We start from the raw sequence: 68,911 nt of genomic DNA, 5'->3' as shown, positions 1-68,911 counted from the left end.
TTGATCCCTAAACTTTTTTTATCCACATTAATCCTGAAATTTGATAACATTTTCTATTTGATCATTGAAAATTTTAAAATGTTATATAAAGCACAACAAATTATTAAAAATTATAACATCTCTCGAGTGTCACGTCATCATATATTAACAAAATCAAAGTTTAAGAACTAAATTAAAAAACCATGAAATCTCAAAATCAATATAGACAAAAAATTAAAGGACCAAAATGAAAAAAATTGACTAAATATTAATTTATCCTTTTTAAAACCCCATTATCTCCAAAGATTTTGGCACTTAATTCGATTGCATTATTTGTCATATATTTCATGAGTGGTAAGACTTTTATTCAAGCGTTCATACTGTTTTTTTCTATTTATTATTCATTGGTTTTAACTTAAAATGAAGTTTTCTTTTGTTGGAGAGGATTTTAAAAATGAGCATTCACACGCTACATTTTATTATATATTATTTTATAAGGTTTATAGGAACTTGGAGTAACATGTCTGCAATTTTACTCTGTGTTTGCAACAGAGGCTATTCTATACCTGCCCGCCCCTTAAAATGAAAAATTATTATTTAGGTTTTTTTAAAAAAATTAATTTTAAATTAATAAAAATAAAATTATACTTTAAACCCTTAAAATTATAAAAAAATTGATTTAATCCTTTAAAAATTATAAATATAAAGACTATAAAAAATTAAAAATTCATTTGACCCCGTAAACAATTGTTCTGGCTTTGCCCCTGGTTTGCGATATTTATCTTTTTCTATGAAGCTTCTCTTTTTTTTATGAATTTTAATATGTCATTCAATTTATAAATAATAAGATTATGGAGTGAAAATACATAAAAAACATATTTATTAATTAAAATGATAAAGTTGAATGTTTAGAATTACGGGTGTTTTACGTTAATATATTGCATAAGCAAATAAAAATATTAATCCGATATGAAAGTAAATGTATATATATTCATTTTTTAAATGTGTTTAGATTAAATCAAATCGCACATTAAATCAAACTTTATATATAAATTTAATATTTATCCCTATTATTTAGTAGTAGTATTAAATTATGGTTAATTTCATAATTAATTTATGTAAATAATTGACATAGTATATATAATATTTAATGTATTATTCGTGTATGAATCTCGTAAATTATCAATGAATAATAACATGACATCATTAAATAAAATAAAATATAAATAAATAATATTAAATTTAATTAATACAAATAAATATTTTAATAAACATAATTTTCATATGGTTTTTACTCTCTTTTTTACTGTACTATTATTTGACCGAATCGCTCATTTTCATTGACTCTCAACTTGTTGATGTTAGTCTTTTATCGCCCATCTGGGTGGAAAATTTGTGGCCTTTTACTTTTAAGGAAAAAAGAAAACATTTTTAATTACTAAAATATTATTCTTGTACATTTTATCGTTCATAAAAATATTTTTTTTGGATTTATGATTATTTCTCTTAATAATATATAAAATTTATATTATTTATCAATTAAGCTTTAACTCAAGTATTTCAATAATAAGAACGTGTTTTTTTTATTTTGATTTAAAGGTTGAGAAAAATTATGATAAAAGAAATTATATTATCTTTTATCGAATTGTTATTGAAATAGTTGAGTTAATATTTATATATGAAAATTTGATTAATAAAATGATCTTTTAGCTTCATCCCGGTCTAAATTGAAGTCGTTAATATATAGTGATAGTTAATTAAGATGATATTTGAATTGGTATTGCATTAAAATATTTTATTAAACAATCAAATAATAATTTTCGATCCACAAGGAAAAGTAAGATTAAAAAATTAAAAAATACATTGGTTAAATTTTAGTTTGATTGGCATGAATATTATTGTCAATGTAGGACGATGTAGGTTTAAGTACGCTAAAATGCATTATCTTTCTATTTTTGAGTTGAGGAGGGTAGGGTTGAGCAAAATTTGATTCGATTCGAAAAATTTAATAAAAAAATCAAATTTTGAATTAAATAGTTTAAGTTAATCGAGTTAATCAAGTTATTCGGATCAACTTGAATAAAAAAATCAAAATTTTCGGTCATTTTGATAAATGTTTACCTTTTCAAAAATTAAAAGTCAAAACCATTAAGTTAAAAAGTAAAACTACGTCGTTTTGATAAATGTTTATCCATCAACCTTACTTATATAATAATAGTCTTGTACTTTGTTTACTAGTTAAATAATCAGTTAAACATAATATTGAGTATAAATAATAAGATTTGTTAATTTGACTCGATTTGAAAATTTTGAAATTGAGTTATGTTGTTAAAATAGGATTTGTCAACTCGACTAAATTCGAAATTTTTTGACTCGATTCGACTCGACTTGTTCGAATGCTCATCCTTAAGGGAGTGGCTATGAATAGTTCTAAATATTATATCAAAAAGAGAAATTCTTAGAAAGTTTATTAAAAAAATAGGAAATACAAATAAAGGACTTTTTACACCAATGAGAAATAAATGGTAAAAAAAATTAATTTTCAAGATTCCAAAAAAAATAAAACTATTATTTCGTTAGTTTTTTTTTTTAAATATTCTTCAGGGGTATTATTTTAGATCCAAGTAAAAATGGGTCGGACTCAAATAATCCAAAACTGGTCTCCAAAGGTTGGCCAAGTATTCAATTGAACCACTTCCGGCGTGGCTTTATCCTCTGAGTTGCTTGCACTCTTCCTCTTCTTCGGCTTCGGCGAGCTATCTCTCAATCCGTAGGGCGTCGTCGAAGCTGAAGGTTCCGGTGACCGGCGCCTCGAACCAACTCTAATCGGGTCCGAAGTGTTAGAGCCAATCAAGTGAGGGAAATTCAGCTTAGCCTTAGCCCCACGCATTTCAAAAGCGGCTCTATCGTAAGCCAAAGCAGCATCTTCAGGCGTCTCGTAGGTTCCGAGCCAAATCCTGGAGCCGTTCCTCTTCGGGTCCCTAATCTCCGCCGCGTACTTCCCCCACGGCCGTCTTCTCACCCCTTTAAAATTCATCCCCCTCGGCCGAAGTGGCGCGTTTGTTTCACGCTCCACATTAACTATCCCTTCTTTCTCTTCCCCGCCTGAAACCACCACCTCTTCAACCGCCTCCGCCGCCGTAACCTCGTTAGAAGGAGTCCACCCAGAGTTTGCAGCGTCACGTAAAGCATTGTAAACCACCATATCCTCCGAATCATCCATTTTTAAGGGCAAATCACCCCAACTTTCATTCAAGAAAACACCACTGAAACTTAAACTCCTGTTGTAACAAGGTTGATCAACAAAAACACCATTATCACTGCTGCAAGTTATTGCTGCTGCTGGAGTTTCATAAAAATCATCAAAAAGATAGTGATGAAAAGATTCAAGTATATTGAACTCTGATTCTGAAATAATCTCCATAAGCTTAAAAATCACTAAGCTTTGAACTCTTTTTTTTTCTTTTGAGAGTGTAAGTGAACTATGAAGAGGTTGCCATTGGCCAAGGATATTGTGGGTTATATAAGGAGACATAATCAAAATGGGAACTAAAGCTAAAGCCAAAGCCTTGATGTTTTGCCTTCGAGGACATTTCTATGAATGTTCCCTTCAGGGCCTTTGGGGTCATTAATTTATAATTAATATTGAAGTGGAGGAGGTTGGGGAAGATTTTAGTTTTCAATAACCCAATCATTTCTTCGAAAACAAAAAATTTAAAGCAATATTGCTTCACCACATCCATATCTCTTTTTAATTGGAGAAGCGCAAATCAGAATTTTTTTTCTTGATTTTTAATATTTTTAGTTAGATTTACATTTTTTGAGGAGTAAAAAATTGAAAATCAAAAGAATAAATCTAATTTGTCATTCTTCTATTGAAAATGGATGGGGATGGTGTGGAATCATAGTTTCATACAATCCCTTCTCATTGTTCCACAGCGTATAATATAGGGAAACATTAGGGTTTTTGAAAATTTTTTATGTTTTTTTTAAATTTATCTTGAAAGTAACAAGACTACTAATTAATTCATCTATGCATAGTGCCCTCATTTATTTTCTAATTCTTAGGATAACCCTTAATATTTATTTTCTTTCAAAAGGTTTTAATCTTTTCTACGTTTAAAACCAATTAAATCGAAGATAGATTGAAGTATTTGGATGGTATATAAATGTAAGTTCAAAATCTGCGATGCCATGAAAACGAATCAAATTCTATTTTTTCTTTAATATATAATTAATTTTAATTTTTACGATAAAAATAAATATTTTATATTTAAAATAGTGAAATAACTTAAAAGCTCTATTGTTTTTTAGAAATATTAATGAAAAAACCTTGAAATTTTGTCCAATAATATTCAAAAGCTATAAAACAAAACTCATTTTATCAAAATAAGTATGAAAAAAATTAATATGGAAAATTTGAAAACCAAACCGATTTGCGATGGACGGTTCAAAAAAACTAAAAAACTCGATCGAACTGAACCGATATCATCCTTACCTGACAGAGTTTGTGCCACCCTCAACTGGGTCACTAACTCAATTAGGAAGTTATGAGAATACCCCCTCCGTAATTAAAATAAATAATATTATTCAAGGGTATTTTAGTCTTTTTTCTTTAAAAAATCAATAAAAATATGCCTATGGTGAGATTTAAGCCCATGCCAATTACATTAGAAAAACCTTTAATTTACCACTTAGCTAAAGCTTTATTTTGATATTTATATACATTTTAATTTTATTATACACACTTTTATTACCCCTATTAGTTGTATATATATACAATTTATTAAGTGTTTTACTAAGTTTGTGTCACCTTCAACCGGTCACCAACTTGGGTAAGAAAATTATGGAAATGCTCTTTCGTAATTAAAATAAGTTATATTATTCGAGGATATTTTAGTCTTTTCATAAAAAGCCAATAAAAATACGGATATGATAGAATTTGAACTCACGTCAATTGGATTAATAAAACCTTAAGTTTATCACTCCACCAAAACTTCATTTCAACACATTTTATACATTTTTATTTTAATATGCACAAATTATTATCCCTATCAGTTGTATATATTAATAAGGTTGTTAAGACACTAACTTGCGATTGATGACAACGTCATGATAAATAATTGTAGTGCATCTAGTATTGTTAGTCTAACGTATTATATTGTTAATTTCATGTGTTATTAAGATTAATTAGTTTCATTATCCATAACTCCTCTCCAACCCTTAAATAGAAAGATAATGCGCTTCAGCACACTCGAACTCATGACCTTTTACACTGACAACAATATTAATATCGATGGAACTAAGACTCAATTGATGCCAATTTAACATATTTTAATTACATCAAAAGCTAGGGTTTTCATGTTCCATAGTTTCCTCTCTCTTATTCTTTTCAAAACAAAGCATGCTTAATTAACAATAATTAGAAACAAAGTAGGAAGACATTAATGGAGGACTCGGTGTCGGCATTTTCGTAAACTCGGAATATTTGAAAACGACTGAAGATCTTCTCCAGATATTAAAATAATTTATGTTCTATTAATTGTCCTAAAGATTTATGACTTACGTACAGTGGTACCACTTTTAACGTTCTTTTTTATTTCCTCGTGTTGTAAGAGTGTTGATTTTTCGTACAAAACTTTTCTCAAACGAAGGTTGACTGCTTATACATCGTATGAACACAAAGATTTTACATCTTGATTCTGATTTTGAATTTCTTGTGCAATTTATTAATTAACATTTTAGATTTTATTTAGGGTATAATGATAAATTTTATCTATTCTCTCACTTTAACCTTTAATTCTCAAATTTTAGTTAAGTTGTTTTCTTTTAGATGGAAAATCTAATTCATAAAAAATCTAAAAGAACAAATAAAAAAAAATATTGAAAATAGTTTGTAATTTACGTAGATTGCCAAATGAGCATTTGAATTCCATATTCGAAGTTGTCATCGGATCGATTCTTTTTAATGAATCGATTCAATACATTTCCTATGAACCCATAGGTGCCATATTGGATTTGAATCAGATTCTAGATCAGTCTATCTTAATTAACTGCCTTCATTATGTTGTTGCCAGCAAATACCACTATTTTTTTGTTTTGGATCTTCCAAATCATTCCCGCAGGAGATCCAGACCCATTTTTTTTCTGATCCTTCGATAAAAAAGATTCATTTTCTTCATAAAAGTAGGAGGTAGAGCCAATAAAGATTTCTTTTTCAATTCATCCCTGGAGTTGAATACTTCAATCAAGAATTATTTTTGATCTAATCCGTCCCTTATAATACACCAGATCTGACACTATTTCTTAGTGAGGATTGTAACTTTCCATGAATTTTTTATTTCTCACTCAACGACGGAACTTTGCTTATTTCATTTTATGAGGATCGACGAATCAAATGACATTTTTATTTCAATTTTTTTCTCCCTATGAATCAAGTCGGATCCTAAAGGAAGAAATAGAAAGGGGCAAACCCTTAAAAGAGATGATTTGAAAGGAATTATTTGGAATTAAGTGTGTGAATTTCAAAATTCTAAGGCATTACTTTTCTAGGACATGGTGTCAATTCAATTGTAGTATTTTATGCACTGTGCCATACCTTTCAATTAATTTATTTTAATTTAAAAGACTTTGGAATTTTCAATTGTTTTTATTTGGACTGAGCTGAATTTTATAATCAGCAATAATTGTTTTGCTTTTATATATATATATATATAGCATGTGGAAATCATGATGCTTTCTTATTCTTTTAAAAGCATCATTATTCTTTTCACGTCATTTAAATTCAAAATATATTGTTTAGTTCTTGCAAACTATAAAATTGACATATGTCGATATATCAATTGTATTTTAACTCTTATAAAAATATATAATTCGATCTCGACTCCTTGAAATAAAGTTCTTATGTAATAATGGAAATTAACTTTACGACACAGACTCCTATAATTATTTTCCTTCTTTTTAATAGAATTAGTATGGTTTCCGGCGTTGGGTTAATTATTTTTGGAATAAATAGTTAAAATTTAAAGATTACAATATGCTTCAAGTCTTTGTACTATCTATATATTTGGAATTTAGTCCCCATGTTAATGGACTTGAATTTAACAAAAAAATTTAACGATATTAACAATTCTTTAAACTTACGTTAATATTTTAATTAGAATAAAATATTTAGACTAACTAATGACATTATAAACATCGAGGTAACGTTAAAAATTATTTAAAAAAAGAGAGCAATGAAATGTGTCAAGGAAGGAAGGACTTAGGGCTTTTATATAGTATACATATACATATTAATTAGGTCAATAAGTCTTTAAATAACCCTTAATAACCTTTTTCTTGTAATTAGGTAAGTCTAACATAAGCCTAATTGGTGCAATACAATTAAAAAAAACATCCAATTAGCTAAGTCGAAGCCTTTGGTCATAATTTATTAAGTGTGGCTTTGATGTTGGGACAGAATTTGTCCTCATTGTAAGAAACTAAAGAATTCTTGTCCTTAATTTATAAAAAAAATATTGATTTTTCTAAAAGATGAATTTATTAGAATTTCCAAAGAAATTGATGGATAACATAATTAACTAAGACCCATATCTCAAAGTCTGAATTATTTAACCACATCATCATCATTCATCACCAACCCATTGTAACAATGACTCATCCTCAACATTTACTAATTAAAGGGTTAAATTTAACATTTAGTCCCTCAATTTAGTAATTCTTGAATTTGGATTCTGTTGAAATATAATGATGTGGCATTCTAAAATTGATTTCTTTGTAATTCTTTTAAAAAAATTTAGATAGTATATATACTTCTAAAATTTTTAGATAACGAATTTCAAGCGTCACATCATTGTACCTTAACAGAATCCAATTTTAAGGACCAAATTGGTAAACTTGTCAAGTTCCAAAAACTTAGGCCTTATTGGATTTAATTTGTTGTAAATAATTTGAAACAAAAACAATTTAATAGAGTTTTACCATAAAAAGTGTGAAAATGATTAGTTGATAACAACAACTTATCACTTAATGAAGAATATTTTCAATTAATTTAATTTAATTTTGTTTATTTTAATATTATACTGTCTTATAAAATATTTACATTTAAATTTTGATTTTTATTTAGAATGAGGTGAAATGTTTAAAATTAAAGATAAAATTAATGTAAAATATAATTTTTATAATTTAAAATCCATATTCATCATACAATCTAATTATATATTCCGTAAATAATTTTAAGTAATATATAAAAAATATTTTATAACTTAAATTTTAAATACTTGTTTTTCCAACGTTTATTTTTTCAATTAGATAAAAAAATTTAAGGACTAAATTGAAAAAAATTATCAAATTCAAACACTAAAACAATAAAGAAGAAGGTTACTAGGGTAGGGTAGCTCTCACATTTTTTTTGTTTAAGAAATAAGTTTCATAATTTTTTTTTTTAAAAGCACGTTTGGATTCATAGAAAATTAAAATATGAAATTTCGTAGAAATAGGGAATATTTCAAATAAAATAAGTAAAAGAGACCCATCACTTTCAACTTTCAAATATGAAATGGCTGTAGATTCTTCCATGGTTGGACTTTAGGGTTTATATATTTTCCAGCTCTTCATCAGTTTCTTCAAAGGAAAAAAAAAGACTAGCTTTGTTCCATTATTTTCTTAGAATCCAAGCAACAAAAAAGAAAATGTGGGTTAATGAGATTAAGTCAGAATCTGACCTTGCTTCCTTGGACATCATTAGCCAGAATCTTCTAGCTGATGATTTTGAAGCTTCTTTAACTTCTTCAGCCATGGCGTCCAGCTTCAATGATCCCTTTTTCTGCAGCTTTACTAGTCTCCTTAGCTCAACAAAGCCTGAAGAAGCGGAGGAGGAGCCGCCGCCGGAAGCGAGTCAAGCGGAGGCTGCTGCAACGGTGGCGGCGCGTGTAAAAACGGTGCATTACAGAGGAGTGAGGAGGAGGCCGTGGGGGAAGTACGCGGCGGAGATAAGGGATCCCGACAGGAACGGTTTAAGGGTTTGGTTAGGGACTTACGAAACGCCGGAGGACGCTGCGTTGGCTTACGATAAAGCCGCTTTCAAGATTCGTGGCGCCAAAGCTAAGCTCAATTTCCCTCACTTGATCGGCTCGAGTAAAGTCGAGCCAATTAGAGTCGGACCACGGCGCCGGTCACCTGAGCAGTCGTCTTCTTCGTCGTTTTCCACGGTGAATACTCCCGTCTCGTCTATGTCAAAGCGGAAAAAGAGGGACAATTAACGGCCTCGAATCAATATATAGATGACAGCCTTTGTGTGTGTGTTTTTTAAGATTATTTTCTCTAAAATTTGAAAAATGAATTTTGTAATATATTTGATCATTCTACATAAAATATTTTTTTCATTCCACTATAATTAGAAACAAAGAATGATTATATGAAATTGTGATTTCATTTCATTCATATCCCTTTTTAATAAGAAAATGACAAATCAAAATTTTTTTCTCCTGATTTTTAATATTTTTAGTTTGATTTGAATTTTTTCAAGAGGAAAAAGCTAAAAATCAGAAGCTGAAAATTAGAAAGAAAAATCTGATTTGTCGTTCTCATATTAGAAAGGGATAGGGATGACGTAGAATCACAATTTTATGCAATCTCTTCTATAGTAAAAGAAAAAATAAATGTTTGTTGGGTGTTAAATACCAATTTTATTTTTCCTCTTTAAAAGAAACAAAATTAAATAAAACTAAGAAAAATTATACTCTAGTTCACTTTAAAATAGTGTCGTTTTTATTTTAGTTACTTTAAATTTTTTTCAATTTAGTTACTCTAATTAATATAATTGCTCGAATTGTCATTCTTTGTTAAGATTCTTTTAATCTACTAATAATCGCTCTTGACGTGATTTTTTTTTTTACTTTTAATTAAAGATATAGATATCTCTATAATTAGTCCAAAACACTTTATTTATTTATTTATTTGTGTTAAGGTTTCATTTTACTTCCCATAGGAGCAATCCTTCCTTATTTATAAGATATGGTTCTCTTGATGCAACATTTTTTTTTGCTTCAGTCAAACTATTCTGTTTAAAAGCAACAAAATAATAGTTCCAGTTAAACAATACAATTGTCAAAAAAGCTAATAACATGAAAACCAGACATTCCAATCACCAATTTAACATTCACCACCACGCCTTGAACATAACCCTACGATTAATACTTACTGACGCTAATGTTTCTGCCATTTCATTGCCATGCTACTTTGCTTTTGAAAATGCTACCTCACCGACACAGGCTAGTCTCCTTTCCATATCTACGAATGTAGTTTGTTGCGACCAAGGTCTCCTGTCTTTGTTCAATAACCAATTATACGCCACCAGTGACCCAATTTCAACAATAGTCAAACCAGTTCCCCTCCACCCTATCTCAATTATTACATCCAATGATGTAAGTATTGCTCCTAATTAAGCTAAATCTGCATCAATGGCATCACATGGTCTCGAGAATAAAGCTCTTACATGTCCTTCCTCGTCTCTAAGAACACCTCCACAGCCCATAGCTTCCTCAGTTGCCAGTCCGCTTACGTTAAACTTTAGCCACCCATAAAGAGGATAACGCCAACCCAGTGTAATAGGTTTGGACGAACCTGCACTTGAACGGACTTAACCACCATAATCTCTCTTGTACCATACATTCATTGAAAACAACTCTTACCCACAACAATGCTCTCATCTTGGAATGAAATATCAGCGTATCCATAGACAACACCTTTCTTTCAAACATCATCTCATTCCTTGCGAGCCAAACAGATCAACATGATGCTGCTATTACTATCAACCAAAGACTTTTGCTAGTACCATGTAACTTCACATTAAAACATAAAGTGTAAAAATTTTCAAAACAGCTCACCATTTTCCAACCAACTTCTCACCAATTAAATATCATTCTCCAAAAACCCACAATAAAATTGCATTTAAAGAACAAATGGTCCGCTCTCTCCTGTTCACGTTCACACCTGGGAATACATTCATTATGTTTTGCAGATGCACCCCTCTCTTCATTAAGAAATCCTTAGTGGGAACTCTGTTGATTGCTAACATCCATAGGAAGTTTCGCACTCTAGGAGGGACTTTTAATTTCCAGATTTTATCAAAAGCAAAATTGACGTCATCCCTTTCTCCCTCGATCAACAAATTAGTTAACTTCTTCACCGAAAAATCTCCCTTATTATCGTGCACCTATATTAAAAAATCTGTCAAGTCTGCTCCTTTTATTATTTGGGTCATACCATGTGAATTTATTTCCCAACAACAGCAAGTCAATGAGTTTACAATTATGAAAAAAGCTATCAAAATCTCTAGATCCCTTCTCTGGTCCCATACAATTACTCCTTTCACTTCTACATCTCACCACATTAAAGTCTCATCCTATAATCCATGGACTTGTAAACTGGTTTCTCAAATCTGTTAACACCCTTCATAGAGTTCTCAGCTCAAACACATTGTTTGGAGCATATACATTTATCAACATGCTTCTATTTCCTCATGTACCCATTTTCCTTCGATCACAATCAATCTGTTGTCACTCCATTCTTTGGATAATTTGAAATTCTCTTTATCCCATATTGTCAACAACCCTCTCGACCTCCCTATTACTGCAGCAAACCTGAATTCACAATTATCATCCCCTCATATTTTTCTCACTAAATCCATAGTCACCAAATCTAGGTACCATGCATATAATTTAGGACGACATGTCCCTTTTTTAGGTTCGACACGTATCCTATATGTGTCTTTCTGACAAGGTTCACACCTAAGTATTATCAAAAGTGGTCACGTATCCCACCTTGAAAGGCCGCGAGGTGCTGATATTCCATCTCACACAGGTTGTGAGGTATCCCCTATAACAGATAAGTGATCGTGTATCCCACCTCACAAGGCCGTGAGGCATGCTTTCAAGAGCACCTCGCACAGGTTACGAAGAATCCCTTGTCGATAACGCCTCGCAAGATTGTGGAGCATTCCATGTTGGTCCCACTAGATAGTAAAAGTGTCAATTACAGGTAAAATTTCGAGTCACAAGGCTGGATTGCAATTGAGTTATAAAGAGTTCTATAACAATTTGCAACATATGAAACAACAATATTTATTACCGCTTAACACCCACCATAAAAACCACCAATCTTTATCATCGCCCATTCCCTGCTTTCCATCTCTATTGTTCCTCGCTCCATCCCCCACCCCCATAACAACATTATTTTTACCCATTAAAGGATACAAAATATTTGTACCAAAAAATCAGCTCCTTTTCAAAGGGCCAAAACTAGTGGTTTATTGAACAAGGTTTGGGTACTTTCTCATTCTTGAATATTTAGGGTGATTGGTGAAGGAATCTAGAATTAGAGATGGTTTGCATTTTATCCGGAAATTAAATCAAGTAAAAACCAAACAAATATGGAATGCAGAGTCCATGCAGTATTGTTTAGGCTTTTTTTTTCTCTACTTCTCTGAACATAATATTAATTCCATAACTTCATTTTTGGGTACAATTAACGTTTCATCATGTTGTTTTTATTGTGTGGGGGCGACGGAATGAGGAGCGATAGAAATGGGAGTAGGGAATTGACGGTGATGAAATTTAGTGATTTTTATGGTGGATGTTGAGGGTAATGAAAATGGGTGGTTCTTATTTTGCAAATAAAAAAATTGTTTTGGACTAATTGTAGAAAGGACCTAACTTTAGTCAAATTTTTATTGTGTGGGGGCGACGAAGTGAGGAGCGATAAAGATAGGAGTAGGGAATTGACGGTGATGAAATTTAGTGATTTTTATGGTGGATGTTGAGGGTAATGAAAATGGGTGGTTCTTATTTTGCAAATAAAAAAAGTGTTTTGGACTAATTGTAGAGAGGACCCTAACTTTAGTCAAAAGTAAAAAAAAAATGTTATGTTAACAATTCGTTAGTGGATTAACGAAATTTTTAATGACAGTTTTGATTCGAACAATTGTCTTAATTAGAGTGATTAAATTGATAAAAAAATCTAGAATGACTGACAGCAAGATAAATTCGTATTTTAATATATTTATTCTTAGCTAATTATCGGATAAAATGCTATTAAATTTGGAATTTTCTTATCAGGAATGAAGTTGGTGTGCTGAATTCAAACTCTTACAAAATGGGGCTAAATTGGAACAAAAATCGAAGAGGAGGGCTTGATTGAAAGATTGAATATAAAAAGATGCCTGGATAAAGATTGAAGGGTTGAAGATTTTTTTAAAAAGTGGTTGGATAAAGATCGAAAGATTTTTTATATTCTTACAACTCTCTAATTAGTTTAAATTTAATGTAGTTTAAATTTGATTTTTAAATTTTAAATTATTTAGTGATAATATTTAGGAAAAATCTAGCTAAATTTTAGCACTAGAAGTGTGTATAAATACCTAGTAGCTACAGCCAATTAAACACACACTTGACTTTTGGAATCAATAAATATTCATTTATTTTCTTCCTTTTCCGGCGTCACTCTACGATTTCTATTCCGTTTCATTTTTTTTTCCTTTTACTTTCAACCTTTTTGGTTTAATTACCTTCCAAGGCCCTTCCCTTTCCACTTTCCATAAAATCATTTATTTTTAAGCATGATTCTTTCAATGATTAGCTAAACCCCTATTTAGTTTTAGCCCGAAAATTGCTCCAACAAAACAATCGTGATATACAAACCGCTTAAAAAACCTCTCAACGCAGTATCTTCTATCTCTTCGGTATATGGGATAGTACAAATTCGTCCCTTAAAGTTGATTTAAATTTGATTCAAAAAGTGCACGTTGGTTGGATTTGCTTGGCGTACAGTTCGGAAGTCGAACCGGCTGTGCTGTGTTCGAATTCCAGCGAACAAATTGGCATTTCTAGGTGGAAAAAGCCAGTTGGATTTCGTTAAGGGAGATAGAGATTGGATTTAAATGACTCACACAGTTGAGGCCATTGATTCGAGTTGGGCTATTCAGATCGCACGGCTGTTGAAATCTTAAATTGCGAACATGTGTATCGCAGTTAGAAATTTGACAAGAGTCGGTTTGCAGGTCATACCGGGATCGACTACATATGGAAAAGTTGGCGGTCGGGACGTTCTTGGTCGCTATAACCAACTTATTGCTTGGAAGGGAAGATTTATTTGAAGGATCGATTCAAGATTGGAGTACACCAAGGTTAAGGCTATACTTAAAAATATTTTATTTATCCATTTATTTTATTTTCTTAAATTTATTTTTGTGTTTTTGAATCTGTTTTTATTTTATTTTATTAGACTTCGTATTTCCTTATTTTATTATCTTAATCAATTTAAACCCCACATTTTTATTTTTTTAGCACTACTACGTACAGGTCGTGCGTACGACTATGACCGCGATAGCGATTTTAGTCACTGAAAAAGGCAAAATTAGATAGCCAGTCCCTGTAGATTCGACCGTATTGCTCTATACTGCTATTTACTATTATTTTGTCGCAGGAATTTATATTTGGTAATTTCGATACCTATCAAATTTTGGCGCCATTGTCGGGGATTGGTGAAAATTTCTAATTTTTGTTTATTTTCTTTATGACCAGGTCAGAATCGGGGACTCTAGCATTTGAACCGGAGATAGAAAAGTTGGCTCGAACACTTCGAAGAGAAGCTATTCGGCACGGTAAACAACCACAACCCGACTATGAAGAAGGATATTACACCGAAGATATATACTCATCCAAAGATTTAGACGGCATGGTAGATCAAACTATACGCCAACCTGCAGTTGCACCAAATAAACAACAACCACTATGCATAACTTATCCGGCGGGTGAAACACCGTTTGAGTTAAAGTTGAGATTAATACATTTATTTCCTACTTTTCACGATTTGAAAAACGAGAACCCCTATACTCATCTGAAAGAGTTCCACATGGTTTGTCTAAGCATGAAACCAAAAGGAATAACTGAGGATCAAATAAAACTACGAGCTTTTCCTTTTTCATTAGCTGACTCTGCTAGAGAATGACTGTTTTATTTACCTCCGGGATCTGTTAATACTTGAACTGATATGTCTCGATTGTTTCTTGATAGATTTTTCTCAACAGCTCAAGTAGACAAATTAAAGAGGAGTATAGTTGAGATACAACAAAAAGAAGCAGAATCATTCTATGAATATTGGGAACAATACAAGAAGTTGCGCGTAAGTTGCCCACAACATGGCCTTCCTGAACAATCGCTCTTACAATATTTCTACTAGGGGTTACTCCCAATGGAAATTAAGATGATTGATGCCGCTAGTGGAGGGGCTCTTGTGAACATGACTCCCCAAAGAGCTAGGGAATTAATTTCAACTATGGCTGTAAATTTTCAACAGTATCGACCACCTAGGAACCTACAAGAAGGGTTCATGAGCTAAATACTCATTCCATAGTAAATAAGATTGATGAACTTACTAATATGGTTAAAAATATGCTTGCAGGACAGACGAACCCAGCTCGGTTGTGCGGGATTTGTGCTAAGCCTGATCATCCTATCGACTCATACCCGATTTTACTTGAGGACACAACTGTACAAGTAGATGCTATTGGCCATTAGCACCGAAAAGCTCCAATAAAAGTCTAAGGTGCACTTCCAAGAAATTGATAAGCAAGAACCAAGGAAAATTGCCATCTCAAATCAAGTTGAGCCACGTCAGAATACTAGTGCTGTGACCGTAAAAGATGGAACGGAGTCAAAACTAGTGCCTGGCACGAGTCGTGACCACGACATTGAACAAGAAGCCGAACCAGCAGCTCCATTGAGCCAGCACCTCATAAACCATTTGTTGTACCTCCCTCATACCCTGGAAGGCTCGCCCAAGTTAAAAAGGAACGAGAGGAATAAGAAATCCTTGATATATTCCGAAAGGTAGAAATTAATATTCCTTTACTTGATGCAATTAAATGGGTTCCATGCTATGCAAAATTTTTGAAAGAACTATGCATCGGCAAAAAGAAGCTCCAAGGAAACAAATGGGTAAATGTGGGGGAAAATGTTTCTACAGTGCTACAAAGGAAAATTCCACTTAAGTGTAAGGACCAATGTATGTTTTCTATATCCTGCAAAATAGGGAATATTGGCATAAAGAAAACCATGCGTGATTTAGGAGCATCTATTAACGTAATGCCTTTATCTATTTTTATAGTGATCTGTATTATAGTTTACCTTAAAACTATTTACCAAAATTTTAAGGCCTTTTAATTAATTACTTCAAGCATTAGTATGATATCAACTATATTCTTTCCGTAGTTTTATTGTCAAATTGAATGTTAAATGCTAACTCAAATTTTACATGGAGCATATTTAAAACACGTGAATTTATACTTATTGCATGAAAAATTTAAACTTAATGCATTAAAAATGTCATTAAAATTTAAAATAACTATTTATTCTTAACATGTTATGTAACGCCTGAAATTGGGCCTAGTCGGAACAGTGGTTTTGGGACCACAAATGTAATATTTTGAAAATTTCTACAGTAAGATATTATCCTTGGTATAGTAAAATAAGGAAATAAAGTGATAAAAAGGGTAATATTGAGTTATGTCAACATTGGGAAGTATATTATGGCATATTAATTCAAGAAAGGATTAAATCGCAAAAGTGAGAAAAGTTTTGTTTAAAATTTGAGGGGTTAAAGTATAAATACAAAAAATTTGAAAGACCAAAGGTGTAAATATTTTAAGGGTGGAATGATCTAGAAACTAAGAAAAATAGATGGATTAGGACCAAATTGAAAAAGGTGAAGAATTTTGAGGGACTAAATCATAATTTTACCAAATTAAGTGATGACTCAATGATGGAATTTTAAAAGATCATAAAGGGCAAAATGGTCATTTAGAAGAGAGAGAAATCTAGAAGATAATAATGATGTTGGAGATATTTTAAATTAAATAAATAAATAAATATTAGTTTATTAATATTTTAATTTGATTTTTAAATAATATTTTATTATTTTATTATTTTATTGTTTAGTATATATATGTGGAAAGAAAGATGAAAAAAAAACCAACCAACCCATCATCTTCCATGCATCCAACGTGAGGAGAAGAGAGAAAGAAAGAAAGTTTTGCTTTCTTTACAATTTGGTCCCTCCTTCAAAAAAAATTACCATTTTCACCTAAAAATTAAAAGAATTTCCATATCCATCAAGAGAGAAAGATAACAAGGAGACTATGGGGAGCTAGAATATCAAGTTAGATTCAAGAAATAGAGGCTGGAGGAGAGAGAAAATCAAGTTAAAGATTGAAATCAATTGAGCGAGGTAAGAGCATCAAGATTTCAATATATTTTTTATTTTGATATTATTGAAAAAGTATGAAATTGATGTTAATGTAGGGTTTTATTATATAAGGTTTTATGTTCTTTATATGTTAGTGAAGAGAAAATAAGAGAAAGTGATGAGAAATAGTGTAGAGAAGGAAAATAAGAGTGTTATAAACTTAGTAATCAATTTTTGCACTAAAACAGTTTTGGACAGTAGCAGTAGGTTAACTTTGAAAAATCACCATAAATTGTGAAAATCTAATTATAGGATGAATAAAATATGAAATTATATTTTATTGAATCTAGTTTCTTATAGAAGAAACGTGTAAGTAATAAAATTGTAAATCATGAGATATAATAAATTTTGTGAGACAAGGTCAGAATGATTTTGGGTTCCCCTGTACTGACTTTGAAAAATCATCAAAAATTGGAAAAAAATAATTAGAGGCTTAAATTTATATTTTTAAATCATTAATGAGTCATTTTCAATAGAAACAAACGGAAACATCATTAGAATTCTGTACGAGGAGATAATTAATTTTTAGTGAAGAAGGGTCGGAACTGTTAGACAGCAGAATAGGGATGACTTTAAAGAATAAACTGTACTTATTGGCTAAGCCAAAAATTCTGAAAATTTTATGGTAAGAACATATGTGAGTTTAGTTTCAGAAAAAAATTACAGATCTTAATTTGGAGTTCTGTATCTCAAGATATAAATAATTTAGTGACTACGACTCAAGTGGACAGCTTTGAATGAATTTATATAAGTAAATGGTGAAATTATAGATAATGTTACCAACAAGCATGTTATATACATTAAGGATGTGGAATGGAGAGGAGGAGGAAAATATATGATTATTTAACTAGCATGAGTTTTCATTAAAATGACCAATTTACATGTTTTAGGTCCGAGACTAAATTGAACAAATGTGAAACTTTAAGGGTAAATTTGTAAAATGTCAAAAAGTGACCAAATTGCATGAAATGGATTGGTTATTTATCTAAATTACAAAATTGAATGAAATTTAGAACAATATTGGGTGGAAATATGAGAAAATAGAAAATTTCTAAAATGTCCACAATTTTGGTATTTCTGCAATTTAGTCCGGTGAGCTCGTATGAGCTATATTCTATATAATTTCAATTGAAGTGAATGCTATTTGGTAATGAATATTATATATATGTGTGTGTTTTATTATTGGAATCGAATTATTATTGGTAATATGTATAATTATTTGATGCATTTAAATGATTATCGGAAGCTCGATTGGGTTGGAAGCTTGTTGGAGATATATCACATTATCCATTGGCTCTATTGGTAATTTTGGATGATTTGGTTCTTGTTATAATGACTTGTATAAGTTAAATTGGTTAATGTTAGCTCATAAATGTTTTGATTTTAATTGGTCATAAATATGAATGCTTGATGAAATGAAATGTCTGAAAATTAATTTGTAAACTCCGGTAATGCTCTATAACCCTATTCTGGAGAAGGATACGGGTTAGGGGTGTTACATGTTATATCCAAACTAACCTATAGTAAACACCTAAAATAATTATGTGAGCGAAAAATAATATTTGTTCTATACTAGATATTTGGACAAGCCTTAACATACTCATTGATTTGAACTAATATGGTTTTTAGGTTTCGTGTTGGGTTAATTATTTATTTATTTTGACTAAATATAGTATAAAATTTAATCAAATCAAACTTATTAATTGAATAGAGAATCGGTTGTACCAAAAATTGATGATTTAATCAATTCAATCATCTTCCCTATTTTTATTATACACCAATTTATTGCATTTCTCTAAGCTTCCAATTGGATACAAGGCATCCAAGTTTTTCTACATCCCCTTGTTGCATAGCCCATGCAACAATTTTGGATTATCACATATAATGCGTTCCATAAAAAAGAAGTGTATACCAAATTTTTTAATGCGAATTAATATTAGTATTGGTCTAGTGACTAGTGTTAAAAAATTTGGTATGAATTTTTTTCTTTAGTATATTGTAGAACCTCTTATGTATAAGTGATAACACATACCTATTAGTAGTAAAAAAAAGTACTTATAAAATTTAAAATTTTCATTGATAGTATATATATGGAATACTAACTCTAGATATTATATGAATCTTAGATTTTTTTTCCATAAAAAATCGTTTAAGAAAACAAAAACATTGTTGTATTTTTGTGCTTTGCAATTGGAGAGGGTGGAGTCGACTCAACCTAATGGATGCACTGGGCTTAATGGTTTGACATGCCCTTATTGACCCAAAACCAAAAAAAAGAGGTTTCATTTTGCTTCCCCTAGACGATCCTTCCTTATTTATAAGATATGGTTATCTTTACGTGACATTTTAAGGAGGTAGTTAGGTGTCATGCATATAACTTAAGACGGCATGTCCTCCTTTTAGGTTCGACACGTATCATATATGCGCCTTTTGAACAGGGCTCACGCCTAAGTATTATCAAAAGTGGTCGTGTATCCCACCTCGAAAGGCCACGAAGCATTGATATTCCGCCTCGCACAGGTTGTGAGGCATCCCCTGTAACACATAAGTGATTGCGTATCCCACCTTGCAAGGTCATGAGGCGTGATCTCAAGAGTACCTCACACAGGTTACAAGGAATCCCTTGTTAATAACACCTCGCAAGATTTTGGAGCATTCCATGTTGGTCCTATGAGATAGTAAAGGTGTCAATTATAGGTCGAATTCTAGGTCGCAAGGTCGTATTGCAATTGGGTTATAAAGAGTTCTACAACAATTTGCAACATATGAAACAACAATATTTATTACCACCTAACACCCACCATAAAAACTACCAATCTTTATCATCGCCCATTCCCTACTTCCTATCTCTATCGTTCCTCGCTCCATCCCCCACCCTCATAACAACATCATTTGTACCCGTTAATGGATACAAAATATTTATACCCAAAAATTAGTTCTTTTTCAGTGGGCAAAAATCGAAGGTTTATTGAACAGAGTTTGGGTAATTTCTCATTCTTGAATCTTTGGGGTGATTGGTAAAGAAATCTAGAATTAGAGATGGTTTGCATTTTATCCGAAAATTAAATTAAGTAAAAAACCAAACATATATGGAATGCAGAGCCCATGCATTATTGCTTCAGCTTTTTTTTGTTCTACTTCTCTGAACACAATATTAATTCCAGAACTTCATTTTTGGGTACAATAGATGTCTCATCACGTCATTTCTATGGTGTGGGGATGACGGAGTGAGGAGCAATAGAGACGGGAGTAAGGAATTGACGGTGATGAAGGTTAGTGGTTTTTATGGTGGATGTTGAGGGTAATAAAAATGGGTGGTTCTTATTTTGCAAATAAAAAAAGTGTTTTGGACTAATTATAGAGAGGACCATAACTTTAGTCAAAAGTAAAAAAAAATGTTGCATCAACAATCCTTTAGTGGATTAACGAAATTTTTAATGACAGTTCAAATTCTAACAATTATCTTAATTAGAGTGGTTAAATTGATAAAAAAAGAAAATTTAAAGTGACTTAAATAGAAATGACGCTATTTTAGAGTGACTGCATTATAGTTTACCTTAAAACTATTTACCAAAATTTTAAAGCCTTTTAATTAAGTACTTAAAGCATTAGTAGGATATTAACTATATTCTTTGCGTGGTTTTGTTCTCAAATTGAATGTTAAATGTTAACTCAAATTTTACATGGAGCATATTTAAAACACGTGAATCAAATTTAAAATACATTTATTCTTATAGCATGAAAATTTTAACTTAATGCATTAAAATGTCATTAAAATTTAAAATAACTATTTATTCTTAACATTCTATATCCAAACTAACCATATAGTAGACACCTACAATAATTATTTTGAGTGGAAAATAATATTTTTCTATACTAGAAATTTGGACAAGCCTTAACCTTTACTCGTTGATTTTAATTAATATGGTTTTACTTAGGTTTCGTGTTCGGTTATTTTTTTGACTAAATATAGTATAAAAATTTAATCAACTCAAACTTATTAATTGAATCAAGAATCAATTGTATTGAAAATTGATGATTTAACCAATTCAATCTGATTTTTATTATACACCAATTTATTGCATTTCTTTAAGCTTCCATATTGGATATAAGACATCCAAGTTCCATGCAACAATTTTGGATTATCAATATTGTACGTTTCATAAAAAAGTGTATACCAAAATTTTTAACGCTTATTAATATTAGTGTTGTTCTAATGACTAGCGTTAAAAATGTTGGTATGATTTTTTTTTTTTTATATCGTAGAACCTCTTATGTATAAGTGATAACACATACCTCTTACTAGTAAAAAACGTACTTATAAAATTAAAAAAAATTCATTGATATTATATGAAATACTAACTCTAGATATTGTATGAATCTTAGATTTTTTTCATAAAAAATCGTTTAAGAAAACAACAACATTGTTGTATTTTTGTGCTTTACAATTGGAGAGGGTGGAGTCGATTCAACCCAACAGATACATTGGGCTTAAAGGTTTGACATGCCCTTACTGACCCGAAACCAAACAAAAGAGGGCTTTGCCTTGTTGGGCCCGTTTTAATAGAGAGTGTGACCACAGATATACCGATGCAGTAAGAAACACCAAAACAATTGAGGCATGGGCAATCTTTTAGGGTAAACTACTAAAATAGTCATTTTTGTTTACCTTAGGTTACATATTAGTCACTTATGTTTGAAATATTACATTTTAATTACTTACGTTACCGTGTTGTAACATTTTAGTCACTAAGCCGTTAACGGTATAACGGTAAACTGACTTGGCACATTAAATCATCATTTCAAACGAAAATTTTAGGTTAAATTATACAATTGGTCCCTATATTTTTTCGTTTTGAGCAATTTAAATTTTTTCTTTTATGTTCCTTTAACTTTCTTTTTTTTTTCTCTTTATTTTCTATTCTCTTCTGTTTCTCCCTCTGTTTTCCTCCCTTCTCCATTTCTTTTAAGATAGTTTTTCTATATTTTTCATTTGTTAAACTAGTCATTCTACTTTTATTTTTTGAACAATTTAATTTTTTCTTTTTATTTCTTTATTTTCCTTTTCTTCCCATTTATTTTCTCTCTTCTCATATTCTTCACTACTGAAACATAATCTTTACCCACCAAATAAACCAAGTCTTTGTTTCTTTCACATTATTCCTAAATTGAATTTAACTCAAAACTGAATATCAATTATTCTTAATCAAATCTTGATTTGAATATAACCTAATTTTGAAACTAAAATTGGATCTAACTAATTAATATAAAAAACCACATCCTTAATCAAATCTAAACATAAATTGAATTATTTATATTCAAAACAAATTTTTTATGTTTTCAAATTTTTCCAGAATCATGTAGATTATTCTTTTCCTTTTCTTTTATTCTCTGACAAATAAAATTAAGCAAATCATAAAATTTATTTAAATTTTCCTGGATATTCCCAAGCAAGCTTGATTGGAAGCAAAGCATGAATGAATAGAAGAGAAAAAGGGAGCATGGAACCAAACTGGTTTGGGTAAAGTTGAAGGTAAGTTTTGTATGGTGGTCGTTTTAGCCTTTGAGAGTGTAGAGTTTGTTTGAAGAATCCGTAAAATAACGTAATTTCAGAAGGGCGGGAATGTTGTAGGTAAAGATAAATAAGGTGGTTGTGGGGGTTGGTTAGGAGGTTGAGGGAACGGACTCGAGAAACTTTGTTGAGGGTGGACTGCCATTAGTTACGATTGGCGAGGTCTTAAAGTGAGGCAAGCTTGTAGTCTAGGTCATTGAGAGATCCAAATTGGTTCATTAAAACGATGATGGATGATAAGGGTTTGTAATTGTAGGGTGAGAATATGTGAAACAAGTTTTATTTTGGTTTAAGCTTTTGCTTTTCTTTTTTCATAAATATAAAAAAGTTTTAACAAATGGAAAATATAGAAAAATTACGTTAAAAGAAATGGAGAAGGGAGAAAAACAAAGGGAGCAAAAGAAAATGAAAAATAAAGAAAAAAATAAAAGTTAAAAGAACATAAAAGAAAAAAATTAAATTACTCAAAACGAAAAAAATATGAGGGCCAATTGTATAATTTAACCTAAAATTTTTATTTGAAATGATGATTTAATGTGCCACGTCAGCTTATCGTTACACCGTCAACAGTAATTAACAGCTCAGTAACTAAAATGTTACAACACGAAAACATAAGTGACTAAAACATAACATTTCAAACCTAAATAACTAAAATATAATCTGAAATATCTTACTGAACTTATTCCTGTATTTGAGACAAGGCAGCAAGTAGTTGGCTCATTTGTCTTCGGTCTGTCAAAATTAGTTTTTTTTTTTTTTTTCCCTTATAGCTTTTTATAGCCATTTTTGTTTCAAAATTTCATCCTTTTATAATTTTGTTCTTATCCTTCCACTTTGAACCTCAAAATCTCAAACACCCAGAAGCAGATCTTTGTTGGGTTATATGCAAAAACCCGATGCTACTCTAAAGTAAGCAACTTTATTTCTAATTTCACCAGCAATGGCCTCTCGTTTGCAGTCAACTACTTTATTATTCATCTTCTTCATTACATTGATTCTTATCCCAACTAGACACGCTATTCCCTTCATCGTATTGCACGGTAATGTTCTTGTCTTTGTAATATTAATTGCCTGTTGGGTTTGAATTAATCAAAGTTTCTCACTTTGACTTGTTATGTTGGGTCAATTTTTAATTTCCATGGAATTTGGAACTATGTTTTTGGAGAAACCAGTGAACTGCAATGACTGTTTGCTTGGTGGGATCATTGAAACCTGTCATATGCTATGAAGCTCCATTAGTAATTGCAGAACATGGTGATGAACAAAATAGAGTCGGTAAAAAAATTGCTCATGTACGTTTAGATTAAAAAGCAAATTGATTTTTCTCTTAAAAATTATAGATGAATTTTTTAATGGAAATGACTAATTTGGTCTTGAATCTAAGATATATGGATTAATTTGTGCATTTTTTGAGTAAAAGGGTAAAATGTGATCTCACTCTTAATACAGTGGTCTCTATGATGCTTTTGCCAAATAGAGTCTCATGGTGTTTTTGTGAGCTAAAATTTATCTTAAATATGCAATATAGTATTAAAATTTTCAGGCTATGTAGTAGTCTGGTTCTGATTCTACTTCTAGTACAGGCTTCTTGAACAAATTTCATGGATTTTAATCTGTAAAAATGTTCCTTTAAGATATATAATGAACTCGATTTTATTGGATTTTTTTCTTACTATGTTATTCACTACTAATACGTTTTTATGGCAGGCATTGGTGATAAATGCAGTAACCGAGGAATCTCCGAGTTTACCGAGGTTTTAAGCGACTGGTCTAAATCTCAAGGCTACTGTGTGTATGATTTTCTTCCCATTTTTCTTTTATTTTGGTACTAAAAGCTTGCATTAGCTAGTTGCATCAAGAACAAGAAATGAAATTTGCTCGAGCATATTCTTGGACTCCTCACCGATTTTAGCAAACTTATGCAGCTATTTTAGTTATCGATGCTTGAACTTTTCAGTATGCGTGTAGCACCTTCTTCATACGTGTTTGTGTGTGTTTGAAAATTTGTTCTTATGGTCGTGTTATCCCCCTGATCTGACATACTTTTCCTTTGTAATAGTGAAATTGGAGATGGATCCTGGGATTCATGGACAATGCCCCTTTCAGAACAGGTGACATATTAAATTGAGTTCGAAATTTCTCATCACTTGCAGTCCTATAGTAGTCGTATAACTCTGACCTATCTTACGTTTTTCTTGCAGACATCGATTGTTTGTGAGAAGGTCGTAAAACCATTTGGTAACATGTATCACTATGCTGTACTATACTTGAAGTTTTAATTTGTTTCTGAATGGAACTTCTTTCGAACTTGCAGGTGAAAAAAATGAGCGAACTTAGCAACGGTTACAACATAGTTGGACTCTCTCAGGTGACTAATATGAGTTGAAGCTTGCTTATTTCTATAATTTTAAACTTTTTCTATGCGTGCACGTGCTCACAAACGTTCACTAACATATTCGCAAACTTTTACTCAGGGTAACTTGATTGGTCGAGGGGTTATTGAATTTTGTGATGGAGGACCCCCTGTAAGAGCTTATTCACAAAAACATTTATACTGCATTTCATTTAGGTAAAAGTACCATAGAGGCCTTTGTACTAAGAGTTGGATTGCATTTAACTCTTAGTATAGGGGCCTCCATGGTCCTTTTACCTTTCATTTAATATTTTGTTTAGCCAATTAATTCTGCTTGAATTGGCAGTTGGAAATCGAATCCTTTCAACTCGGCTTTTTTTGCATGCTTTTACTTCTCCTGTGTTTTTCTCTTGTTACACTGTTTCCATATATTTTGTCTTAAAACCGAAATTGAACTTAATTTTATGTCAGGTCAAGAATTTCATATCATTGGGAGGACCCCATGCTGGTACTGCATCAATTCCATTTTGCGGAGTAAGTGCCCATATTCTGGTTTTAATTGTTTTAGACTATTAACGAAATCCGGTCTGATGTGCCCTTCTTTTGGCAGTCTGCTGTGATATGCATACTGCTTGATAGCTTAATCAAGTTCGGAATCTATAGTGACTATCTCCAGGTATAAGGTTCTTTTATACCCTTCAGCATATTTTTTGTATTTTGTTTCTATATCTAAACAAAAATTTAATACCGTCTAGAATACATGCCATCGATAATTACAGGAACACTTGGCTCCCAGTGGTTATCTTAAAATTCCAACAGTGAGTAACCTTTGACCCTTTAAATTTAGACAAGTACAGCTACGCTTCTCTGACTCTCCAGATTTGATGTTCTTTTTCCGTTCACCAGGACATGTCGGACTATCTTAAAGGATGTAGATTCCTCCCAGAACTCAACAATGAAATCAATGGTATGAGAAATTCTACTTACAAGGAACGGCTTGCAAGTTTACAGAATCTGGTGCTTATAATGGTAAGTTGAAATATCCACTTGGCTCTACGACTTTTGAACAATGTCATCACGTTAATCTCTTCCATGTTTGGACCAGTTTGAGGACGATACGGTTTTGATACCAAAAGAAACAGCCTGGTTCGGTTATTTTCCAGACGGGGCTTTCGAACCTGTATTGCCTGTACAAGAGGTAAACATATACGTAACTGTTATATAAGCAAATTAAAACTAAAACCTTTTGTTTCGGTATTGTCCGGATTTGTTTGCTTTTCTGCAGACCAAGCTCTATAAGGAAGATTGGATCGGTTTGAAAACTTTGGATGAAGCTGGAAAAGTTAAATTCGTAAATGTCTCGGGTAATCACCTACAAATCTCGACAAGCGACATGAAGAAGTTCATGGTACCATATTTGGAGGACCAAACACTTGCACCAACAAGGCAGACACCGACAGAAGCTTCATCGTATCAATGGATTTCAAAAGTCGGGCACTTTTTTAAAGACTTAATTGGCCTGAGCGAAGATCAACCTTTGCTGCATACTGTGTACTAAAACTGTAACTTTCTTGGGGTACAATCCACGTTATTATTGGTTTTATGCCACTATTATTACCATATATGTGAAAGATTTTGACGTTCTTATCATTTTATGATTATGATAATAATGACTTTCGTACAAATCCGTACTTTGATGCTTCGGCACTCCATTGAAACCGACCTTAACATCTTCACTTATTTATTTGCGGAACTAATTGGTCCGAACGAGCATCTCAATGTTTATATTTGAAACCTAAAACCAGACTTTAAACAACCAAATGCGAGACAATAAACATGTTCTCGAAAATACTAACATTAGTGACTTGAAAAGATCTGTATAGTCGATGAAAGCCTCAGCTAATCTTAATTGGGTTCCTAAACCAGATAGAGGGTTTCTTGCTGATGGTACTCGAGGTTCTTAAGTACAATTTTAGCAAAGATTTTAACCTCGACGGGTTCGTTGGCTGATGCAGCTGCGGCACGCAAAACCTTTACCGCTCCAGCATCTAGCATCAAGCTAGCATGGTAAACAGCATTTTGACCCTGAGGATCAGTGAACTGCAATTACGGAATACAATTATCGGTGTAAGCTCAGATAAAAGAATTTTGCAAACAGGATACTTCATCGATCCATAGGCACAAATTACCTGGAGTAGAGAAAATGCAGCAAATGCCTTGAGTATTGAAGAGGAACTTTGAAGCATGGCGATAAATCTTCCGATTTCAGCCTCACTAATCAACATAAAAGTTATGTTATTGCAGAGAGATCAACTAAGAGTCACACGCAGACATGACACGAAAGAATCAGGGTGAAAGGTAAAGAAACCTGCATCTCAGAAGCCCGGTTTCTAGAATATAAGCTCTTTCGATTGCTTGATCTAATGCTGCCCGAGATGATGAAACAACAGCAGCTGCAAATGCTTGTGGATCGGAGAACGTAAGAATAAAAGCTTCAATATGCTTCAAAGCTGTTGTTCTCGCCTCATCTAAGCTCACACTCTTTGAAGTGTTTTCCGATGATGTCCCCGTCGGTGCAAGCTCGTTGTTTCCGCTAAAATTATCATAGGAAACAAATTATCATCAAGCCAGTTTGGGCTGTTATTCCTATAGAACACACACAAGATATTTACCTCCCACAGCAGATGTATGCTAGGGCCAAAGCAGCCATGAAACTAGCCTTCCTCGATTCAGATGAAGAACAAAGACGAGCAAGTACAGGGATCCCACCTTCTTCGACTATCTGAAAAACATTACTATGATCGAAAGCAAGGTTCCAAAGAGCCCCTGCAGCAACTTCATGAACATCCTGAAAACAAAAAGCATAATTGAAGATGCCACTTTTGGTCTAAAATAGATTATGCAATTAGCTGCAAGGAATGCATACATGAGAATCTGAGTGTGCAAACACGATCAAGGGCGGAATACCTCCTTCTCGTCCGATAGCAATGCTACAAAAGACCCAAATACGAGAAGCCTGTTAGTGTTCCATGGCATCAATATATTTACATAAACGTAACAAAAAAATAGATCTTATTACGAGTTAGCTTTCGACATTGACAATCCCCAAAGTGCTCCAGCCACCATCCCTTGAAGACATTGACTAGCATTTAAAGAAGATTGGGCAAGAGTAACCTACATAAAAGCAAAAGAAGAAAAAAAGACAGTATCTTTACGATGTGCTTGCTTCTAAAAACCTTAGGGGCTAAAGAAGATAAAATATCATACCAATGCCTCGACACCACCGGCTGCTGCAATGGCTTCTCGGTTTACGTTGGTCAATGACAAATGCCACAATGCACCAGCAGCTACTTGCCTGTTTCAATCAGCAAATATCACAATGCACCAGTAGCTACTTTTCAGGCAGAGCATCAAAAAAATGATTTTGTTTTACCTAACACCTTCATGGGGAGAACATGTAAGTTGAATTAGCGCTTCAAGAGCACCAGCTTCTCGAGCATTAGGACCATTTCTAACACTGTGAGCAGCCAAATTCACTAAGCCGCGAGTAGCCTAGCATATTTAGACACGAAATCAGTCATTAATTGTACAAGGTTCCCTCTTAATTGTGAAAGTGATGGTACCTGTTCTTGTACACCGCGGAACTTGCAGTTATTGATGAGCGTTGCCAGCGACTGTACGCCACCTGCAATGGCGATTTCCGTGCTATATTTCTTATTAGCTGCTAAATTTGCTAAGGCACCAGCGGAACATTCCTGTAACATACACAAACCAAACAATGATCCAACATAGTACACGAAAACATAATACATCGTGTACATAGACAACATACGAGGACTCCATCTGCGTCTGAGGACCATTCCGATATAATGTCAACTAAAGTTCTGATTCCACCAGCTTCAGTAATTGCAGCCTTGTGCTCTTCCCCAACGGAAAGGTTCCATAGCCCGCCGGTTGCCGCCTCAGAGACCTGCCTGTTCTTAGACCGAGCCAACTCTATAAAGATACCGATCCCTCCCTCATCAGAAACAGTTTTTGCAGCATTCGGATCGGCAGATAAATTCGATATAGCCTTTGTAGCAGCAGATTGAATCCCTTCCTGCCATGATTTTGCTAGATCAAGAAGAAGAGGAACCCCACCATTTTTCACAACGGCTTCGGCTTTTCCAGGATCTATAATGGCATTTCCCTCATTGGCGAAAATACAAGTAGCAAGTCCGGAGGCTGCCATTTCTTGAACATCCTCTTGTTTGCACTGTAATAAGCTGAGGAACAATGCTACACCTTGCTTGAGCCAGAAGTAATCAAGATTTTGTGGACTACTCTTAGCGATACGTAAAAGAGTGTGAGATAGTATCCATTTGAGCCATGTCATGATCTCGTTGGAACACCCCCAATCCGAAAACACATTCCTTATATCCGAAAATAGGCCAAGCAACAATTTGCCTTCGGTTTTAACGGTGTTAACGGTAATGTCTTGTTCGAGAACAGGACAATTCAAAGCCCATAAAACCTTTAAACTCCGGGATGACGATAACAACATCGAAACAGCGGTGGAACTGATATCAGTTCTCGAAACATCCAATCCGATCAATTCAGGCAGCTTGCACCAAACATGTGAAACAACATCCCATTTCATATTAGACGTCCCTGCAACAGATAGGAACCGAACAGATAAAACATGTCCTAATGCTACCCCATCAACATTTAAGCAATCAATGAACCCAATGTCAACCAAATTGGGACAATAATTAGCCAATGCATTGATTGAATCGGCGAGAACATCCTTTATACCAGACAACCGAAGTTGTTTCAGTTTCGGACAGTAAAATGCTATTGCTTTTATAGAACCACTGGTGACCTTGTCGTCCGGTCCGACCTGAATACATCGTAAATCCTTATGTCGAGAAACGAGCATGGTTAGAGTATCGTCGGTTATGGAATCGCCGCTTATGTCACGCAAATTCATAGCATTAAGATGATTTATTGCATCAGCAGATTCTGCCCCACGGAACCGAACCTGTTGAAGGTTAACACATCTAGGAGAAAGGGAAACAGCCATTGTAATGTTAAATTTATAACCACGAAGATCTAATGAAGTCCATAAACACTTAGAAGCACCCACAATTCTCCATGCCTTACATGTTGCAGACAAGTTTGCCCTGTCATGGTAATTCAATAACGAAAACAACTGAATCATAGCATCATCAGGCAAGCTTGTCCAGTCCACAAATCCATTGTCTTTCATTGCCACCTTGCGCCACACACTATGATTCTTGAAAACCATAAACAAGCATAGATAGATAGAGAGAGAGAGCAAAAACCAGACAGAAGAGAGAGAGACAAAGTGATAATGGGGAAAATTGTAATGAAAATATGAGTTAAGATGTAAGGATTGACACTGACGAAGCAAAAACCAGAAATATAATTTAATGATTTGGCTCTGTATTATATATGGAATTTCATTAAGGAGGAAGAAGATTATTAGTATCTTTTCTAATTAATGTTTTCTTATATAAGTTAAATGTAAAAAATAAAAGGTTAAAATATTATGTTTGTCCCTGTAGTTGTATAGTATTTGAGATATGGTCTCTATATTTTAAAAGTTCAAAATTCAATCCTCCTACTTTTTCAATGTAAAAACTTTGTCTAATCATTATCGTTGTTAATACTTTCTGTCAAAATTTTAATGACTAGACTAATATTTTTAAATGAAAAATAGGATAACAATTTTAATTAAATATCAAATTTTATCAAAATATAGAGATAAACAACATATCTTAATCAAATAAAAAGCTAGAATAAGATAATCAAATGTATATAAATTTTTAATATATGTGAAAGATGAAAAAGTAATTTGGGTTAATATACTATTTAGTACTTAAATTTGATTTCAATGTTCAATTTGATACTTGAGCGTTTTTTATATTAATTTGGTACTTGAGTTTTTCAATATGATATTTTTACGTTTTTTAGTCCTAATTAAGTACTCGAGTTTGGTACTTGGGTTTTGTTTTTACCAAAGCGCATATGTTAAATATTTATTAGGTTACATGATATTGTTTGACCAAGGAACCAAACTGAATATTGAAATCAAACTCAAGTACCAAATTGAAATTAAAATTAAAAACCAAATTTAAATATCCAAATGGTATATATATGTAAGTAAATCTTTGATTTGAAAAGGAGTAAAGAAGAAATTAATAAAGTTTATTGTCTTTGGAATTATTTTGAAGAAGTTTATTCAATTTAATTGAATTGTTTTTAAGTTCTAAATACAAACAATAGATATTTAAACATAATCAGATTAATAATTGTAATGTATTATAAAGCATATTTAGAGCGAAATTAGAATAACTTAAAAGAAAAGTTACATATGATAGAATTTAAGTTAAAATAGATATAAAAATATTTATACAAACTCGAACTTGAAATATTAAATATTCAAAATCCGAACTTTAATAACTCTGTCAAAGCATCATTAACAACCTAATCGAATTGTTACATACCACTAAAATGATAATAAAATATGATAATTATTCTATACGCCATGAGCGAATAGATTTAGAATGCTATCATGTAAGCAAGGGCATAGTTAGGGAGCAAGTAGAGACCTTGGTTTTTTGGTTGAATAGTATAATTATTTTTTTAGTGCCTCTCTAATATAGATAGTTTAATTTGAATTTTTTAACTTTTTTAAAATAGAAAATTTATCATTTTGGTGCTCTCAAAAGTTAAAAATTCAATTTAAACCATTTTTAATACACAATTTTAGCTTTAGCTATCCATTTTTTTTTAATTTTATCTCGACCTCTTTCACGTAATTCCTAATTTTACCCTTACATGGAAGCATGGTAAACCTGTTTGTACAATTTTTTCCACTTCATTGTATAAAAGGATTAATGTATTATCTGGCATTTAAGTTTTTTTCCCCAATTTGGTATTCGTGTTTGACTTCACGGTTCAATTTGACACCTAGACCAAATGACATCATGTGGCGCAATTAATGTTTGATGCCATAGGTTTGCTTCAGTAAAAAAAAAAAAGAGTTAGGATGAAAAAAAAACTTAGATACCAATTTGAACGTTGAAGCCAAATTCAAGTACAAATTTAGGATAAAGAAACCTCAAGCATCAAAATGAAAAAATTCAAGTACCAAATTGAACATTGAAGCTAAACTCAAGTACCAAATTGAGACAAAAAAAACTTAAGTACTAAATTAAATATTGAAACCAAACTTAAGTACCAAATTAGTATATTTACCCTACTCTAAAGTAATTAGTGTAATGAATAATAATGTCAAGAAATAAATATTAATTATTATTTGATACGCGCGTACCAGAGCTCGGTTTTACACGCGTTTCATTAACTGCGAATTTCCAATTTACGTCAGTTTCAATTTAAATTCAAAACTCCCGCCATATCTAAAAACCCCCCACGTCGGTCTCCAACTTTCCTTCAATCCAAACAAGTCCCAAACCATGTCCTGCCACTTCAGTAACACTCTACTTGGATTCATCAACTTCTTAACATTCCTATTCTCCATCCCGATCATCATACTGGGCGTTTTGGTAACCAAGAGCGGCGTAACGGAATGCGGCTTATCTTCCGATAAATCCCTGATCGGCATCGGGGTCGCGATCATGATGGTCTCTCTGGCTGGCTTCGGAACTTAAGATGGCTACTCTGGATCTACCTCGCTGTTATACTGATTTTAATCCTCCTCGGCCTTGGATTTTCCGGTTTTTCATATGCTGTGAGTAGGAAAGCGACCGCTGAAAGTCTCCCCGGAAAAGGACACAAAGAATATAAGCTTGAAAAATATTCTATTGTAATTCAAAAGGCAATCAATGAAACCCAGAATTGGAATGATATCAAATCATGTATTGTTGATTCCAAGATTTGCAGCAGTTATGAAAACAAGTATCACAATGACACCATCCAAATGTTTTTCAAAGAGCGATTGAATCCTATTCAGGTATCCTATAATTACCATTTCCTATGATTCTTACCTTTTCTCCATCGCTTTGGTTTTATCTCTTAATTCCATTCAACATGGTGAAGAAACTGATTTATATTATATTATTTTTATATTTTATAATCATCGAAGCAACTTTGATTCACTCAGTTCAATTTAATCAATTTTCTCAATTAAAATCAAATCAACTAATTAAATTATTTGCTCGTTTCTAAAAATTCAGGATGATGAAAAAAAATCAAATGCACCCCGGTTTTTTAAAACCGGATTTTGGATGAACCGAATCATGTTTTTTAATCAGGAATTAAAATAGAATTTAAATGTAATTTGTAACATTTATCTCTATATATTTATTAAAACCCCTTATATGAGCTTTATAACTATAATTTTATAATTTTATAATAATTTATAACATATATTTTCGTTAATTTCCCTCAAAATAATCTATTTTAAAATACTTTTATATATTTTATTATAATCTATTACTTTTGTACTGTGTTTATTTAATTTTGTAAAAATAGTATATTATAAAGTATTATTTAAAAATTTGAGACGTGTTTTGGATGCATACATATAAAAGTCAAGGTCAAATGGGTAAAATGTCATTTCATTTCGTTCTCATTCGAGGTCCTATCTAAATTAAAATTATCATATATGATTTTCTCTTAGATTTATTTTGAATTTAAGTCCACCTTACACAAGAGCAAATCTAACTTTTATTAGGGTACTTTAGAGATCAAAATATAATTTTATCATTTATTGATTTATAATTTGATCATTTTTGAAGTAATTAAGTAGAATATTTTATTTTTAAGGGGTCAAAATATAATTTTATCATATATTAACTTATATTTATATATATATAGAATATAATTAGATTTGATAAAAAAAGTGAGAAGGTTTGAATAAAAATATATGTCCAGAAAATAGGTTTGGACAAAAAAAATAAGGCCTGTTCTCTAAATGGGCCAGGCCTCGAGTAAGCTTTTTTTATCTGGACTCGGCCTGCCCCGAATTTGTAAAAAAAAACTGTTGTTTTTTTGCAATTGTTTTACTGTCATTTTGTCATTATATTGTTATTATATTGTTGTTATTGTTTGGATATTGTATAACTCTTGTTTTATTATTAATTTTGTTATTATTTTAGAGACATTTGTTCGTTAAGTTGCACTTATCTTAGTGTTATTTAAGTACAAAGATTTTTTTTAAAATTTATTTTCAATTTGTTAGAAAATATTTATTTTAATGTTTATAATGTATTTGATATTTGATATTCATTTAATTTATTTTTATATAAAAAAATAATATACAAAATTTGAATATGACCGAACCAAGCTGAGTCCAAATTCTAACATTTTTATTTGGAGAGACTTAGACAAAATTTTAAATCTACCTTTTAAATTGGGCTTGAAACTAAAAAACAGATAAAAGATTTTGCATTCCCTCGGCCATATGAACTCTAAATAATCCCAAACGCACACACCCATATTTCCATCATTTTTGAAGGTAATAAATTACAAAATTTCCATTTTTGGATTCGTCTCGTGCATGAAATTTGTTCCAACATATTATAAATTTCAAAACAATCATGCTTTGTTCAAAAATAATTCGTGATTAAATGATTCATTGCAGTCCGGGTGCTGTAAACTACCGGACGAGTGCGCTTTTACGTATAGAGGTCTGACGAACTGGACGAAGGAGAGCGGAGTTTTCGACAATCCCGATTGCAAAACATGGGAAAACGATCCCAAAGTGTTGTGTTTTAATTGCAAATCATGCAAGGCGGGTGTGGCAGATAATTTGAAGCAGTCGTTAAAGAAAAAGGCGACCGTCAATATCGTCTTCCTTGTTCTCCTCACCATCGTATTTTGTGTATGTATTTGCGCTTTTTGAAACAACGGCAAAGACGATGCTTATGGTGCTTAAACAGTGTCTAAAGTTGCCGTTGTGTGTGTAATTTTGCGTGTTAAGTTGGATTTGTTTGTAGTAATTCTATTATTAGTTTTGATTAATTAACAATAAGGTGATACAAAGGATGTTTGATTTTTGAAACTATTTTGAGATTAAAAATTCATGTTTATATATAAAAAAAAAAACATATAAATGGATGAAGTTTCTTTTTAATATTTCTGAATTTTGGTTATATTATTATAATTTTATTTATAAAATTAAGATATGATTGTTTTATTATTTATAGTTGAAGTTTTTTAAAATTTATAAAATTTACTAGATTGAATTTCCTATAAATAATATAATCTATTTAATCTAGTATCAATTCCAATCCAGCTCAATAAAACAATAAAACATTGTTAATTTTTTTCATAATAAATATTAAAATAAACTATCTAAATAGAGGTTAATAAAACACGGGTACTCACAAATTATTTAAATTCCATTTAAAAATATTTGAATTTAATTTGATAATTATTTAGTCAAGTTTGAGATTGAATAGTTCGAGTTATCAATCAAGTTGAATTTGATTGAGGTTAAACTTTTAGAATCAAAACTAAGTTAATATAATGTATAAATATTAAAGTTACTATTATGTCAATTTTAAAAGTTACCACATTTAGGGGTGAGCAAAATTTAATTTGGCTCGAAAAAATTGAATTTTGAATTAACTAGATTTTTTTTTCAAATTTCAAGTTCAAATCGAGCTAAATTTTCGAATTTAAATAACTTGAATAATTTGAATAAGCTAAATATCAAAACATTCTACTGCTCTTCATCCAACCCCCCAACACTTTTACTTTTCCCAAATAAATTTACTTCCTTCTACACTCTCAAAACTTTTTTCCTTTTACTTTTTCCGAAACTTTTATTTCCCTCCAAACCCCAAAAATATTTTCCTTTTACTTTTTTTTCAAAATTTTTATTTTCCTAAACCCTCAATCTTTTTTTTCGAATTTATGCCTACTATTTATATTATTGAATTAAATTTCACATTTTTATTATTTATATTATTAAACTATTTAATAATGTTGAACCTTTATCAATTTTTGTTAAAATTGAATTATTGATGATGACATAAAATATTCGTGTTAAAATTTTACATCAAGATCAATTTGCCACTTTGTCTTTAAAATAAATTTTATTAAAAGATATTTTTTACCTTTAATAGATTTTTTAATTTCAAAATACAATGGAGAGGAATTAGAAGATAATTGAAGTAATTAAGCAAACAAGTAAGCTATTCAGAAATTACAGATTAATAAATAAATTATAAGGAGATGAAAGTTAATAACAAATTTAATTACAATGGAAAATTTGATTACGATGAGTGACAGTGGCTATAAGGATCCAAAGTTATTTTTTAAATTTAACTTGAAAAAATATATTCGATTTGAATTTTATCTCACTTGACTCGATTTGAGAAAATTTCAAATCAAGTTAAGATGATAAACTATGATTCATCAATTCGATTAACTGAAAATTTTTCATTCCATTCGATTCGATCGAACGCTCACCCCTAGATACATCATCTTCCCACAAGTAGGTGATTAAAAAAATCGAATAGTTTGATGATCATTTTATAATTTTTTATAATTAGATGACCAAAAAATAAATTTAGTAATTGTTGGTTGACTAACAGTGTAGTTTAACCATTTACTTTCGGGTAGAAAGTCTAAAACGACGCTGTTTAGGAGGGCAAAAAGGCCTTTTTCCTAGAACTCTGATTTTGGATCCGAGGAGGTAGTGAATTAGCGATGATGGCAGGAGCTGAGAAATTCGTGGAAGCTGATAATGCGGAAGCCATAATAACAAGAATCGAGCACAAATCCAGGAAGATCGAGAGCTTACTTAAACAGTAAGTATTTTTAATCCAATTAAAATCTCTTTTGAAAAGAACCCTTAATTAATTGAAATTAATTTCTTCCTATGTCAGGAATAAGCCCGTTGAAGCTCTTAAAACTGCGCTCGAGGGATCTTCTCATATGATACGTGACGAGCGATGCAAGGTTTTGGACCCGAAAAAAATGTTCAATTTCTTTTTATTCAATTATATAAAGCATTAAGCATTTCTTCTTCTTCTTTTCTTTTAAATTTTGGATTTGGGGATTTGCAGTCAGCGAATTGGATAGTTGTGCATAGAGCGCTAATGGCTATAAAAGATGTCGAAGGAATGTTCTCTTCTTTGGATCCTGAGTACTATGATATTCTTATGAAGTGAGGGTTTTTTTTTTTTTTTGGTATTCCTTGTTTTGATTGTATTGTATCTGAAAATTAGAAAATTTAAATAGGGCGAGCTAGTTTTATTCTCAATTATGCATATTATAATGATCTCTTCCTAATAGATTATTTTATATTTCATGTTTGTAGCTTTATGTTATTGTCATTCTTATTGCTGATAATATGAGTCCAATTTCATACCTTTAGAGCTGAATTTTCATAGTTGGTGCTGGTGCTATGGTTTTTAACATTTTTACTGTAATTGTTCTGATAAGAAGTTTGATAGGGAACAATGTTACTTGGTCTTGGTTTATTACAGATATAACAGTTTATTGGATTTAAGGTCTTCTTTCTGTAGGAGTTTGGTCTTTGTTCCGAACTCGGAGTATTGGTGACAGGATATCTTAAATTGGCTAGAATGGTAGGAACCTGAGGTTGAAAAAGAAAATCAGATTTGAATTCTGCAGAATACTTTTTGAGTTCCTGATCAATAGTTACCTTTAGAGGACCATAGGAGATAGTTGATATTGTAAATATTGGATTATTAAGAACTAATCATTTTTTTTTGATAAAAAAAAACGACCCTAAGGTCAACCTCATTTTATTGCATCATTAATGACAATATTATGGATTTCCACAGGATAATCGATATTGAAATACAAATTACACTTTTTCTTAATAGCTAAATTACAAAGTAAATCAGCAGCCTTATTACTACAACGGTCGATCCAATTAATTTGGACCGAGTCAAATTTTCTAAAAAACCATATTATCTTTACTACAACTACAGCCTTATTACTAATCATATTCAATATTGCATATTGGTAAAGGTCTAGAAGTTCATTCAGCTGATGACACTTACAAAACTTTATCTTGACAAGGTTTTTAAGTTCCGCTACTGAATATTGCCTAGTGAAATGTTATAGCTCTGGTAAAAGTAAACAATTGCTTTCTTGACAAGTACACATGCTCAGTATTTGTATATTTGATACTGCAAAATAATAACAAGCAAGGATTATTGTGTTATTTCCAGGTACTTGTATAGAGGATTGTCGACCGGAGATCGCCCCACATGTGATCAGTGCCTTAGGATCCATGAGAAGCTGACGGAGAGAGCTGGTTTGGGCTGCATACTTCGTTCCCTTGCAGACACTGTGAATACAGTTTGACTCTAATCAGCCCTTCACTTTGGAAAATGTTTTCAAGTGTTGTTGTTCTTAAATCATTGAAGTGCTTTAGAAGCTTTTATGTTACAGCTTTTCTTTCATGATTCGTATTTCCAGATCAGAGTTGCGGTCACATGGGTTATATAGTCTCCTATCTGGCTTTTCTACTTGGGGTAATTGGAGGTGTTTAGGTATAGAATCTTATCACCACCTTCCAGTCCCTCTCCCTTTCCCTCCCTCTTTATCTTAATTTGAGAATCTTGTTACCTATGGGTTGCTATGAAATCTGCATGACAAGAGAGATCGAATATGAAGCAAAAGACTTCAAAAAGTATAGATAGCTGTAATTGTTAAATTTACTAGACATGAGCATATTTTCTGTTTCTTATTGGTAAAAGTACCATGAAGGCTTTTGTACTAGAAGTCAAATTGTATTTTACCCCTTTTATCTAAAAAATGGGCAAATTAGTTCATATACGTTAGATCAAGGAGCAAATTGGCAATTTCTGTTAAAGTTCCATCCATTTCTACTGGTAAAATACAATCCAACTCCTAGTACAATAGTTTTTGTGGTACTTTTACCTTTCTTATTTTGTTTCTTTGGTTATATTTTTTGGTTTCTTGCCTGTGGATTGCTTGATGTCTAAAAATAGCTAGACAATCAACCAAAAACTTATTTAGAACTCAATAAATCTGAACTTTGAGTAGGTGTAGTTGAGCTGAGGGAGTAGAGATGAGATATAGAGTGGAAACTGTTGTTTCGTAGGGACCAATAATGATAAAAGAGAAGTAGTTGCTTATTGTTGAAACTGAGTGCATTATTGAAGACTTGCTAATGCAGTTATTAGCACATTGAATGCTTTTAAACTTTGTCTCTGTAGGAACTTGAAAATCATCATTAAGTGCCAACCATTTGTCACAGGTTTCTGCTATTTTGCCTATTGAAAAGCTTCTGCCAAATTTCTGTTAACTCTCTTTTACTTTTGGGGCTTAAAGCTGACAGACAATATTGTGTGGTTTACAATTTGAAGTCATAACACGTTAATGCCCTAGGTTTGAAAAATATATGGTTAACTGATGTTTGACATTGATGGCATCCCTTTCGGGAAAAATGTTTTAATAAAATAACTAGACAGTGACATAATATATCATGTATGGGATTAGTTTGATTTTTAATTTAATGTACAAAAATTGATTTGTACATTTTTTGAACAGAGAGAAAAATATAATTTAACTCCCAATATAAAATTCTCCATGGTATTTTTACTTCATCAATTTCCTAGAAATTGATCAAGGGATGCAATGGCAAGAAAAAAAAACCATGGTAAGAAATAGCCAAAACCTTAAGTCCTAGCTGTAAAGAGCGCAGTAGGAATCTGATCAAAGTTAACTGGACAACCATTCACATGGATAAACTGACCAATAAGCTATAAAGAGTGAAACGAAGCCTATCTTTCCCATATAGTTGTTATTCCTTCATTAGAATCTTTAGATATATGAATGCCCCTTTCTACTTTCTCAATTTGCCCCCAACAGATCACAATAATATAAACGAAAGGGATTCAGATTCTTCTGTTATATTTTATATAAATAAATATATATATTATCTAAACTCCCAGCTTCCTATTATATAGATAGAAAATTCTGTCACGGGCCCTACCTTAATACCTGTCTTGTCCAAAAAGGGTACAAAGGCTTTTAAGAAAAATTAGTTTCCTAACCAGTCACTCATTTGTTTGTATCCTCCCCAAAAATATTCTGCCATTTGAGATATTATGATCTAGATGCAGGGGCATTGAAAGGTTGATGAGTAATCGGCATTGCAGCCCAAGGGTTAACAGGCACTGGCTGTTGACGGTCAGGGCTCGTTTGGCAACGCTTCACAGCAGAAGAACCAGGGGCAGCCACACGTTCACAAGACGGGCACATGGTGAGTGTCGTAGGAGGTTTCATGTGCATGTAAAGCTGTGGGGATAGTTTCAGTGCTCTAAGTTCTTGTACTTCCTTATGCAACCTCCGGTTCTCCTCCGTTAGATTCTCGCAACACCTTTTTAGATACTCGCAGTCGACTTCCGTCTGCTTCAACTTTGTCCTGCACCGAACATATTAATGTCCATATGCATTGTGGGATCATATTCGGATTTTATCGGTCCAAAGCTTTCCTATATCCCATAAAAAGTAAAAACCCTTCCTTCTTATTTAGGGTAAACTATATTTAGTAAATTTATTTTTTAATTATTACTCAAATATTCAATTTTATCCTTTTTTTTTTTTAAATCAACCTATCTTTAATGAGCGAATCCACAACTTGAATGAACAAATCTTGCTCCAAACCCAATCACCCTACACAAAATCTAAAGATTTGACGCAACAGCTACTTTGGCTCGGCGAACAACAACTTTAATACCCCCCCCCCCCCAATAGGGTTTTTTATTATTGTTCATTGAAAAACACCCACAGAATCTCTTGAAAATCTTCTTTAGTTGAAAGTGACAAAGCTTAGCCCATATCAAGACATTAATGAGGGTGTTTAAAACTTGTAATAAAAATAAATGCTTAATTGTTCTTTTATTACACCCTAAAAGAAAAGAAAAGGGCAGTTACTTTACTAACCTTGCCCTTCTGTTTTGAAACCAAACCTCCACTTGCCTGGGCTTGAGATTCAATTGCTTAGCCAATGCCAACTTTTGTTTCTGCAATGTCACACAAGACAACCAATTATAATCCCAACATCAGAAACCAAAATTTTAAAGACACCCAACAATTTTTTTTTCTTTTCATTTTGGTCATCCAAAAAAAAAAACCAAACCAAGTAACCATTCAATTTTGTCTTTTTTATAGCCCAACTACTTTGGATTTTTGGGTTTATTTTATTTTATTTTTACGATAGGTAACAGCTGATACAAAAGATAAAATTGATTACTTAAATAATTTTTTAATGTTGGATGACCTTTTGTAATCCTTAAAAGACAAAAAATAAACTAACTGAATTTGCCACTAACCGGATTCAGAGTACTATGCTCCTTGAAAGTTTCTTCCAGCACCATGGATTGTTCCTTTGAAAGCCTAAGCTTCTTCCTCGAGGCATCCCCGCCACCAGCATTGCCACCGCCATCTTCGTCATCGCTGGCACGAGAGCAAGAATCTCTCTCGGCCTCGGTTTCATCAGCGACATGATCTCTCTCGTTTTTCTTCCCACTTATGGTGGAAATAGTGCTGTTGGGCGACGACACCCCCCCACCTTCTTCCTCGCAATCGACCGTTGCTGCCGGTGCTCGGTTCACATCGATTCCTCGAAGAAATGATCCTGTATCCATGTGTCCATCTGCATGCATATTGTGAAATCACAACACTCACTTCATTAACGTTAAAATTGAGTCATATACATTTTTGAAGGAACCAAAAAAAAACATACAATTTCACCATATTTTTTTAATATAAGAAACGGCGCCAAGCTACTCCCTAGGAACCTTCATGAAAATCGATACTGTGTGTTGCATATAGAACAAGTTACTAGTAACATAAATGCATGAGTTTTTAACGTTAGTGGCAGGCTCTTTGGCTCCATTTAAATGGAAAATTTATGTTTTAGTCCTCTGATAAATAATGGACTTAAAAATTTCTACACGGTAAGTTGCACTGCCTTCCCAAAAATGTAAAGATTTTTATTTAGTCCTTTCAGAAGTGATGAAATCATTAGTTAATACAACATAAAATTACACTTTAACCTCATAAAAAATTCTAATTTTTCTTTTATGTATACAACTCACGCACCAAACGCAAGTGATCTTTGCGACTCGAAACAGATCTGAACCTAAAATACAATGTATTCTTCTATATTTAACCAGTTTTTATAATAATAATAATAACAATAATAATAATAAGATAGAGGGGACAAAGAACATACCAGAAGACAGACACAGTCGGTTCCAAGTTTTGTTCTGCTGAAGATTTTGCAAGGGGTTTGAAGCTAAAAACATGAAATTTAATTTAGAAGAAGGCTGATTCTGACCACAACCCAAGCTCAAACTCAACCCCAAACCATCATCTTTATCACCCATTTCTTCTTCTTACAACCAAAGTTCTCAACTTTTTTCTGTTTGGATTTCGAGAAAAAAAAGAAGAAGAAAGAAAGAAAATAGCTTGAGATCTAGCAACCAAGAGACTTGCTTTTGGTTCAGCAAAACTGTGAGGGGATAGGACTATATATACAAACAGAGATTAACAAGAGAGAAAGAGACAGATGGTTATAGAATCAATCATGACTTATGTCAGTGGGCCCCTATTGGCTTCTTTTTTTAACCGCAGTTAGATGTTTTGTTTTTAGGAGTTTTTCTTTCTCTTGTTATTAATATTATTAAATTCGACTTAAATAGTGGTTTTCTTGTTTTTTTGACCGTTGACTAATTGGGACAGGAAAAAAAACTGCTGCAAAACCTTCTCTAGTCGCTGGTGCCACGTGCTTTGAAAATTATGATGGCAATCATGTGTACAAACCAAACCAAACCAAGTATTCTCTTTATCCTTAGTCAAATTTTGTTTTTGGTCTCTTTACTATCATCAAATTTAAAATTTAGTTATTCTACTTTAGCATCAATTTTTGTACTTAAGACCGAATTCAAGCTCGATTAATCTATTTCTATATAATAATGGTTCATAATAATTATTAAAATGAAAAACTTAATTAGGCTCATGAGCCGTTCGAATCAAATATCATGATGTTCAAATTAGTTTGATTAATAGCTCAAGGTGCTCGAGCTTTGGGGCAAAACCAAATTTTGTTTAGGGGGGCCAAGATTAAATTTTATAGTTTTAACAGAGCTAAAATATAATTTTACCATTTTATTGACTTATATCTTTATGGTTTTCAGGACCAAATCAAAATTCTTACATTTTAAAGGTAAACTTCAATTTTACCATATATCAACTTAAGATTTTATAAACTTTGTGAGGAGTAAGGCAACAATTTTTCATATTGGGAGGCTAGGGCCCTTGCTTTCCCTCTCTTCGCCTCTACTCGAGCTTAAGCCCAGATCAATAATTACCAGACCAAATTTGAGTTTTTTTATTGATTGAACTTGAATACCTTATGACTTACGAGGAATAGTGTCTTATTTATATCCTTAGATAAAAAATATTTTAATAAAAAATCACATTAATATTTTATCAGAACAAATGGTATTATAAAAATAGTGCTCAAAATATGTCAAATTAAAATATAAATACTATATCTTAAATTCTATGATGATAGAGGGAGCAAAGCCACAAATTAAGTCTTCTATCTTTTCCCTTTGTAGGACCATAAGCCGCCCATTGTTGGGCCATGCATGGCCATTAACCAACAATCCAACATCAAATCACAAAGCAAATGAGTGGCTTGTGGGTCCTACATGTTGTATGGAAAGCGAGTGAGATGAGGCGCGTGGGGAATGCCTTTGGCACTAGGCTCAATGGGATTTTTATTGTAATGTGAAGGAGATTTTATTTGTGTTTAAAAGATTAGATTACAAGCATTTACGTTTTTTTAAGGACCAAAAAAGAAAAATAAAAAATTGCACGGGAGTTACCTTGCCTAAAATAAATCATCATTAATATCTCATTAATTAATGTAATTAAATTCCACTTATTATAGTGTTTTCATTTTTGGACTTTATTGAAAACAAAAAAAAACAAAAACTCAACCTTAATTACTTCAAAATAAACGTTACATAGTAGCTCAATTCAACCTTCATTGATGTAAACTCGATTTTATTATCACTATTATTACATTAATAAAAATATCGAGTTTAATTCTCAACGTTATATATTAAAATTAGACTTATTTTTAGTTAAATTTTATTTTTATTTTTTAAATTATAAATGGGAGTACGGACTAAAACATTAAAATTTTAAATATGTAGCTCGTATAGAAATTCACATGTACTTCGTGCTAATTTTTTGAATTTTATGAATTTTCTTTTAATTTTGAATTTTTATTTTTAAAAATATTTTTATAATTTTAAATTATTTATTGATGTGACATATATAATAAAGTGTCACGTCAATAAAAAATGTAAGTTGTCATGCTAACATTATTAAAAAAAAGTAATTTAACTTTTTAAAGGTGAAGATCAAATTTAATAAAAAATAAAAATCAAATTGATAAATGATAAATTTCATATTAAATTTATTAAATTCAAAATCTATAATTAATTTTTGTACACCCAACATATTTTTTTAATAATTTGTAAATATATATATCTCTCTTTAATGGTGGATATTCTACTTGGACCATACTTTTTTCATTGAGTGTGAAATATTATTGGTTGTTTATAGCATATATTGACTTTGGCTTTTGGAGTGGAGGTCACATGGGAGAGGTGTGGTAGTTCACGTGCACACATCATGTGCGTACACTGCCACGTGTTAACACATGGTCCCATAATTCCACGCGTGGGGTGTTACTTTGCCTCTCCACGACCAGACATCCACTTGTCTACAATCATTGAATACCCTTTTCGGGGATTTCATACTTTCCTAAGTCATCTTCACGCACTTAATATGTTTTCTTTGACTTGCAACATAGAAAGTTTGGTTCGAAGATTCGATGTTTGTGTGTTTCCTCCTTCTTATGACATTTTTGTAAGGCCTTGAAGCTTTTTTTTTTTTTGCAAAGTTGGGTGTACGTACTTGAAAAATTAATTTCTAAAACATTTGAAGTTATAATATATTTTGAATGTAATAAATTTTGAGCTTCAACCTTTAAAAAAGTTAAATTACTTTTTTTTAATAATGTTAGCATGACAACTTAAATATATTTTATGTTGACGTGACACTATTTATTATATACGTCACACTAATAAATAATTTAAAAACTATAAAAATATTTTTAAAAATAAAAATTCAAAATTAAAAGAAAATCATAAAAATTCAAAAACTAGCACGAAGTACATGTGGATTTCTATACGAGCTACATATTTAAAAATTTAATGTTTTAATCCGTACTCCCATTTATAATTTAAAAAATAAAATAAAATTTAACTAAAAATAAGTCTAATTTTTAATATATAACGTTGAGAATTAAACTCGATATTTTTATTAATGTAATAATAGTGATAATAAAATCGAGTTTATATAAATGAAGGTTGAATTGAGCTACAATGTAACGTTTATTTTGAAGTACTTAAGCTTAATTATGAAGGTTGAGTTTTTTTTTCAAAAAGTCCAAAAATGAAAACACTATAATAAGTGGAATTTAATTGCATTAACTAATGGGATATTAATGATGATTTAATTTAGGTAGGGTAACTCCCATGCAGTTTTTTCTTTTTCTTTTTTAGTCATTAAAAAAACGTAAATGCTTGTAACCTAATCCTTCAAACACAAATAAAATCTCCTTCACATTACAATAAAAATCTTATTGAGCTCAGTGCCGAAGACATTCCCCACACGTCTCCCTTCACTCGCCTTCCATACAACATGTAGACCCACAAGCCACTCATTTGCCTTGTGATTTGATGTTGTGTTGTTGGTTAAAGGCCATACATGGGCCCAACAATGGGCGGCTTATGGTCCTACAAAGGGGAAAGATAGAAGAATTAATTTGTGGCTTTGCTCCCTCTATCATCATAGAATTTAAGATGTATTTATATTTTAATTTGACATATTTTGAGTACTATTTTTATAATACCATTTGTTCTGATAAAATATTAATGTGATTTTTTATTTAAAAAATCTTTTTTAGCTAAGAATATAAATAAGACACTATTCCTCATAAGTCATAAGGTATTCAAGTTCAATCAATAAAAAAAAACTCAAATTTGGTCTGGTAATTATTGATCTGGGCTTAAGCTCGAGTAGGGGCGAAGAGAGGGAAAGCAAGGGCCCTAGCCCTCTAATATGAAAAATTGTTGTCTTACTCTTCACAAAGTTTATAAAATCTTAAGTTGATATATGGTAAAATTATAGTTTACCTTTAAAATGTAAGAATTTTGATTTGGTCCTGAAAACCATAAAGATATAAGTCAATAAAATGGTAAAATTGTATTTTAGCTCTGTTAAAACTATAAAACTTAATCTTGGCCCCCTTAAACAAAATTTGGTTTTGCCCCAAAGCTCAAGCACCTCGAGCTATTAATCAAGCTAATTTGAACATCATGATATTTGATTCAAACGGCTCAAGAGCCTAATTAAACTTTTCATTTTAATAATTATTATGAACCATTATTATATAGAAATAGATTAATCGAGCTTGAATTCGGTCTTAAGTACAAAAATTGATACTAAAGTAGAATAATTAAATTCTAAATTTAATGATAGTAAAGAGACCAAAAACAAAATTTGACCAAGGATAAAGAGAATACTTGGTTTGATTTGGTTTGTACACATGATTACCATCATGATTTTCAAAACGCGTGGCACCAGCGGCTGGGGAAGGTTTTGCAGTAGTTTTTTTTCCTGTCCCAATTAGTCAACAATCAACGAGCGAGAAAGCCGCTATTTAAGCCGAGTTTAATAATATTAATAACAAGAGAAAGAAAAACTTCTCAAACAAGACACCTAACTGCAGTTAAAAAAGGACTTTAACATCAAAACAATAAACATCTCTCTCAGTTACACGTTACAACTTCAATCCAATCATGGTTAAAATGAGGGATTTTAAACCATGATTGAGTTAAAAAAAGTCATACACTTGAAGGGTAAACCAAGCCAAAGAAAAGAAAGTTATATATATAATGATGATTGAGCAAATAGGGGCCACTGACATAAGTCATGATTGATTGTCCAACCTGAGAGCTGATAGCTGATGCATTCCACTTATTGAATAGGGTTCTATGGTCGGTCCGCGACCCCTGGATATCGAAGGCGTCCTTGGGGTGATCTCGTAGTTCCTACGGGGTGGAGACGATGGGGTTGGTCCATAAATTTTCCTTCCTTTTATCGCATTTCCCTCAAAGGGTTGGAGGGAGATAGTGCATCAAGTTGTTCGCAAGGGCCAACTTAATCCTCTTCCCTAGGGATCCCAGATGGGGGAACCTAGGGGAGCTGCTAACTCCAACTATCGTCCATGTACGATCTATACTAGATCTGACTAACCGCCCATTCTACCTCTTCTACATTCTTGACAGCCTATCTACCATCTGGCTCTTTCTCTCTTATCAATCTCTTTTTGTATATATAGTCCCATCCCCAGCTATTTCACCAAACTGACCTAAAAAATTTGATATTTATAAAAATGACCCAGGTTTAAAAACAATCACCAAAATAACCTGAAAATGAACAGTAAAAAGGGGTTTTGGCCTGTCAATGGTCGGCACCACTTGGTATTTTGGACCCATGATTGCCTGATGATTATGTCAGACTTTAAAAAATTGAATTTTTTGGTTTTGGCCTGTCAATGGCCGGTACTAGTGTATTTTTTTAAATCGTATCATACTGGTATACAAAAAAAACAAAAAAAAATTTTGGTTCCTGGCATGTCAATGGCCGGCTCCACTTTTTGAAAACAAAAAAAAAATTCTGGGTGCTGGCCTGTCAATAGCCAGCACCAACACTAAAACGAATTTTTGTTCGTATCATACTGGTATACAAAAAAACAACAAAATTTTTTTTTGCGTTGGCCTGTTAATGGCCGACACCACCTAGGAAAACGAAAAAAAAATTTGGTTACTGGCCTTTCAATGGTCGACACCAACACGAAAATGAAAAAAAATTAATATATAAACGTTGATAATTAAACTCGATATTTTTTTAATGTAATAATAGTGATAATAAAATCGAGTTTATATCAATGAAGGTTGAATTGAGCTACAATGTAACGTTTATTTTGAAGTACTTAAGCTTAATTATGAAGGTTGAGTTTTTTTTTTCAATAAAGTCCAAAAAATAAAAATACTATAAAAAGTGGAATTTAATTGCATTAATTAATGGGATATTAATGATGATTTAATATAGGCAGGGTAACTCCCATGTAGTTTTTTTATTTTATTTTTTAGTCCTTAAAAAAACGTAAATGCTTGTAACATAATCCTTCAAACACAAACAAAATCTCCTTCACATTACAATAAAAATCCCATTGAGCTCAGTGCCGAAGACATTCCCCACACACCTCCTTTCACTCGCCTTCCATACAACATGTAGACCCACAAGCCACTCATTTGCCTTGTGATTTGATGTTGGGTTGTTGGTTAAAGGCCATACATGGGCCCAACAATGGGCGGCTTATGGTCCTACAAAGAGGAAAGATAGAAGAGTTAATTTGTGGCTTTGCTCCCTCTATCATCATAGAATTTAAGATGTAGTATTTATGTTTTAATTTGACATATTTTGAGTACTATTTTTATAATACCATTTGTTCTGATAAAATATTAATGTGATTTTTTATTTTAAAAATCTTTTTTAGCTAAGAATATAAATAAGACACTATTCCTCATAAGTCATAAGGTATTCAAGTTCAATCAATAAAAAAACTCAAATTTGGTCTGGTAATTATTGATCTGGGCTTAAGCTCGAGTAGGGGTGAAGAGAGGGAAAGCAAGGGCCCTAGCCCCCTAATATGAAAAATTGTTGTCTTACTCTTCACAAAGTTTATAAAATCTTAAGTTGATATATGGTAAAATTATAGTTTACCTTTAAAATGTAAGAATTTTGATTTGGTCCTGAAAACCATAGAGATATAAGTCAATAAAATGGTAAAATTGTATTTTAGCTCTGCTAAAACTATAAAACTTAATCTTGGCCCCCTTAAACAAAATTTGGTTTTGCCCCAAAGCTCGAGCACCTCGAGCTATTAATCAAGCTAATTTGAACATCATGATATTTGATTCGAATGGCTCATAAGCCTAATTAAGCTTTTCATTATTATGAACCATTATTATATAGAAATAGATTAATCGAGCTTGAATTCGGTCTTAAGTACAAAAATTGATACTAAAGTAGAATAATTAAATTCTAAATTTAATGATAGTAAAGAAACCAAAAACAAAATTTGACCAAGGATAAAGAGAATACCTGGTTTGGTTTGGTTTGTACACATGATTACCATCATGATTTTCAAAGTGCGTGGCACCAGCGACTGGGGAAGGTTTTGCAGTAGTTTTTTTTTTCTGTCCTAATTAGTCAACTATCAACGAGCGAGAAAGCCGCTATTTAAGCCGAGTTTAATAATATTAATAACAAGAGAAAGAAAAACTCCTCAAACAAGACACCTAACTGCAGTTAAAAAAGGACTTTAACATCAAAACAATAAACATCTCTCTCAGTTACACGTTACAACTTCAATCCAATCATGGTTAAAAATGAGGGATTTTAAACCATGATTGAGTTAAAAAAGTCATGCACTTGAAGGCTAAACCAAACCAAAGAAAAGAAAGTTAAATATATAATGATGATTGAGCAAATAAAGGGCCATTGACATAAGTCATGATTGATTGCCCAACCTGAGGGTTGACAGCTGATGCATTCCACTTATTGAATAGGGTTCTATGGTCGGACTGCGACCCCTAGATACCGAAGGCGTCCTTGGGGTGATCTCATAGTTCCTACGGGGCGGAGACGAAGGGGTTGGTCCATGAATTTTCCTTCCTTTTACCGCATTTCACTCAAAGGGTTGAAGGGAGATAGTGCATCAAGCTGTTCGCAAGGGCCAAGTTGATCCTCTTCCCTAGGGATCCCAGATGGGGGAACCTAGGGGAGCTGCTGACTCTAACTATCGTCCATGTATGATCCATACTAGATCTGACCAACCGCCCATCCTACATCTTCTATATTCTTGACAGCCTATCAACTAACTGTCTTTTTCTCTCTTATTAATCTCTGTTTGTATATATAGTCCCATCCCTAGCTATTTCACCAAATTGACCTAAAAAAATTGATATTTATAAAAATGACCCAGGTTTAAAAACAATCACCAAAATAACCTGAAAATGAACCATAAAAAGGGGTTTCAGCCTGTCAATGGCTGGCACCACCTGGTATTTTAGACCCATGATTGCCTAATGATTGTGTCAGACTTTAAAAAATTGAATTTTTTTGTTTTGGCCTATAAATGGCCGACACCAGTGTATTTTTTTGAATCGTATCATACTGGTATACAAAAAAAATAAAAAAAAATTTGGGTGCTTGCCTGTCAATGGGTGGCACCACCTAGGAAAATGAAAAAAAAATTTGGGTGCTGTCGTGTCAATGGTCGGCACCGCTTTTGAAAACAAAAAAAATTTGGGCGCTGGCCTGTCAATAGCCGGCACCAACACTAAAACAATTTTTTGTTCGTATTATACTGGTATACAAAAAAAACAACAAAATTTTTTTTGTGCTGGCTTGTTAATGGCCGACACCACCTAGGAAAACGAAAAATTTTTTTGGGTACTGGCCTATCAATGGTCTGCACCAGCACGAAAACGGAAAAAAAATTTTGGGTGCTGGCCTGTCAATGGCGAACACCAATACGAAAACGAAAAAAAAATTTTGGGTGCTGATTTGTCAATGGCTGGCACTACCAGTACGAAAACAGAAAAAAAAATTTTGGGTGCTAGGCTATCAATGGCCGACACCAGTACTGAAACAAATTCTTTTTTGTGCTGGCCTATCAATGGTCGGCACCACCAGTACGAAAACGAAAAAAAAAAATTTGGTGCTGAGTTTTTTTGGTGCTGGCTGATCAATGGCCGGCACTAGTATACGAAAAAAAATTTAGGTACTGGCTTTCTAATGGCCGGCATCAAACTTTATATATAGTGGGTGGTTTGGGTTCTGATAGTGTAAATGGAATGAGAAAAAAAATTTGAGAGAGGCATCAAAATGAGAGTGTTTTGTAGTATATCATCAAATGAGTTTTTTTGGAGTGGATTGTATATGAAGTTTTTTATATTGTACAACTGAATTTCAGGGTTGAATTATATATTGTAATATTTTAATGGAGTTGAATTATATACTGTCATGTCCACCCTAAAGGTTATGCCATTAAGGGTTGGATGATTATTTGCACCATAGAGGGCTAATCGAGTTGTCCAACGCAGATTGACATTATCTATGGTGCAGTAGTGTTTATTCCGCAACTAGGTTGTGGTTGAAACCGGTTGGTAGAGTCTCCATGCAAAGGTATCTCATGAGACAATGGAAGAAGAAAAGGTTTAGAGCAGAAGACGATTAATTGTGAAGAAACTAGTACCGATGCAACGTAGACCTGATTCAAGTAGAAGACGATTAATTGTGAAGAAACTAGTATTGAAAATAATTGTATTATTTCTTAAGAATGTTTGTATTTTTTTATATATGTAAATTTAATATATTTGTTTAGGATTTAAGGTTTCATTTTATATTTTCGTAATAATTTCTTAGAATGTTTGTATTTTTATATGTAAATTTAATTTAATTTGTAATATATAAAGTTTGAAAATTAAATTTTCGTGTATTAATTTTACCCATCTGTTTGTAGTTCATTAGGTTTTTAAATTTAATATAGTGCGTATTATTTTTGTTTGAAATTTATATTTTTGTATTAATATTGTAGAATGATTGTATTTTATTGTGTATGTAAATTTAATTTGTCGTGTAGTATTACTTATTTGAATTATTATTTTTTAATATTACAAAGTCATTTATTCAAACAAATAATTATTTTAGAGAAATTAAATTAATATTAAAAAATAAGAAAATTTAAAAATAAAAGAAATATTTATAGAATAATTTTAAAATAAAGTAAAAATTAACAGAAAATTTAAAATTGTCGCGATCCTAGGGACGTCCCCGGCGCTGGCGTGTAATGGTCTGGATGCCTCCGTCGGTGATGTCGTGCACCTTGCTAAGGCATTTGATAATTGCTCGGTTCGGCGTCCGGTGTCTCATCCGATGTACTTAGAAAGGTAGAATAATCGAATACACTATAATCGGGAGTTAATTTGTATTGCGTGACTGGAGGCGCCGATGGAAAAATATCCTCAGTGGTGGGTGTACGTGCTTCGGGATGGAACTCATGGTGGTATGAGGATGATCTAGATCGTGTCGAATGTTGAGGCTCGAGGTCATCACCAAAAATATCTTCGAACTATGGAGGAATTTCATGCAGCGGATCCGGATCCATGTAGTGTGATGATGAGCAGGATGCTTTATATTGGGCCTCAAGATCGGTGTTCGAGGCAGTATTGGACTCGGTGTTCCTAAATGGTGAAACTCGGTTACTGCGAGGCTCTGCGTTCTTTGGTTGCCATCGAGAAGATTCAGGTTGCGCGTCTCTTTGGATCAGCATGTGCTGACCTTGGAATATAAAGGGTTTCCCGTGTGCCATATACCATGCTGCGTACTTGGGCATAGGAGAGAACCCTTCCTCTAAGACATACAAGGGAGGGCGCCTCGAATGTCGGTAATTACACAGAAAGATATACGGTTCATGTTGTTGCGCCCAATTTAAAGCGTCCCTACCCGAACCCTTTTTATACATTCCGTGGACTTCTTTGATGTCGAAGGAAGGGTTCGAGATAGGTTGTGCGCAACCGAACTGCCTCAAAACCCGACCTCCATCGTGCCATTCCACCATATGGAAATGAATCAACGGCACATTTGACACGAACAGCTGTTGCTGCTCGATAACCCATGATGATATGAGCGCCGCAATATCTTCCTCATTATATGGCATATATAAACTGCAAAATAAAGACAACACGTTATTTTTTTCTTGTGCAATTATTGTATTTAAAAAAAATATTTGGAATCGTATTTTACGCCATCCCCGAAATGAGTCTTTATCATCATACGGTACATAGGTACGGTGAACGATCGCCCAATTCCCAGTACAATTGCCCGTCTAAAAAAAGAAAAATTATCAAATTATTTTTCCATGCAAAAAATAAGTACATTATAGTATACAATAAAAAATAGATGGCAAAATTGAACTACATATTTACCTATTAACGAGTGGCCAAACTCAATATTGCAGTAGAAGGCAGCAACCGGCCATTATTTTCATAGACGGATTTGTCGCTCGACAAAGCTCGTAGTATAAGCATACCAATACTGTAGAGCCCCAACTAAATCTTCCGGCAAGTTTGAGATCCTCTAATAAGGGGAGATACATTATTGAAACTTTATTTTGATTGACGTCCGGCAAAAGTATCCCACCTATAAGTTGAAGAATGAACGCTCTTACAGCGTAGATAATGTCTATCTGCGTTGGACTGCTCGGAAGATGCTGGAAGTTTTCTTTTAACCAAGTAAATTTAATATATGTTAATAGTCCTCCCTCGTTGTTCGGGGGCACCTTTCCAAGTAACCGCTCGCAAGTGCCCCACGGATAGGGCACTCTTCCAATCCCAGTCACTGCTTCGCCTTTTATAGACAACCCTAGATGGACTGCTACGTCTTGCAGTGTAATATTTATCTCTCCACATGGGAAGTGAAACGTATATGTCTCCGGGCGCCATTTTTCAACTAATGCCAATATTAAATTGGCCCGTAACTCAGATATCTTAATGTACGCAGCTACCCCAAAACCCGCAACATTCAAATACGGTATAACTCTTCGACCGGGAAAATAACCAGGATGATACAAGCGGGGTCTCACAATTTTGTACAAATCCTGCGTTTATAGTAAATATATAATATTATATTTCTCATTTTAAAAATAATTTAAAAGAATATTTAAAATTAAAAAAAGGCATTTGATTTCTCGTTTACCTTATGCACATTGCTTGCAATGTGGTCGTTGTCATTTAAAAGAACATTCGGATTAGGATTGCTTGCAATGTGGTCGTTGTCATTTAAAAGAACATTCGGATTAGGATCCATGGAGTGATCGGCGATCGTTGGCGGTGGTTGAGGGTGAATAGCGGCGGTCGTTAGCTGCGGTTGAAGGTGAACCGCGGTGGTCGTCGGAGTTGCCCATTTATAGTAGGGGACCATTTGGCTGAAGGGCAAAATTAGAAAAAAAATGGTAAAAAAAAAAAGGTGTAAGACCTGACGCAGATAGGTCATTTCAACCAATTTTTTTTTCATTCAAAATTTATTTTAATTTCATTACTTTTTATTTTAGTTTCATTTAAATTTTCCTAATATCAGGGTAATTTAATTTTTTTCATCTATTTTAAAATTTTTTATTTTTGTCAATTTAAATCTAATTTTTCTAAAAAAAGCTAATTTCAATTTTTAGGCCTCATACCCCATTTATTATTTTTATCAATTTAAATTTTAAATTTATTAAAAAATATCTGATTTCATTTTTTGGATTTTTTGAGCTTGACACCACATTTATTAGGCTTGATAACAGTTATTTAAATTTTAAAGGCAAAAAAAAAGGCCAAAAAGACAAAAAGGGTGTAAGGCCGGCCATTGGGAGGCCAAATTGGCCAGTGACACAAGCCTGACGCAGATGCATCATTTCAACCTTTTTTTTATTCAAAATTTATTTTAATTTCATTACTTTTTATTTTAGTTTCATTTAAATTTTCCTAATATCAGGGTAATTTAATTTTTTTCATCTATTTTTTAAATTTTTTTAAATTTTATTTTTGTCAATTGAAATTTAAAATTTTTTTAAAAAAATGCTAATTTCAATTTTTTTGGGTATTTTTGGCCTGACACCCCATTTATATAAATTAAATTTGTTAAAATAAATCTAATTTCATTTTTCATTTAATATATTATTTAAATATTTTAATTTATTTATTATTTTTGTCAATTTAAATTTTAAATTTATTAAGAAAATATCTAATTTTATTTTTTGGGGTTTTTTCGAGTCTGACACTACATTTATCAGGCCTGTAACAATTATTTCAATTTTGAAGGAAAAAAAAGGCAAAAAAAAAACAAAAAGGGTGTAAGGCCGGCCATTGAAAGGCCAAATTGGCCAATGACACAGGCCTAACACAGATAGGTCATTTCAACTTTTTTTTTTCATTTCATTTTATTTTTATTTCATTTCATTCTAATTTCATTTTCATTACCATTACCATTTCCCTTTCATTTCATTTAAAAAATATTTTTTTTTCAATTTCAATTTTTTTCTCAATTTATTTATATTATTTTTGAATTTAAATTTAACTTTTTTCGCATTTCATTTAAAATTTCTATTTTCAATGCAAATTTATTTTTTTCTCATTTCATTTTATATTTAAATTTTCTATTTTCAGTTTAAAATTTTTTCTCCTCATTTAAATTAAAATATTTCCTCATTTCATTTCAATGAAAAACTCGTTTCCCCGATTGTATCTCCCTGTCAAGGCCTTTATATGGCAATATTTACAAATCAGTCACTGTCCCTGGCACATACTCCTGTATCCCAGCTATCCACCTTGAAGCTCGTTGTATGACGCATCATAGTCACCATACAACTCTCGTATCACCATTTGCTTTGCCCACCATGCCTTTCGGTACGACACTTTATACTTGAATCGAGCTTGCATATCCGCAATAAGGACCAACTCTTGAATGGTGGGAGACTCTTTCACCAAAGGGATGATGTAGTTACATATAGTTTTTGCATCTAACTTTCCATGGTCTTGCGACATACGAGCGGACGTGCATGTGTGTGGACATTCTAGTTTCCTTATCATCCACATCTGTGTCCGCTGTATTAACGTGACTCAGACAAGCCATTTACAACCACTCAACGCTTTTCAACATTCTCCTACGTAGAAAGACTACGTCGACTTCGTTACTTTATAATCCACACCTAACTTCAACCTAAGTTGTTTTATAGCATGTAAATAGTATTTTTTGTTATCAAATTGTTGTCCTACAAACAACTCTTCTTCGTCGAATTCATTGTCAACTAGGTGAGCCGACATAATATTTGTATATTCCGGGAACTCGTGTGCAAGAACCGCATCAAGATCCACGTCGGTCATAAAGGACCCTGGATTATTTCTTATAACTATACTAGGGCCCGTGTTTCCGGCCGAATGGGGGTTCACATTTTCACCCTCTACCGGCCCTTCCTCGTCTATGTCTTCAGAGATGTCAACCAAATCGGGGTCACTAAAATCATCGTTGGGATCATGGTGGGACTGATCATCATTATCGGACCCTTCATCACTATCTTCGATGGTGGCCAACACCTCTGAATGGATCTTTAAACAAGGACACAAGTCTGGGGTGTTATAAGAACATCCACTGGTGTTTGAATTTTCGGGAGTTGGCATTGACTGTCTAAAACTCGACTGATCTTCCCAAGAGACATTAAGATCAAAATCAATTCCGGAGCGCTGGCTTGCTAGAATTACCACTTGAATGGGATCCGGTTCAGTTATCTCTACGAACAACTCAATCGGGCTGAGATTTTCTATCTCAGGGGGGCAATAAATTGCTATCATTGTCCCTAAATCATCATCATCTTTAAGCTCCATTTCTAAGAACTTTAGCGGATCAGTTGAAATCGGAAATATTTAAAATAGTCTCAACATTTGCTTTTCGCAATGGGTTGCTATCTTTGTACTGATTTTTAGTTTTAAATCCGATAGCGAAATCCATTTGTTGAATCTCATTCCTATTTTTTTCCGGCTTCGAAATACACAGTCTTCTTCAGTTGTATTTATCATTTCGATGGAGGAATGAACATAAACAAACAACATTTGGCAACTCATTTAAAAAAAAAACTGATTTCTTCTAAACAAAGGAAAAAAAAATTTCAAACCAAACAAAATGGAAGATAAAATACATATATATTTGATAAATTTGGTGCCGGCCATTGACAGACTAGCACCCAAAATTTTTTTTTGTTTTCGTACTGATGGTGTCGGCCATTGACAGGCCAGTACCAAAAAAAATATTTTTTTTCGTTTTCGTACTGGTAGTGCCGGCCATTGACAGGCCAGTACCTAAAATATTTTTTTCGTTTTCGTACTGATGGTGCCAACCATTGATAAGTCAACACCCAAATTTTTTTTCCCGTTTTTGTACTGGTGATGTCAGCCATTGACAGGCAAGCAGGCAAAAATTTTTTTCGTTTTCGTACTGGTGTCGGCCATTTATATGTCAGCACCCAAAATTTTTTTTCCCTTTTTCCTACTAGTGGTGCCGGCCATTGACAGGACATCACCCAATTTTTTTTTCGTTTTTGTACTAGTGGTGTCGACTATTTACAGGCCAGCACCCAAATTTTTTTTTTGTTTTCGTACTAGTGGTGCCGGCCATTGACAGGTCAGTACCAAAAAAAATATTTTTTTTCGTTTTCGTACTAGTAGTGCCGGCCATTGACAGGCCAGTACCTAAAATATTTTTTTCGTTTTCGTACTGATGGTGCTAGCCATTGATAAACCAGCACCCAAAACTTTTTTTTCTGTTTTCGTATTGGTGTCGGCCATTTACAGGCCAGCATCCAAAATTTTTTTTCCTTTTTCGTATTGGTGGTGCCGACCATTGACAAAGCATCACCCAAATTTTTTCCGTTTTTGTACTGGTGGTGTCAGCCATTTACAGGCCAGCACCCAAAATTTTTTTTCGTTTTCGTACTGGTGGTGCCGGCCATTGACAGGCCAGCACACAAATTTTTTTTTCGTTTTCATACTGGTGGTGCCAGCCATTGATAGGCCAGCACCCAAAATTTTTTTTCGTTTTCATACTGGTGCCGGCCATTGATAAGCCGGCACAGAAAAAAACTTTATTTTTTCATTTTCGTACTGGTGCTGGCCATTGACAGGCCAGCATCCAATTTTTTTTTTTGTTTTCGTACTGGTGGTGCCGACCATTGACAGGCCAGCACCCCCAATTTTTTTTTGTATACCAGTATGATACAAAATTTTTTTTATCATTTTCAGGCTGGTGCCGACCATTAACAGGCTAGTACCCAAATTTTTTTTCGTTTTCCTAGGTGGTGCTGGCCATTGACAGGCCAGCACCCAAAATTTATTTTGTTTTTTTTTTGTATACTAGTATGATACAAAAAAATTTTCGTCTTCGTGCTGCTGCCGGCCATTGACAGGCCAGCACTCCAAAATGTTTTTTTTTGTTTACTAGTATGATACGATTTTAAAAAAAAACACACTAGTGCCGGCCATTGACAGGCCAGAACTAAAAAACACAATAATCAAGCAATCATAGGTCTAAAATACCAGGTGGTGCCGGCCATTGACAGGCCAAAACCTCTTTTTACTGTTCATTTCAGGTTATTTTGGTGATTATGTTTAAACTTGGGTCATTTTTATAAATATCAATTTTTTTTGAGTCAGTTTGGTAAAATAGTCGGGGATGGGACTATATATACAAACAGAGATTAATAAGAGAGAAAGAGACAGATGGTTATAGAATCAATCATGACTTATGTTAGTGGCCCCTATTGGCTCAATCATCATTATATATATAGCTTTCTTTTCTTTGGCTTGGTTTAGCCTTCAAGTGCATGACTTTTTTAACTCAACTATGGTTTAAAATCCCTCATTTTTAACCATGATTGGATTGAAGTTATAACGTGTAACTGAGAGAGATGTTTATTGTTTTGATGTTAAAGTCTTTTTTTAACCGCAGTTAGGTGTCTTGTTTGAGGAGTTTTTCTTTCTCTTGTTATTAATATTATTAAACTCGGCTTAAATTGCAGCTTTTATGCTCGTTCACCGTTGACTAATTGGGACAGAAAAAAAAAACTACTGTAAAACCTTCCCTAGTCGCTGGTGCCACGCTCTTTGAAAATCATGATAGTAATCATGTGTACAAACTAGATGTGATCATGGGCCGGGCCAGGTTTGGGCCGGTCCCAAACAAAAGTTTAGGCCCGTTTTCTAGGCTCGGGCCCAACCCGACCTAAAATATGGGCCTAAAAATTTGTTCAAGCCTAGCCCGAAAGAAAATTGCTAAGCTTGAGCCCGACCCTGCCTGGCCCATATTTGATTAAAAATAAAAATATATATATTTAATATATAATTCGTATTAAAAGTCCAAAAAATATATATTTAATAAAAAGTATATTTGATTAAAAATAAAAAATATATATATTTAATATATAATTCGGGCCGGGCCAGACTCGGGCCAAAAAAGTCTTACCCGAGGCCCGACTCGTTTTCTAAACGGGCCTCGTTTTTTGCTCAAACCCATATTTCGGACTTATATTTTTAAACAAGCCCTCCCATTTTTCGGGCGAAACGTCGGGCCGGACCGGGTAGCCCAATCCATGATCACCTATATTACAAACCAAACCAAACCAAACCAAACCAAGTATTCTCTTTATCCTTGGTCTAATTTTGTTTTTGGTCTCTTTACTTCATCAAATTTAGAATTTAGTTATTCTATTTTAGTATCAATTTTTGTACTTAAAACCGAATTCAAGCTCGATTAATCTCTTTCTATGTAATAATAGTTCATAATAATTATTAAAATGAAAAGCTTAATTAGGCTCATGAGCCGTTCGAATCAAATATCATGATGTTCAAATTAGCTTGATTAATAGCTCAAGGTGCTCGAGCTTTGGGGCAAAACCAAAATTTGTTTAGGGGGGCCAAGATTAAGTTTTATAGTTTTAACAGAGCTAAAATACAATTTTACCATTTTATTGACTTATATCTTTATGGTTTTCAGTACCAAATCAAAATTCTTACATTTTAAAGGTAAACTATAATTTTACCATATATCAACTTAAGATTTTATAAACTTTGTGAGGAGTAAGGCAACAATTTTTCATATTAGGGGGCTAGAGCCCTTGCTTTCCCTCTCTTCGCCCCTACTCGAGCTTAAGCCCAGATCAATAATTACCAAACCAAATTTGAGTTTTTTTTATTGATTGAACTTGAATACCTTATGACTTATGAGGAATAATGTCTTATTTATATCCTTAGCTAAAAAAGATTTTTTTAATAAAAAAACACATTAATATTTTATCAGAACAAATGGTATTATAAAAATAGTTCTCAAAATATGTCAAATTAAAATATAAATACTACATCTTAAATTCTATGATGATAGAGGGAGCAAAGCCACAAATTAAGTCTTCTATCTTTCCCCTTTGTAGGACCATAAGCCGCCCATTGTTGGGCCCATGCATTTCCTTTAACCAACAACCCAACATCAAATCACGAGGCAAATGAGTGGCTTGTGGGTCCACATGTTGTATGGAAGGTGAGTGAAAGGAGGCGCGTGGGGAATGTCTTCGACACTGGGCTCAATGGGATTTTTATTGTAATGTGAAGGATTAGGTTACAAGCATTGACATTTTAGTAATGACCAAAAAAGAAAAAGAAAAAACTGCATGGGAGTTACCTTGCCTAAATTAAATCATCATTAATATCCCATTAATTAATGCAATTAAATTCCACTTATTATAGTGTTTTCATTTTTTGGACTTCATTGAAAAAAAAAACTCAACCTTCATAATTAAGCTTAATTACTTCAAAATAAACGTTACATTGTAGCTCAATTCAACCTTCATTGATATAAACTCGATTTTATTATCACTATTATTACATTAATAAAAACTCGAGTTCAATTCTCAACGTTTATACATTAAAATTAGACTTATTTTTAGTTAAATTTTATTTTAATTTTTTTAAAATTATAAATGGGAGTATGGACTAAAACATTAAATTTTTAAATGTGTAGCTCATATAGAAATCCACATGTACTTCATGCTAGTTTTTGAATTTTTATGATTTTTCTTTTAATTTTGAATTTTTTATTTTTAAAAATATTTTTATAGTTTTTAAATTATTTATTGGTGTGACATATATGATAAATAGTGTCACATCAATATAAAATATATGTAAGTTGTCATGCTAACATTATTAATAAAAAAACAAAATCAAATTGATAAATGATAAATTTCATATTAAATTTATTACATTCAAAATCTATAATTAAGTTAAATATTTTAGAAATTAATTTTTCAAGTACGTACACCCAAGTTTGCGAAAAAAAAAAGGGGCTTCACGGCCTTACAAAAATGTCATAAGAAAGAGGAAACACACAAACTTTAATTAATTCTAACCTAGCATAATTAATTTGCTAAGCCATGCGTGGCCAAATTGGGTGTACAAGTACATACACCTTGAATAATATTTACATTTTTTGGCCTAACTTGTGTATCGTCTCCAATTATTTATTTCATGCAGTCAAATAATATGTTTATGTCGATTAAATCTTAATTCAATTGGTATAAATATTATTATCAATATGAGAAGACGTGAGTTCGAGTATGCTAAAATATATTATCCTCATATTTATAGGTTGGGAAGGGATATAATTAATTCTAGGTATTATGTGAAAAAAACAGATATAACCGAAGTTATAATAAGATTATTTAAAAAATAATATGTTTTATATAAAAGAGAAATGGAACATATAATTGTGGATCCTTGCGTGGCATGATATAATATTTTTCCTTTTAACCTTTATGCATTTAGGGTTTAGGAAATACTTTTTTCTTAGATGGCATATATTAGATTTTGTTATATTTACGATACGAAAAAAATATTTTAATTTTATTAAATTTTGTTAGAATGGTATGACCCAAGTTCCTGTTAAAAATTAAAGTAGGGACCATGTGGCACAAGTAAAATCCGTATAGAACTACTCTTCGTCTATTTGACATTGATGTAGTCAAAACTCCTCTTGTATCATTCAGTTCTCAACATTAATAAAATTCTCCTCCTCTACCCATGATTTTTTCTTAAAAAAATTTCTACGTAAAATTTGTATGTTTTAATTTTCTTTTCTTTCTGTTTTGTTATTGTTCTATATTACCATTATCGACGTTAGTTTTAACAAATTTATTCAATAGTGAATATTTCTGTTTTGTTATTGTTCTATATTACCATTATCGACGTTAGTTTTAACAAATTTATGGTAATGAATTTGTGTGTGTGTTTTTTCTTATGATAAAAAGAAAATAACACTTAGTTACACAAGATTACTTTGAGCAAAATTAGACTTTTAGCAACATTTTTTAGGCCTTTAGAGGCACTTTTAAGCATCGCAAAACGCGCCGCTATAAACATCGCTAATTTTAATGGTATTTATGTGAAAAAACGCCTTCACAATGCTTTTATTACAAACACTACAATAGACCATGACATTTAGCTGCACTTTACCACAATAGCTGCTAAAGAACATAGCTTTTAGCGACTATAGAACAAATCTTTAGCGACAATTTTTGATGAAACACCGCTAAAAACATATCTTTAAAAAAATATATTTTTATCAAATAATATTTATTTCTATGATAAATATTATATTTTGTTTTAAGGATAAATAAAAATATTATTTAAATTAAATTTTCTACAAAAATTTTAACTTTAAAACTAAATATAAAAATTAATAAATTTAAATTTAAAATTTAAAATAATAAATTAATAACACAATTAAAATCTAAAAATATCGTAAATATTAAAGTTAAAATAAAAATTTAGAATCAAAACTAAAATAATACATATGCAAGGTAATAAAACATACAATACTTTTTCTTAATCAAGTAAATCTTAATAATAAAAGATATAATATATTTACTTAATCAAGGAAATCTTGTAATGAACTCAAAGCAATAAGCCTTAAGAGAAAAACTTTTGAGCATGGCTTCGAATTTAAACTGCAGATTTGGTGCCTACATGCTCTGCATGAAAATAAGAGTAACTTAAACTGCTCAAACCATAGTGAACATGGCAGAGATAAGTAAATCAGTTCAACTCATTGTGCACTTACCTTCTATTTGGTGCCAGCCACGACCATACAACCTTGAAGCTTCAAGAAACTCGACCAAAAATCAACCCGACCCACCAAATTGACTATAAAGTCGAGATTCAAGCAAAAAAGCAAATCCGATTCTGAAAAAAAGGAATAAAATGATTGAGGAACTTTAAAGACCCGAGTCCTGACCAATCAAATGCTGAACTAAAAATTTGATAATTGAATCAAACCAAAGTCCAAAGAAACTCTAGTAAACTAAACATACTACTCATTGCAGCAGCTTAAATACCTTATGATCTACATCTACTTCAATTGATTAACTTTAATTTTATAGTTGGTCGGGGGAATAACTTTTTAAAAATAGTACAACTATTAATATCTTTACATTGCCATACCAAAAATGAGCCAATCAAATAATATTGCTCGAAAATCAACTATCTAATTATTTATATATAATTAATTAGTAAAATAAACAATTCAATGATTATATGCAATAAATTAACAGAAATTAATAATTCAATAATTTATCAACATTTAAATTTGTGTTTTATCACTAACAACTGTAAGGGTTGACTTCCATCAATAACAGATCAGTTTCAGACAATACAACAATAATCCCAGATTTCTCCAAAAACAAACAAAATTGCAGACACTTTAATACAAAAAAACACGAATCAAAGAAGGAAAATTAGAAGATCAAAGAGGAAACTAACCCGACTTTAATAGCAAGAGCGAGCGAAGCTCTTTTTCTGCAACCCGTACAGTGGATAGAGAAGGAACGGAAAGACAAAAAACCACAAGCTTTTACCTTGATTTTTCTTCTTAATCATAGGTTAGATTCTATGATAAGATTTTCCTTGAGTTTCATTCTAATTGCAGTTTTTGATCTTATAACAGACCAGATTAGACTACCACAAATTCTATCATCCAATTCTTCTATGCTACATAAGAAGTCTCAGATATTGAAGGTGTTAAGGTTCAGTGATCAAAGCCACTGAATATAAACTCAACAGTACACATTTAAGCATTTTCAGAATGTACGCTCTATTATGAGGGTTCATGAAAATTTAAAGCAACTGGTGTTTATTAGTCCCACTGAACTTATCACTCGATAAAAACAAGTCATGTAGCTTTGCATAAATAAATGCAAATCACAAGGTTACTAAATGAGCAATTATTAGATTGAAGGGTATAAACCTCTTGTTGGCAGAGAAGGCTGGCTATTCCCCTCAATTGCTGCTTTACAGCCACAAGCACGAAAGTGACTGGATTTCTTCTTTGAATGGCCAACAAGTGTGGGGTTAACCTGTTGATTTTGCAATTCACAAATGACTCTTTTCTTCATTGTTAGATGCTTCACAGACATCTCTTCTTCTACATCATTATTAACTTCTGGCTTCCTAGAATTTACTGCAACATTCCAGTTATCAACTGCATCCTGAAAATGTTCAAAACAGATGTGAAGCATCAAACAAAGAAGAAAAGAGCTACCATGAAATGCAAAAATCGAAATCCATGATAAGCTTAACAAAAATTGTAGCTCAGAATTGTTGCAAACTTTGTACCAAAGAAAGAACAAATGGTACTCAGAAAATGCATTGAATTTTAATAATAGCTTAGTGAAACAAAAGTATTGTGCACATACATCAAGCAGAAAGAAGTTTCTTCCAAATTTCCACAAAATGTATTTAACTAATAATAGCCTATCAGAAATTTCTAGTCAAATATAAACACCATTTTATCCAAAACGAAATTATATATCCGTAGTGCTGGAATGAGACATTGTCCACATCATAGGCAAGGAACTTTTTTCCAGTACCCCAAAATTCCAACATGAATTTTCCAAAAAGAAAAGCTATAACTTTGTCAATTTTAATAAATTTGGACAAAATCAACAAAATAGAATTATTAATTGTTCATGCGAGATGCAATGTTGATATGATGTCACATTATTAATTTGTTCCTAATTATAAATAATTTAATAAATTTAATTCTCTACTTTTACAAATTCTATCAATTTGATACTTAAACACATATAATTAAATACAAATATAATTAAATAATTATTATATATTATGAAAAAGTATAAAATGTAATATTATTTACATTATTTTGTATCAACACATACTCTGTATCTAATACTTACACCTGAGTCCAAATAACATGATCCTAAACAATATTATTAGATTAGTGACTTGTGCTTTCATGTATCAAAGAACGAAAAAGGAAAAAGGAAAAAGCAAAAACAACATACAGTGGCCGAAAAACACAAATAACCACACAATGAATGACGACAGACTCTACTAAATTTAACTTGCAAAAATATGAACTTCAATTAAATTCTTTGCTTTTAAGAGATTAGTGTGTCGTTAAGCTAGTTATGAAGCTTGCTAAGGAATGTGATTTTGAGGAGATTAAGGTTAACAGTTCAGTAATTCTTGATGCTGAGAAAGCTAATGTCGCCATGTTGACAACAAAAAAGTTTGCAGAAGCTTCAATCATTCTTAGTTTCGTGCCTATAAATTCTGTATTTAAAAAGGTGCCTTAAAAATTTTGCATTGATTATATATAATAATATTATAATTTTACTCAAAATATATACAAATAATATTATATATTTTATCATAAAAGCAGCTTAATAAACTCACAGCTTAATAAACATACTTCCGAACATCATCCTCCTTAGACAGGTTGAACAACTTCCTGATTTTTGATGCTCTCTTCGGACCCCTCATTCTTGGTTTCTCAGTGTCAGTCAGTCCAGGAAGATCATTTCACCCTTTTTCACAATAACCAAGTTCAAAACTGAATGATCCTGACTAACAATGCATCGACGAACTGAAAGATGAGGCAATTTTCAATTTTATCAGATCGAAAAAGACGCATTCATAAACTAATCAAAACAAAGAATTAATTTATCATCATTCTAGAATACAAAATCAAAATCAAATACAAAGTTAGATCTGGTAAGTAGTACATAAAAACGCGGGGGGAAATTAAGAGAAAAAACGAACTTGAAATGTAAAGCCCTTGACCGACAAAGAAAACAAGTAGCGTCAGAATTGAGAAGAAAAAAAGAATCACGATAGGCAATCGAGATCCAGAACTTCTGCTCCTTTGGACGCCCACACTGGATAGTCCCCGCTTCAACGCCATTGGCTATCAGAGCCTAATAACAACAATAGCAGCAGAAAAATCACTCATCAAAAGGTGGACAAAGGATAATTACAAGTTAACAGTGAGGAGATCGCGTGAAACTGAAAGCAGCAGATCCATATCGAAGCTAGTTGGAATGGAAATCCATGGGAAAGCAAGCATAGATTAAGCGTTAATTAAACGCTTTTTACCAGTAAAAAAAAGGAATTTAATAGTGCAGAGAGAAAGGGAAATGCAGGAAGATGGTGGAGTGAGGAACAAAATTATTTAATCTTTATAAAGAAAATGACAGATCTGTCATCGGAGGACTCATAAACGAAATTAAAGGCAAAACTAGAAATCTCAGAAGTCTTGGGTTTAGCCACATACCTCGGGAAGCCAATGAAGCGGCACATGCGATGGCAGCATGGGGAAGAAGTGAATCGCCGACTTCTGGGTGGAAGAAACCTCGACAGCGGTCGAACTAGTCATTCAGAAGGATCAAAGGGGAATTGCTTGAGGGACAGAGAGATAGTCATATCGGCATTTCTGAGTCCGGAGAAAGAGGTGACTTGATTTGAATCTCCGAGGAGCTCGGTCAATAGGGAACCTGGGGAACGAAAATGAGAATGTGATACAAAGGAACACTGGTTCTTGTTTCTGCGAAGAGATTTACCGGAGATGCAAAACAGAGATGAAGGGAAGGGGAAAAGTTGTAGGCATTTCAGATTTTTTCTTTGTTTTAGTTTTTTTAGGAAATTGATCTGTTGTTTTTCAGTTTTAGGATGTTTAAGGCGCCGTTTAAGTTTTTTAGGGTTTGTTTCTTTGAGGCACCGCCCATTGCTAGCAGTGCATGGGATGACAGATGGCAACTTTGGGCAGCCTGGTGTTTAGTCATTCACACTTTTCCTTTACTATTTATTCGTTTCCTGAACTCTAATTTGGGCTTTTGGGTTAATTGTTAAATGGGCTTACTTGGACCCACTATAATCGCTTTACTCTAATTTAATTTAAATTTAATTAAAATAATTAAAATTTTGTGGGGAAAATGTTGAAATTATGGTTAGGCTTAGATTTATATTTTTTAACCTTAGGCTAGCCAAACTTTGCCTGTTTTACCATTTAAAATAATAAAAATATAAACAGGTTATATTGACATTATTTTTAATAATTAAATTTAAATATAAATAATTTTTATTATTTTTAAACAATAAAATGGGTGACTCGGGTAAAACGAGCTTGAAGTTGGAAAAGTTTTTAAGTAACAATTTAGTTAAACACTAGTTAATCTAAACCCTAAACCTTAAAACCCTAAAATCCTAAACCCTTAACACATAACCTTTAAACTTTAAACCCCGGCCTTTTAAACTCTAAACATTAAACCTAAACCCTAAAATCCTAAACTCTTAACGTATACCCTCTAAACCTTAAACCCCAACCTTTAAACCATAAATCATAAATCATAACCCCTAAACCCATAATCCATAAACCTTAAAATAGTAACTTCTAAACCTTAAACTTTAAACCATATACCTTAAACCAAAAACCCTAAACTATAGTGATAATTAATTCAATATTTTAAAATTAATACTATTTCTTTTACGATAGTATTAATTAGCGGCAATTTTTCAAAAACGCAGCTAAAGCCCCGAGAATTAGCGGCGCTTTTTCAAAAGCGCCGCTAAAGCCCCGAGCATTAGCGGTGCTTTTTCAAAAACGCTGCTAATGCTCATTTTTAGCAGTGTTTTCCAAAAAGCACCGCTAATGCTCGATTTTTAGCGGCGTTTTTTGTCCAAACGCCGTTAAAAATACTGCTAAAAACCTGTTTTGCTATCTTTATCAGAACAAATCATCGCTAGAACTATTTTGAACACATGTTTTATTTTTTAGATTTGTAATTTATAATTGTTTTATTTAAATATAATATAAAAATATGAAAAGATAAAAGTGTCATAATAATATCAAATATAATTTAAATATGTATTTCTATAGTTTTATAACTGAGTTGGTGACCAATTAAATTAAGAGTGACACATTCTTAATAAATTCTTATATATATAAGTTCACAGCTTTAAATCTATGCTTTCCCATCCATCTACGTACTCTAAATGAAACAAATGGACCAAATCAAAAGATACGTTAAGCGAATAAATTGGTGGCACTATATCTTTTCTTTGCCACTATCACGTGGCCTATGAATCTAAACAAATTCACTCTTATAGAAGATTTTAATTTTTTGTAATGTATAGTAATTAGTTTATTGATATTGTATAAAATTATATATAAATCGTGAATGTACCAAATATAAATCTAAATTAAAAAATGCTATTCGATGCATGATGAAATATAAACTTGGCCCGTTGGTTGTTGATTAAAGTTTTAGATAGCTATGGCTACATATAATATAAAGAAGAGATTCACTTACATCAAAGTAGTTTTATACTCTTTCATATATTTTTGGACGATTAACATTTTAACGATTCAACCATTAAATTTATCAATATAATTGTATCTCGCTATGCATGTAAATTTTCAAACCGATCCATTATCTCTATCATAACGATCTAAAATAATGCATACATTAATTTTTTATAGTGGCAAAGAAAATTTTAAGTTACACCAAATTTGACATTCATGACCTATATGAATGGGATATAAAATATGATGGCTAGATTGTTAAAATATTA

The 68,911-nt window shown here is 32.3% G+C and overlaps 6 protein-coding genes and 1 long non-coding RNA gene across 8 annotated transcripts; 3 read left to right on the top strand and 4 right to left on the bottom strand.

The window, feature by feature from the left end:
- Positions 1–2,416: 2,416 nt before the first annotated feature.
- On the bottom strand, positions 2,417–3,481 carry LOC105762416 (ethylene-responsive transcription factor 13). Its single transcript, XM_012580224.2, has one exon. It carries the CDS (start codon positions 3,401–3,403, stop codon positions 2,621–2,623), a length of 783 nt encoding a protein of 260 aa, XP_012435678.2. The 5' UTR covers positions 3,404–3,481; the 3' UTR covers positions 2,417–2,620.
- A 5,084-nt stretch (positions 3,482–8,565) lies between these two features.
- On the top strand, positions 8,566–9,367 carry LOC105762415 (ethylene-responsive transcription factor 13). The gene has a single exon (XM_012580223.2). It carries the CDS (start codon positions 8,670–8,672, stop codon positions 9,237–9,239), a length of 570 nt encoding a protein of 189 aa, XP_012435677.1. The 5' UTR covers positions 8,566–8,669; the 3' UTR covers positions 9,240–9,367.
- Positions 9,368–23,581: 14,214 nt separating this feature from the next.
- LOC105763741 (uncharacterized) lies at positions 23,582–26,890 on the top strand. The gene is made up of 12 exons (XM_012582076.2): positions 23,582–23,892; positions 24,560–24,644; positions 24,912–24,963; positions 25,054–25,074; positions 25,167–25,220; positions 25,327–25,377; positions 25,677–25,739; positions 25,816–25,881; positions 25,985–26,023; positions 26,112–26,234; positions 26,311–26,403; positions 26,491–26,890. The coding sequence occupies exons 1-12, from the start codon at positions 23,793–23,795 to the stop codon at positions 26,761–26,763; spliced, it is 1,020 nt and encodes a 339-aa protein (XP_012437530.1). The 5' UTR covers positions 23,582–23,792; the 3' UTR covers positions 26,764–26,890.
- A 144-nt stretch (positions 26,891–27,034) lies between these two features.
- Positions 27,035–30,453, bottom strand: LOC105762130 (protein ARABIDILLO 1). Its single transcript, XM_012580038.2, has 10 exons — positions 29,038–30,453; positions 28,829–28,960; positions 28,639–28,757; positions 28,473–28,560; positions 28,285–28,379; positions 28,132–28,195; positions 27,878–28,053; positions 27,574–27,798; positions 27,395–27,479; positions 27,035–27,305 (listed from the first exon to the last, which is right to left on the bottom strand). Exons 1-10 carry the CDS (start codon positions 30,451–30,453, stop codon positions 27,123–27,125), a joined length of 2,583 nt encoding a protein of 860 aa, XP_012435492.1. The 3' UTR covers positions 27,035–27,122.
- A 6,381-nt stretch (positions 30,454–36,834) lies between these two features.
- LOC105763740 (actin-related protein 2/3 complex subunit 5A) lies at positions 36,835–38,878 on the top strand. Its single transcript, XM_012582075.2, has 4 exons — positions 36,835–36,991; positions 37,070–37,142; positions 37,250–37,350; positions 38,387–38,878. The coding sequence occupies exons 1-4, from the start codon at positions 36,891–36,893 to the stop codon at positions 38,520–38,522; spliced, it is 411 nt and encodes a 136-aa protein (XP_012437529.1). The 5' UTR covers positions 36,835–36,890; the 3' UTR covers positions 38,523–38,878.
- A 1,078-nt stretch (positions 38,879–39,956) lies between these two features.
- LOC105763739 (homeobox-leucine zipper protein HAT3) lies at positions 39,957–42,708 on the bottom strand. Its single transcript, XM_012582074.2, has 4 exons — positions 42,427–42,708; positions 41,522–41,844; positions 41,133–41,212; positions 39,957–40,611 (listed from the first exon to the last, which is right to left on the bottom strand). The coding sequence occupies exons 1-4, from the start codon at positions 42,578–42,580 to the stop codon at positions 40,293–40,295; spliced, it is 876 nt and encodes a 291-aa protein (XP_012437528.1). The 5' UTR covers positions 42,581–42,708; the 3' UTR covers positions 39,957–40,292.
- Positions 42,709–62,767: 20,059 nt separating this feature from the next.
- On the bottom strand, positions 62,768–67,102 carry LOC105763738 (uncharacterized). Of its 2 annotated transcripts, none has more exons than XR_001124398.2 (6): positions 66,615–67,102; positions 66,104–66,258; positions 65,738–65,927; positions 64,287–64,527; positions 63,105–63,226; positions 62,768–63,015 (listed from the first exon to the last, which is right to left on the bottom strand). It is a non-coding gene; the product is annotated as an uncharacterized LOC105763738 (long non-coding RNA). The 2 variants fall into 2 exon arrangements; XR_008192038.1 differs by having other exon boundaries at positions 65,754–65,927.
- Positions 67,103–68,911: the final 1,809 nt, after the last annotated feature.

Source organism: Gossypium raimondii, chromosome 12, assembly GCF_025698545.1.
Source record: "Gossypium raimondii isolate GPD5lz chromosome 12, ASM2569854v1, whole genome shotgun sequence".
Taxonomy (NCBI): domain Eukaryota; kingdom Viridiplantae; phylum Streptophyta; class Magnoliopsida; order Malvales; family Malvaceae; genus Gossypium; species Gossypium raimondii.
The sequence above is the reverse complement of the archived record's forward strand: the minus strand, read 5'-3'. Positions and strand labels throughout refer to the sequence as shown.

What these genes read in the sequence shown, in the direction of transcription:
- LOC105762416 (XM_012580224.2), bottom strand. Translation starts at nt 3,403, where the DNA reads ATGGAGATTATTTCAGAATCAGAGTTCAATATACTTGAATCTTTTCAT.
- LOC105763739 (XM_012582074.2), bottom strand. Translation starts at nt 42,580, where the DNA reads ATGGGTGATAAAGATGATGGTTTGGGGTTGAGTTTGAGCTTGGGTTGT. An exon ending in CCGACTGTGTCTGTCTTCTG is followed by an intron (nt 41,845 to 42,426) that starts GTATGTTCTTTG and finishes ATATGCATGCAG; the next exon opens with ATGGACACATGGATACAGGA. An exon ending in TTTCAAAACAGAAGGGCAAG is followed by an intron (nt 40,612 to 41,132) that starts GTTAGTAAAGTA and finishes TGTTCGGTGCAG; the next exon opens with GACAAAGTTGAAGCAGACGG.
- LOC105762130 (XM_012580038.2), bottom strand. Translation starts at nt 30,453, where the DNA reads ATGAAAGACAATGGATTTGTGGACTGGACAAGCTTGCCTGATGATGCT. An exon ending in TCAATGTCGAAAGCTAACTC is followed by an intron (nt 28,196 to 28,284) that starts GTAATAAGATCT and finishes GGTCTTTTGTAG; the next exon opens with CATTGCTATCGGACGAGAAG. An exon ending in CTGCATTTTCTCTACTCCAG is followed by an intron (nt 27,306 to 27,394) that starts GTAATTTGTGCC and finishes CCGTAATTGCAG; the next exon opens with TTCACTGATCCTCAGGGTCA.
- LOC105763741 (XM_012582076.2), top strand. Translation starts at nt 23,793, where the DNA reads ATGGCCTCTCGTTTGCAGTCAACTACTTTATTATTCATCTTCTTCATT. An exon ending in TCCCTTCATCGTATTGCACG is followed by an intron (nt 23,893 to 24,559) that starts GTAATGTTCTTG and finishes TTTTTATGGCAG; the next exon opens with GCATTGGTGATAAATGCAGT. An exon ending in TCTATAGTGACTATCTCCAG is followed by an intron (nt 25,882 to 25,984) that starts GTATAAGGTTCT and finishes CGATAATTACAG; the next exon opens with GAACACTTGGCTCCCAGTGG.
- LOC105763740 (XM_012582075.2), top strand. Translation starts at nt 36,891, where the DNA reads ATGATGGCAGGAGCTGAGAAATTCGTGGAAGCTGATAATGCGGAAGCC. An exon ending in TACGTGACGAGCGATGCAAG is followed by an intron (nt 37,143 to 37,249) that starts GTTTTGGACCCG and finishes GGGGATTTGCAG; the next exon opens with TCAGCGAATTGGATAGTTGT. An exon ending in TACTATGATATTCTTATGAA is followed by an intron (nt 37,351 to 38,386) that starts GTGAGGGTTTTT and finishes TGTTATTTCCAG; the next exon opens with GTACTTGTATAGAGGATTGT.
- LOC105762415 (XM_012580223.2), top strand. Translation starts at nt 8,670, where the DNA reads ATGTGGGTTAATGAGATTAAGTCAGAATCTGACCTTGCTTCCTTGGAC.